This window comes from Papaver somniferum, chromosome 11 (assembly GCF_003573695.1).
Source record: "Papaver somniferum cultivar HN1 chromosome 11, ASM357369v1, whole genome shotgun sequence".
NCBI lineage: Eukaryota > Viridiplantae > Streptophyta > Magnoliopsida > Ranunculales > Papaveraceae > Papaver > Papaver somniferum.
Genome location: NC_039368.1, coordinates 121,261,613 through 121,333,701, shown reverse-complemented (window position 1 = coordinate 121,333,701; position 72,089 = coordinate 121,261,613). Strand labels below are relative to the sequence as shown.

Genomic DNA, 72,089 nt, shown 5'->3' with positions numbered 1-72,089 from the left:
GAATCAACTTTTGCGTATGCTTTGCAACCAAACACTCTTAAATGATCTATGTTTGGTTTTCTCTTTCGCAAACTTTCAGATGGAGTCATGTCTTTCAGAGCTTTGGTAGGTATCCTGTTTATTAGGTATGTGGAGTGTCTTATAGCTTCTCCCCATAGATAATTAGGTACCTGCATAGCCTTTAAGGAACTTCTTGTCATCTCCATTAGAGTCCTGTTTCTCCTCTCCACCACTCCGTTTTTTTGTGGTGTAATAGGACCACATAAATCATCATGAAGAAGCTCTAATGGCTTTGAGGCTCTGAATGTTGTTGCTTTTGGAAAACCTTGATGCGTTTGTTTCCCAACTAAACAGGATTCACATATCCTTGATTCATCGTTAATCTGTGGTAGCCCTCGAACCATCTTGTTCTGAGACATAGTTTTTAAGGTTCTGAAACTTATGTGTCCTAACCTTGCGTGCCACTTCCATGTCTGATCTTCCAGTCTCATATTCAGACATAATGGCCTTCCAATCATGAGACTTATCTTGTAGAGTCTATTATGTGAGCGTGAGACTCTAACTAAAAGTCTTCCACTTGGGTCATGAACTGTTAGATAATCTTGTCGCATTCTAACATCACATCCAACTTCTGTAGCTTTTCCTAAACTTAGAATGTTGCTTTGTAAGTTTGGGATGAAGTAGATGTTTGTGACAAGCTTCTGTTCTCCGGTCTTGCTCTGAAATAGAATTGATCCTTTCCCTTCAATTTCTACAGAAGATCCATCCCCAAACTTCACTTGTCCTTTGATTTTCTCATTGAGTTCAGAAAAGTAGTGTCTCTTACCAGTCATGTGATTGCTGGATCCATTATCTAAATACCAGATTCCTTCTTCTCCATCCTTTGATTCGTAGTTCTTTGGTATTAGTTTCCCTTCATTTAAGAATACAACTTCGTGCATGAAAAGAGCTGTATCTACTTCCCTTGTTTCATTCTGGTTTGTTTCTTCCATCTTTTGTATTCTTTCAGGGCATACAGAGGAGAAGTGTCCTGGTTTATCACATCTGTAACAAATAATGTTTGATCTATCCTTCTTTTCTTTCCCTTGGTTTTGATCATTCTGACTTGTTGTTCTATCTTGTGAGTTAAACCTTCCTCCCCTTCATCGGCCTTTGTTTACTCTACCACCTCTTCTAAAACCTCTTCCTCTCGTCGTAGAGTTTGTGTACAAGAGTTTTCCTTGAGTTTTTCCATTGTTTTCTTCATCAAATATTCTTTCTTCATATGCTTTCAATCTTCCAATTATATCTTCATAGCTAGTCTTCTTTAAATCTAAGACTTGTTCGAGAGAAGCTATGATATGAATACACTTGGATCTTGGTAAACTATTGAGAAACTTCTTTACCAGTTTATCTTCATTAATGATTGTCCAAGTGACGCAACTTTTGAGGCTATCTCTGATAGCTTTCCTGCAAAGCTATCAATAGTATCAGTGTCTTTCATCTTCACTCTTTCAAATTCAGACATTAAGGTTTGCAGACGGGCTTCTTTAACTCGATCAGCTCCGAGATTACGTGCCTTTATTGCATCCCAAATTTTCTTTGAAGTTTCATGTTCACCAACTTGTAAAACAAGACATTCTGGTATTGCTTGAAAGAGTAATCCAATGGCAACATTGTTTTTGTCTTGGTCCAATGTACCAGGATCAATTGTTTCCCAAACTTTGTAGATTTTCATCAGTACCTTCATTCTCATGGCCCATACTGTGTAGTTTGTGGCGTTGAGGATTGGAACTTGTATTGATGGTGGCGTGAACTGTTTTGCACCCACAATGGTGGTTTCGTTTTCCATGGCTCAGAAACAAGCTCTGATACCAATTAATGGCAACTGCAAGATGAAACTTAGCTTATATAAAGACAACTCTCTTTATTGATGTTTAGAAAATCTCTCAAAACTAAACACAAGCTCTAATCTTGCTCATATGATCAACCACAACTTTGGTGATCATATATATATAGAACTATAAATTCTTTTTCCTAGTCCTATTACCTTATTACATGTCTTTCCTTTTCTTAGAACTAGATGACTTCTAATTCCCTTAGGATTACATCAATTTCCTAATCTTGTCCTAACCAGCTTGTTAGTGACTTCTATGTTTGAAGTTTAACCAACATTCAATTAGTCCTTGCTCTAGTCTGTACCAGCATCATCGCAACGAAGGAGCTAAGAAGATAAGGTTTCGATCCAAAGTCTGATGCCAAAGGTGTAAAGTCAAATGAGGACACAAAGTCAGATGCGATGATATAAAGACAAACGATGGTTTCCATACAACGAAGGTGTAAAGTAGATGAGGACCTAAAGCTAGATGAGGATGGCAAGTCCGATGATGCAGTCCGACGATGCAGCTCCAATCTCCATTCCAATGATGCAAGGTTGATGTAGAGCCGGCTGATTAATAACTGCATGGTCTTCCTACAACGATCCAAAGTCCAAAGACGATGACACCAACCGAAGTGCAAACCCAATGATAGCTCAAGTCCTCATGCCAATGACGATCAAGTACAAAGTTCACCCAGAGGACGATCATGCACTATCCCCGGAAGGAGAAGGAAGGCACAGTAGATCAAGTACTATGCTTACAAAACACCAACAACTTCCAGAGAGAACAATTCAAATTCTGATGCCAACAATGCATAGACACGCAACGATGAGCCAAAGTGCCTATGAGCTAAAGTCCTTTGACGATCATGACAAATGCAATGACGACGTTGTATTTATGATCCCTATCAATGGTCAGCTTCAGTTCCATGTTCATATGATGCTCCATGCTGATGATCCAAGTTAACCCGACGTACAAAGTATCTCGTAGTTCAAAGCTCGAAGACGGCAAGCCAAAGTCTGAGACGACGAGCTAAAGTCCAGAGTTCACCCCGTTCAAACGAAGCAGTGTCCGCCTGGCGTAGCTCAAATCTAATGATAACGATGGTGGCTCAAATCCGATGGCTCCGATCCTCCACTGCGATGATGCAATGTTGCTGAATAAGGGCACAGTCTTCAGATGACGAGCCAAAGTCCGAAGACCAAAGTCCAAACTCTACGACCGAAGCCAAATTCTGGCGACAATGATGATCGTCCCCGACATACAAGCAGCTCAAGCTCAAAGCTCATCCGGAGGAGGGGAGAAGCAGCTCAAGCTGAAATCCCACTTGAAGTACAAAACCGACGATGATGCTTCTAAGATTGGACTCAACAGATAATCCCCATTGCACGCTGGTGTGGCCTTTGGACATTACACGGTTTTAGCTTTGATACTACTTCATTGTACATCAACTCCTTGGGGTGAGCTGTGTGGTACAGCGAGGTGGCAAGTTTTGGTGATTTGTGGATTTCTGTATATCACTTCAATACTCATCGAGTTTGGCACTTCAACGAGGAAATCCATTTCTTTGGTCCTTCAGAGCGCCAATCTTCGGTCCTGATGGCAGAAAGGGGAACGAAGAAGAGAAAAAAAGTGGGACAGTCCGAGAAACAACAATTATGAATGAACGTTCAGAAAATGCTCAAGTCCGTCTTTTCCCAGCATGATACAGGAGACATAGAGGCGTGCAACCGTGGACGCCGTGCCTAAGTTACAAACTGAGACGGGGCGAAGATGATTCATAAAGCCCGAAGACGATCAAAAGTGCAACGACGAAGTCTTGTTACAACGATGATCCCTGAAGACGATGATGTCTATGTTGGGTGCAATAATCAAAAATAAAGAAAAATCAAATAAGCAAAAGTTATTGATACTTAGCTCCTTTATAATGGAATTGATCGATTGACGAAACGAACGAGCTTCTCATATCTCTACAACAGCAACAAGGCAAAACTTTGGAAAAACAGAGTGAGTCACGTGTTCAACACGTTGCCCTTAAGACATTAGCGCCCGGCTACACTCAAGAGTGATGCTATAGCCCTCACAGGACGGATATCTCCAGGATAAAACACCCTACTACACCTACTACTAGCATATGTAGTAGATGCTCAACTTGAGCTTGACAACTCCGAAAAAAAAACCGTTAAGGAAAAATCGTGAACTCTTAAGAAACGCTATAAAATATTTTTCTTTAGGGGTCCCTCTAAAATATAGAGCAACCCCTTTTCCATAGATTTTACAAAAGTAGTGAATTTCTTTATATAATTGACAAATACAACTTAAGAAGAAAACTCCCTGATGTGGGACTAAAAGCTTTATATAGTTTCTTAAAACTACTAAAAGTTGGAAACTCCACGATGTGGGACTAAAAAGTTTCATTCACAAAATAAAACAATAAATTATAATTTTTTATTAAAACTTTAAAAAATTATTTTTTACTAATCGTTTTCCAACAGTCTAGTCATGTGACGATGATGCATCCCCGCTTCCGATGATACAGCTCTGGTACAAGCTAAGCAATGATTTCCCTTCCCAAGAAGACTTCCCGGCAAAGGGATTATTTGTTTCTTTTTATCGGGTCTATGACTTATTACTGGACAAATTTATCTTACTTAAGGCAATTGCGCAAACAAATTGACATATTACTGAAATGAATGGACATGTAAAGCCTGTTGCTGGAAAGACCCAAAGCATTTTTGTTGTATCCTATGATCTTTGCGTACATGCCGAAGACCTAAAGAAATCCATGTCCAACACGATGATAGCATCCATTCTCCTAACCGATGACATCTCCAATTCAGTCGAAGGTTGCTGCAAATCCGATGACGACAAAGGTGGATAAATCTCAATACAACCTGACGCATAACTCGATGATGGTGCTGCCGAACATAAATACGAAGACCGATACCGAAGCCGGTGAAGATCTCAACAATACTTGCATACATTTTTTTTGTTGATGCATATACGTACATACTGCGGAAGGCGTTTGCGCGCAATCTCTCCGGACTCTTCCGTAAGCGTCCATGAATGTAAGACCGGAAGAAGGCTTTCATAAAAAAGAGATACCCAACATGCCATGTTTTGGGCATCTCAGCGGAACGGGTATTTGCAAAACATTCAGTTTTACACCACGTCTCCAGGAGATTCTCTGACCCCACCGTTCGATAATTTCCTGGTCCGGAATTAACCAACGGGTGACAGGTTCAAACACTCATCTTAACTCTGGGGCAATGTAGATTTACAAATTCGCATAATGTAGGGGGAAGATCAACCATATACACAGTTAACGAATTTGTTACTACTCCTACATTTATCATTCATATCATGAATCCATCTTATTTCTTATTATATAGAAAACATTTAATTAAAATTCTCATACATGGATGATTCTATGCCAATTGAGACTACACAGGAATGTGATTAAGCAATCTGACGCTTACCCACCAAAGCAGCAAAGCTAAGGGTGCTGCTGATGACACCCACACTAATGCTTCCCGCCAGGTGCTTTGACGACAACACCACTGATGCCACTAGATGACGTGTACTTGCTACCGATGCTGCTCACTTGATGATACGACGTGAAGCTCAAATTCAACATGCAACCCACAAGGGGCATTTCAAACAACCAAACACAAGCAAACCAAAGAAGCCTGATACAACCAGGCGCCAGAAGACTTATCCTGACGAGTTAAAGTGATATACATTTTAATCTTTTTGACTTTGCTACTACGCTGCCGATGCTGCAACCAATCTTCTGTCATATACAAGATGATGCGACACCAAAAGGTTGTCGTGGTAACTACATCAAACACGTTGCTGCTGGATGTTACCGTTGTCGCTGCAAAGATGTTGCGGCACGAACCAAGCATCGCCATACTCTATACCCGCTGAAGTCCCTCCGCAGATGCAAGACTGGGGAAATTCCGTTGTAAATATTCTCGTGAAAGCATGACCGTGCAAGCTGCTGATGAAAACGAGGCGCTGCTGCTGACATATCTTTACTATGGGGTACATGCCGCTGACGCTGCTATATGGTAGAGATGATGTTGCTGTCCTAATATTGAAGTACACTCAACAACCACGACGAAGGCAGGTTACTAAAAGCTAGTGCAGACCGAAGGACCATGAAATGACCGATCAAGTTTCAAATGCCGGTGATACTGCTATTAAGTCCTAAGAAGACTCTTCCATCCATTTTTTATGCAGGTTTTATTTCACACACCCACTGGAAGTCTGACCCAAAGCAGACAACGCAAAGTTATTGCGCAAAAGCTGAGGCGGTGGTGAAAAGGATGCAGACGCCGTGGTGCAGACTGTAGATAGTCCCACTTTGGTGTACATTAAGCTACTACGAGAACGGGGCACCGATGCACACCGTCCAACCGATATGGCATCAAACAGCCAAGTGGAACAAACTATATGGAACATCTGCTTTGGGGAGTAACTACAACGGATATGCTGCTGCTATGTTCCTACACTGACATCGACAATCCACAAACGGGCTCTATGATCTCGTGCAACTTCTAGTACGCACACAAATCGAAGGCCGGAGCATATTGTTCTTACACGAAGTATACTCCGCCAACAATTTATACTTCTCATTTCCAGTACTTCATATACTTGTTATATGAAAAAGGCTTACTCAAGAATTAGAATTTCTTACTTCTTATACTTCACGCTTCTTGTCGAAGGGTACTTACTGCGGAGTCTTATTATTTCGAAAATTTATCCCGACGAAAAAAGGAATTTGGTCTTCACGCATCAAACTCATACTTTCGATAATTGGTCTTCTCATGTTATACTTCTCTATGGAATTATCATCAGAATAAAGGATCGGAGCAGTCTTCGGTTTACTTGTAATTTCATCGGATTTTACATCGTTGTCTGGCTTCGGATCATCCGGTTAATCGCAGCACACAACTGAACTTCAAGAATTCGCAGCATCGTCACAGGACTTCGATCCTTGTGATCAGATTTTACGCCATCGCCGTCATTAGACTTCGCACCTTGTGTTGGCTTTTCCAAATTGTGTAAGCCTTCAGACAGAGGTGGCTTGGGTCTTCGTAAAATTAGCGCCATGAACAAAGCCTTGATGAAGAAATGGTGGTGGAGGCTTGGCAAATAAAGAAATGCTCTTTGGGCCAAGATTATATTCGAGAAATATGGTTGTTCTGATTTGGGATGGAGAACCAATATTCCTACTGCCACTCATGGAGTCAGTTTGTGGAGAAATATTGCCAAGGTTGCTGATGATTTCTTTAAGTGCACTCAATTCAAAATTGGAAATGGTAAGAGAATCCGTCTTTGGGAGGACAAATGGTGTTCTCAAGGTCCTTTGTCCGTGGCTTTTCCAAGAATTTATGAAGTCTCTGGCAGTAAAAATTGTTCCCTTCACTCGTTATATGCTAGTGACATTTCCGGTTACCACTGGGATCTAAAAAACAAGAGAAGGAGGCTTTATGATGATGAAATCACTTTTGTTCTCCAATTGCTTGATGCCGTGGTGTTTCTTCCTGGTGTGGAGGATGATTTGGTTTGGATGGGAGACAAATCTGGGGTGTTTACTATATGAAGGATACCAATGACTCTTCTACCGTCTCTTTCCCTCATAAGAAAAATATGGTCAAATTATTGGCCTTACACGGTAGGATTTTTTCTATGGCAATTGGTTCAAGACAGGCTCCCAATCATCGATAATCTGTGACCAAGGAACTGTGCAATAGTTTCTTTCGCTGGCAACCCTTCGCCAACCTTGTGCTCTCTTTGTAACATGGTTCCGGAATCTAGTATTCATCTCTTTTGGGAGTGCCTATTTTCTAAACATATATGGGCTTATTTCTGTGCTCAGGCTAACACTCAAGTGCCCTCTTTCAATAGTTTATTTGAACTGTTTAAAAACTGGGCTGTCTACAAAGGTCCTGCCTTGTCTAAATCGGTGTGGAAATGCTTGCCTGCTAGCATCTGTTGGAGCATTTGGCTGGAAAGGAATTCGCCTTGTTTTAACGGGAAGAAGAGAGGGTTGGACGCCGTTATCACTAATGTTAAAGTGAGCGCTTTCCACTGGGCTACAGTCAAAGATAAAAACAACTAATCTCTGTCTTCAGGATGTTATCTCAAACTGGAAGACTCTCTTATTTGATCCTCCATAGTTCAATGGTCTGTTTTTGGTTGTAATTTTGGGTTTTTTCCTTTGTTGTTTTCCATTTCCCCCCTGTTTGGTGGCTAGCCTTTGTGTTGTTTTCTAATTATATTGGAAACTCGGCAGCACCGGCGGAGTACAGCAAAATATGACCAATTTATGAAGTTTTTCTTGCGAAAACGTTGATTGTTCGTGGTCTAAGAGACTCCCTTGACAATTGAGGATACAAATTTTACTCCCAGGCGAGCACCGAAGACAGATGAGCAAGTAAACTACTAGCATAAACGAGTGTCAGGCATCGAATTCCCTCGTATATGCTAGTGGGGGCGAATACACTACTACACCAATAACACGACGACAAGATTATATATTAGCTCTTTCCTAAGCTTAATGATCAGAATCCAACAGTATTAAGGGAGCATACGTTGAAGGAAACATCCTGAGGAAATGGGCATTTTGATCAAGCTTCTGATGGGATTATCGAGACGTGGAGATTATATTCACCACACCATCATACTAAAATGTCTCAAGTTCGAGAACTGATACCAACAAGAAGAATATCTCGAGAACACAGATACTAAAGTCGAGTTTTTGTGGGATAAGTAAATCAACCAGGTCGAGGCAGTTCCACTCACTGAGAACAAACAACTTTACAACTGAAATATTCCTTCAGGAGATGGGCAGCCGCTCAGTTTGAGGGATCACCCTTCGAATAAGCATTACAAGTTCTACTGTTGAGAAGTGCACTTCGTGAAACAACTTAGCTTTGGATGCAGACTCACCTTTGGCAGACTGTTGCTTTAAGTTCGAGAAAGATCATGAGGCACAGCAGATTCCTACCGGCAAAGGTGGCAGCAGACTCCACTATTGACGTATGACCCCGCTGTTGGTGCTGCACCAATGGTGGTGAGATGCCATAGGTTCCACCAATAGTTCATTCCAGTTTCTATCTCGGGTACAAGATCAGCATGCTCGGGAGATCCATGAACCTTCCTGTTGGAGATAAGCTGCACCTCGATCTCGCAGGGTAGTTACGAACAACAGCAGTTGAGTCAATTGGAAAAAAAAAAGGGTAACAGTTGATAATATACATTCTGTTCTCCCCGATTACAAATCATCAAAGTTTACAGCCTTGTGAATATCATTCACCTCGCGAAGATCGACTATCCGACAAATACAAGGTCCGCTGCTAAGCAATAACTACAAGATGCAAGCAAGTTATTAAGTTCGATTGCTAATATATACGGCTCTATGCCACTAATGTTAAGGAGACTTTTCGTTGCATGGATGGAGTATGGGAAGCCATCTAGGCCGCATGAAGATTTACTAGTTCGAGTTTATGAAGATTGGCATCATCTGGACAAGCCAAAGCTTCATGAAGAATATCACTACCGAAGAGTTCAAGATTACTAGTCTCTCACCTGGATTGATGGAGTAGTACAAAGTCCATCATAATGTTTGTTGACCGCAGCGAATCCAGAAGTAGGAATTACTGGTTAATCCTAAACTTGAGTATCCGTTTAATGACTAGTCCGCCCATAAAACTGATTTAACCGCTTGTCCAAATTCATGATTTTGGACTAAAAATATTAATCCCTGATCCATTACACGTGCGAATAATATAAACCGCATTTTATAAAAGGCAGAACTACCCCTCCTTGGGATAATAGCAGATCAGATTATGTTTATCGTCTCTCAATATTGAAGAGGGTCTCTGGGTATGAGATCAGAAGAAATTGCCTCAGGAGAAACATGGAAATCTCATCGGCATCACCATCATCATTGAAAAAGCTAATCCTTCCTCTTATCTCTCTAATATTGGTATGAAACATCTAGGTGTATCCTTGTTTCAATGAAAAACAGTTCTGGAAATTTCATTTTAGGGTTTATAATTTTCGACTCATTTATTTTATTCGAAATTAGAGTGGAGATTTGTGATCAGTTTAACTTTCTCATCGTTTTAATGTAAAATTTGATCAATATCTGGTGTTCGATTATATTTTATTTTCAGATTTGGGGATTTTTGGGAGGAGGAATTGAATGGGTTAGTGAAAAGACGGAAATCAAATGATTTTGTGTTTTAGCACCGTTTGAATTGGCCGCACGTATGGAGATTTTGGATTCAAGATGCTAAGAATATGATACTTTCTTTGCCCGTAAGTAGTTTGATTCCTAATATCTCATCAAACGATGGTTTATACTCAAATTTTGATTTTGCTTAGATGGTTTAATTTACACATCAAAGGTTCAAAATGTGAAAATGAAATTAGGCCTTTTTTTTACGTAGGTTTGATATGATGGTGTATATTATTCAACAGTATGATGTACTGAAATTAATATGTATGTTCTGCATCTGTAGTGGTTGCCACATATGTGTTTGTTTTTGTGATGAAAAGCAATTATAATTTGGTTCTTTTGTTGTTTTTGCAGGTTGTTCTTTTGTTGTTTTTGAAATATGGTTGTGTCGTTCGTCGGAGAGAAAGTTACATATACACACTCTAGAAAATTGAAAGTGGTTGTTTGTGTCGGTGAAACTATTCAACAACGAGAGGTGGGCATACTACCTGTGACTGTTGTGGCTGAGCAAAAAAAAATCCATTGCATGTAATTTCCTACCCCCTAATGCTAGCTACTACTTAAATTCCTGAAGTCCAACTCTAAAATGTCTTTGATTTATGGTGTACTTCAATTGTAAAATGTCTTTGATTTATGGTGTACTTCAACTGTATGTAGTTTTCAAATGTGATATCTACAAAGTTTTCGCGCGGTACATATCAATTATATATAATAGGCTTTCACCCAGTACATATCAGTATGTATTGTGTTTTGACTTTGTACATATCAGTATGTACTGGTTCTTTCTCTTTATATAACAATATGTATTGGGTTCTTACTTTCTACATAACAATATGTACTACTTCAAAGAAAACCCGAGGGCCAGCAAGAGGTACAACTTGGGGAAGTTGACATATGATAGGAAGAAGATCTATTTAGTGCCCTCAACTCAGCAGGAAACCAACTTTGGTATTTCGGGTAATCTTTCAGCAACATTAGTGTGCCCTCAACTTAGTTAATTTGTATGTCCCATAAATATGTACCGAGTAATATCAACTAGCTTTGCTCAGTACATATCAATATCTACCAGAAATAGTGTACTTACTTAATACTATAGCTGCTAATGTTTCATGTTTTTTTTTTATATTTTCAGAGATTGGATATGTTTCCGTGATTCTTACTGTAGAGCATTCCTCGCGAAGATTCCAGTTCTGTATGGTCTTACTTACTGTCATAGGTTCAATGCCATTGAGTACTTGGGTAACCAAAGAGTATTACAAGTTTGTCGCAAGGGTATTAAGTTACTTGGTCTGACCAGTATCCGGTAAGATAACACTTTAAATTTCCATCCCTCAAAGCTCGGAGGAATAGGGAATGATATTCTTATCATTCTTTGCAGAAACTGTGATTAATTCTACACATGACAATAAAAATATACTAGGTTTCATTGAGTACATATAGACATCTACTAGATTTTCATTCAGTACATATTGATATCTACTAGGTTTTCACTCAGTATATATAGGTATCGACTAGGTTTTCAGTCACTACATATTTATCTACTACTTCTCCCTCATTACATATTGATATCTACTAAGTTTTATTCAGTACATTACAGTATATTTAGCACATGTGTATACATATTGCGGTTTTCTGTTTTGATTTTAAATTTTTCTGGGGTTTAAATTGATTGCAGACACCATTAAATAATCACCCAATGGAAAGTAACAAATAAGCAGGCAGTATTCTTTAGGTTACCTGGTTAATTTAGTTAGATATTGTTTTGTCTCTGCATCTGAATGTTTGAATATATCAATTGGGGGTGGCAGGAATGGTGGTGTTTGTAAGAACAAAGAATTTCGCGACCTGTGGCCATAACATGTGAAATGGTTGTGGAAGCTGTTTCGTCGTCAGATGCCCGTGGAACTCCTGTTATGTTTCAGAGAAATACACGATCTATTTGTAACAGTGGAAGACTCACAGAGTCTGTGTCTATAAAGATCAACTACAAAAGTTGGAAAATTTGCAGGCATCAAGCCTGAAAGACGGGAGGATTATCTCATCACACATCAATTTGAAGCGTCTGATACCCAATACATATCGATATGTACTGGGTTATCACCGTCACATATCAATACGTACTAAAGACGGCTAAGTTATATTTTTGGCAGAATTTTCTTTTGCGTGCCAGTCTTTACACTACAAGAAGATATCTACTACCAGTAGATAAGGATTTATATTTTTTCATAGTATTTTTATATTAGGTTAATGCATATGATTAGTATGTAGCAGAATTATAAGTACCGGGGAAAATTGGTATTTTTTACATAACCTTTTGTAATAAAAAAGTTCTGAGTAAAAGTTGCTGTTTTTTCGGCATTTTGCGTTGAGAAGAATACGCAAAATAAACCTACAACAACATCCATGAACATCATGTATCCATAGTTTACCTACAACAACATCCACGAACATCATGGCTCCATCTTTGTGCATTAAGTACATGGGCATCTAAGTTAAGAGCCTGAACTTGCCTTTCCAGAAAACAGAGTGCCAAGGAAGTATTGCACCACATTTTGCTGCTAAACAAGGGATAAAGCTTTGTCTTACATCCTCGCATAAAGCAACTCATCCCCGTATAGATTAATCCTCCGATCTGCCCTCGAACTTCCTGAAATATCAAAGACAGAAAATGAGGAATACGGAGAAGAGAACCCATCTTGCTTTCAAAAGAACATAAAGGTATATCAAAAAAATAATGGTTTACTAGAAAATACTGGATCACCCGTGTCAAAAAGCTTATCATAGAAATGTCACAACATTGTACTTAAGAAAAAAGTTTGTAAATATTAGATTTAATGAATAAGGAGAATTGTTGTTTCCCAAACTTCAAAGCAAGTTACTGTTAGCAGGCTCCATCCCTTGTTTGACTTGGCTTTAAACTCAATTTGATTCGTATGGTAGGATCAATTTGTATACAATACATATTGACATTTACTTCATAACCAAATCACTTTTCCCCTAAACACATACAGAAATATACTGCAGGATCATACCCAAACATAAACTAGGGATTATTCATATGTACATATTCAAGCATAAACTAGGGGTTCATACAGTATATAATGATATGTACTGGATCAACGAATCACCTTTTACCTAAAACACAGCTATAGAATCACATTCAAGTACAAACCAGGGGTTTACATATTGACATGTAGTGCATAACAAACCACTTTTTCCCTACTTACATACGCATATGTACTGCAGGGTCATATTCAAACAAACTAGGGTTTTATATACAATATATATTGATTTGTATTGCGTTAGTGAATCACTTTTTTCTTATGTACATAGCGATAGGTATTGCAGGATCTATTCAAGCATAAAGTATGGGTTCGTACAACACGTAATGATATGTACATATGATCATATTCGAGCATAAATTAGCGGTTTGTATACAATAAATATTGACATGTACTGCTTAACAGATCACTTTTTCCCTACATATACATATAGATATGTATGGCAGAATCATAATCAAACATAAATTAGGGATTTGTATGCAGTACATATTGACATGTCCTCAGAACAGAAAAATAGAAATGTAAAATGAATGACTTAAAACTGAAGAATCAGAGAAGGATTTGTTTTGAACAATTTACTTGTAATTCTTCCGATAAGAAGCAACTCCCAGTTGAATCTGGTAGAGACTTCAACTGCATCATCAAATAATCTTCATTAACTACAACAAGTATTAAGCAGTTATGAGCCAAAACACAATAATCCAGTGGAAGTTTAACTAATTTGAAAAAATTAGTTAAACTGTTGTCGTAACACAATCATGCAGCAAGTATTCAAATTTTAACTAAGTTATCAAAAATCCCCAATATTGCATCACTGAAACCCTAGATTTGACAAAAGTTGAAACATAAAAACAGTGATATCGATCAATCACCTGGAAAACCCTTAAATATTATTGCGTACCTTAATCATATATGAATCGATAGGAAAAATATTAATGGCTAACGACCTAGATTTGAAAAACAATGAAATATAAAAGCATAAAAACGGTGAGATCGATCAATCACGTCGGAAACCCTAAAATCTTACTTTGTACCTTAATCAGATATGAATCGATAGGAAAAATATTAATAGCAGATGATGTTTTAGTTTAGAGAGAAAGAAAGTTAAGGGAGAAGAAAAACAATACAGGAGAACTCACAATACAGAGACGAAAAAGATATCGTATTTTTGGTTCACACGTTTTTGGATGATGGGTATGCTAGTCATTTCCATGTTTTTGGACCAAGGGTTAAAAATATTCTCCCACTGGACTACAGATTAACCCGGATCGGGTTTAGTGGACCAAACAATAAATCCCTCAATCCAGAAACACTGGAGAAAAGTCTGAAGATCGAGTAGGAAAAAGTTCGAGGATCAAGGTATAAATATGATAAGTTCGAAGGAGTTAATCCTTTAATAAGTTAACCAGAAATGATTTACTGCGAAGCTCGTTAAGACGGTTATGGAATAGTTCGAGAAAATGATTGTGTTGACGATATGCCCATATAGCATGGTCGAGTTAAAAGGTGTATTAAGCTTCAATAGCAAGGTTCGTGAAAAAATGTTGTGTTGACTTTCCAACATGATCAGGTTCGAAGTTCGATAAAGTTGCTGCGTAGATATTTTATCCGTGGCACGATCGTGTTCAAAGCATAATTAGCAATTCGGAGTACGGAAAATGTACGGAACGGCGTACGTATGTGTATTATTCATTTTCACGAAAATTAAATTCGGTCAACGGTTCGTGATACGGTTATAATTCGGGATGATATATGTACCTGTATAATTCGATTTATTAATATGAGTTCGGCACAGAAAATTCGTCTAATATTAAATCATAATTGGATAGATTTTAGGACAAAATTAGTGGGTTAACATATTATTATGCGTGTATATAAATGATATCTTCAAAATAAACAGCAAAGATCACTTGGACCAGTGGTTTGGTGTCTAATATTTTGATGTTAAGTGAGGAGTTCGAACCCCACATGGTGTAAAATTATTTTTGGGAGTTCTCTGTGGACATCTGGAAAATGGGATTGGAAGTTGGGTTACTAATGGGCCGACTATAGTCCCACGATTCTAGTTCGGAACGCAAAAGACGCGTATACACGGGCAACCTCATAAAATGCGGGTACCATGTTCGGAATTTGAGTTGGACGGCCGATTTGTTCGCCCCCGACTGGTTCGCGAAAATTCGTGAATCATTTGAAATGATTGCTAACTAGGGTTCAAAGTTCATTGGAACGATTGCGAGAGGTCCGTCCGCATTATGATTAAGTTCAAGTTTCTAGTCCGAAGTTCGAAAAACAAAATTTTGTACCGTGTATAAAATACACGGGAGGCCCGCAAATCAATACAAGTAGGCATGTAGGGTTGATTAACGTCAGTAGGAATGCATGGCAAGTCAGTAGGAATGCATGTCAGTTTCATGCAAATTTAATACCTGGAGGCATGCAAGGGAAGTAAATACCATTTATTTTTGGGAGTTCTCTGTGGACATCTGGAAAATGGGATTGGAAGTTGGGTTACTAATGGGCCGACTATAGTCCCACGACTCTAGTTCGGAACGCAAAAGACGCGTATAAACGGGCAACCTCATAAAATGCGCGTACCATGTTCGGAATCTGAGTTGGATGTCCGATTTGTTCGCCCTCCACTGGTTCGCAAAAATTCGTGAATCATTTGCGAATGGTTCGGCGAATTGCTAACTAAGGTTCAAAATTCATTGGAACGATTGCGAGAGGTCCGTCCGCATTATGATTAAGTTCAAGTTTCTAGTCCGAAGTTCGAAAAACAAAATTCTTAACCCCCAACAAGTTGGAGGTTAAGAGGGGGGCGATGTTTGTACCGTGTATAAAATACACGGGAGGCCCGCAAATCAATACAAGGAAGCATGCAGGGTTGATTAATTCCAGGAGGCATGCAGGGCAAGTCAGTAGGAATGCATGGCAGTTTCATGCAAGTTTAATACCCGGAGGCATGCAAGGGAAGTAAATACCATTTATGTTTACCTCATAATGAGGGTAAGACCCTAATTCGCAAAGGTATAAATAGAGGGAAATGTAATCCGAGGAGGGGTAAGCTAAATACAGAAAAAAAAGTCATTGTAAATCCATTGAAATTTTAAAGATCAATAAAACATCACTCCCAAAGGGGAATTCATCAGTGGAGGTAGGCAAACCATGCCGAACCACGTAAAACCTGTGTCTCTTTTATTTGTTCTTCAATTCGTCTCCTAGCCCTAAATACACACCAAATCATCGATTCAATCGTGTTTCGTGCCCAAAAGTAATTTTGGGTACAAACGATAGGATATGAGATGAAAAGTAGTCATCCGCAGGGTTCTCACTTATTTGCACGACTGATTCCACAATTCCCTCACTACATATGCATGCATATATATGGATTTGGTCATGGGTCAAGATACAACGACCAAATACTAACAACTACTAATAAATTAACAATTGTAAGGGGGAAGTCCAAGGATAAGTAGATTCCACTTTGGTTATGGAAAATATTCAGACATATCTGGGCGCGTTGAAGTCTGTCTCAATGAGGTAATCAAAAAACAGGAAATCTCACAGTACATCCAAAAAAATGACACTAAATCTACTAGCAGGATAGTCAGTCGAGTATATAAGAACTTAGATGATTAAACAAGCATTCAAGGTAAAAGAAGACGAGCGCTTTACGTGGTTCGGTGTTAAAACCTATATTAACGAAGGTGACTATGATTGACAATACAAGGTTATGAGCTTAGTACATCTGGGAGTTAGTAAAAACTCTCTCACAAAGTATGCTAAGAACCGTAAATATCTCAACACTCTCTTATTTGTTTTTGCTTCCTTTTATATACGAATTACAATTAGTAGTTTATAGCTCATCGCATTGGCTACTTCGCCGCGGACTGCACAATAACTTTCTTGCGTAAGGTTTATCTTCGTCGTCGTTCCCCTTTTCCTTGCTAACTTTAGCATTGAACTCGCCAAATTGTGTCTCGTCAATTGTCCTTTATGACCAGTCAGATTATGTTTCCTGCTCAACCACCACTTCAAATTTGATCGTCGATCTCTCCTAAATGCTTTACACGTGTCTTCATCTCGTTGGATGGGTAGTTATCTCCAAAGCAGGGAGAGTGCTTCACTAATATTTCGTTGATACTCTTCACAAATACTCCTCACAGGTGTTTGTGCTTTAAGATTCGTCAACATGGCGACGAGATTTCCTGCCCACACATTTACCTCTTCTCTTGTCATCCGAACGAGGGTAGGATGGGAAGAGAATTACATTACTTCGTAATTGTATCCATGTCTCCTAATTTCTCGCGTAGCAGTCTCCAAGTGAGATATCTATCATTTTGTAACCGACACGTCTTCACTAACTCATTTCTTTTGATCCTATACCTTTTCGACCGGTCCCTAGAGATATAAATACCATCTGAGAGAAATATTTTTTCATTAACTTTTTTATTCTGCGACTCCTCTTCTTATGCAAATTTTTCCTTCTTCCTTGTGTTCATGCTTAGCCTCCAAGGTTCTCTTCCAAATTTATTTCAACTTCAAGCTAGGGTATGATCTACTCCCCCATGTTTTTTTTCTTGAGTTTCTAATATTTTGCTACCTTCTTTTTTAGTTCCATGACGCCGAAAAATATCTACCCTTGCAAAAAAATCTCTTGCTTACCTCGTCAAAGATTTATCTTAAATAGGGTTTACATTCTCTATTCCTGAAAGTTCTTCAAAAGACGCTGAACTCGATTATAAATAGATTCACAAAGAAGCTTGGACCTCCAACATAGTTATCATTACCCTAGGGAAACCGAGGATGGACTTCCAATTCCTCCATACAATCCTGACAGTCACATCTTTTACGAAGTTTTGACTCGCATAGAACCGTAAGGAGGAGTATTTCAGCTGTCTGGGAATGTCATTCGCCTACTTAATGAGTTTGTGGATCACTCCTGAGGTCCTGGATCTTCTACCGTACCCAAGAAAGCGAACGCATATGATCCTTCGAAGTATTCTGTCGATTCCTTTTTGAAGAACTATTACTCGCGAATTCTAGAACGTGATGGTCAAGAGTGTGGTATTCGCTTCAATTGGAAAAATGTTCCTGACAAGGATAAGCTTCTATTTTCTAACCTTGGTCAAGAGTTGTAACGGTGTGACTGCATCATGCTCAGCGAACATACTTGCAAGGGAAAATGAACGTGCATTTTTCTAGTTTTAAGGCCCGGTAAGTAGCATCATCACGACGCATCGGGGAAGTTATGGCCTATGCGCCCTGGCGCGTCAGGCGTAATTTTCCGGCTCATCACAATAGATTATGTCGATGTCCTATTTACGAAGTTCAAAATATAAATGTTATACTTCATATTATAATTCCTTAATACTTTGATCATACTAATATGACCAAGTCTGGCACTAGATTTTCATATGTTTATATCATCGCATGTTATGTTTCCAATCTAAAACGACTTGAAATATACGTTAGGAATGGAAACAAGATCAAGTCAATATTACTAACCTCAAGAGAAAGGATAGTGTTGTCGTTGCAGTCGTTACTTCTTTATATTTTTCAGGTGTTCGGAGTAATACTTTTATGTCTTCAACATTCCTAGACTTTCTAGTCTAACCTAAACGAAGTTGACTCTAGTAACTAATTAAGCGACTCTAGATGAGTTTTGATACTAAAGTATGACAATCACACTTGACATACCAACGCTTGGTGAGTTCAACCGAGCTATGCTCTAACAGTAAGGTTTTCATGAAAGATCCATCGACCAAGGTCAGGTGTATAACAATTTTTATTTTCCAGAATCCTCCTCCTCTCTCTCTTCATCTTCCTCAACACTGGGTTTTGCATGATTGATAACGAGTTCAGTGGGATTGGATTTTTTGGTATTTCATCGGATTCAATGTCATCTTTCCTAGATCTTTCTTCATCAAAATCCTCTCCTCCTCTTTTTCTTTTTCTTCTTAAAGAAGCAGATTCAAGTTTTGAGACTGTCTTAAGCTTTTTTGGATATGCTTCTTAATTATCCGATTCTGACCCTCATTCCTCGCCCTTCTTCTACCTCTTTTATTTTTCAGCTCCATATTCATTTCAACTCACACTAGAATTTCTCAAACTCACACATCTTACATAATTTTCATAACTCTTATAATTTTTCAAAAAAAATTTCCAAATTTTCAAAATATGAATACGAATAAGTTCACAGAAAACGAATATGCTGCCGAAAATAAAAGATTGTTAACCGAGCCAATGTGCAAAATCAAAATCAAATTAGAAGACAAAGCCCAAAGTTTACTAGTGCGAAATATGAATGTACTTGTAGTAATTATGTTTTTTAACTCAAGGTCCTATCATTGGTGGTGCACTCCAAGTCAAGCCATTTTGGGAAAACATATGTATGAAATTTCAATAAGAAACAATGAACCTCTACAATCGCGACGCGACTACACTGAGTGGTCGCTTCTTTGTAACCAATAATGAAGTTAATTTGTATGTTGCTTTGGTAATGCAATCCGGTTGAAATAAGGAATGATGAAACCATGATGGACCTTGGACAAAGATGTCGGGCCGAGTGGCTCCACATTAATCGAAAAGAATTCCAATATGGAAGTTGTTCTGAGATCTTAAGCATGTTTCCTAAATATAATCTATTTTTTTATGTTTTAATTTATTAATTGTCAACTTATGCCTAAATGTAAGTATTGATGACTGTCCTAAGTGCAATCAAATTAAATCACTTATTTTCACCAAATTAACTGGTAATATAATGGAAGCAAGGATCATTCCCACGAAGAGCAGTGAGTTTTAGTTGTCAAATATGTCACAAAAATAGGGGTTTTGTTTTAGATTTTAAACAAAATAAAGAAATTCAAAAGATTAAGTTGTAAGCAATAAAAAGAGAGATGATCGAGGAATCCTTCTTGGTTAATAAATATTCATTGAAGTATTATATTCATTTATTAGTCATTAATCATAGATTATCATCAACCGTGGAATAACAGGGCATTGCGGGTGCTAACTTATGTGATGTTCTTTGATACCATGTGCCATCACTGAGTTGTTTATGTGATTTTATAGGTTATCACTGAGGTGATGCTGGAGTTTTTTGGATCAAGGCTTATTGAAAGGGTTTTTTTACTTCTCTTCTACCCATTTCAAGTGAGTCTCAGTGAACCCTGGATTATGTGGAGTCGTGGACAGATCTCTATTTAAGGTCAAGTTAAAAAGAATTCTGACTGGAGAAGATTGGGTGTAGAGAAGGTATTAAGAGATTAAAGCTCATACTTCCTTTAGTTGTGTTCTTAATTTGTTCATAACTTTATAACCGAAGTCATTTATAGGTTTATGACACTTCTTTGATGTTCATATGCAGGGGATGCAGAGAGCATCATATGATACGCATATGGGCGTTGTAAAATAAGAGTTGCAGATGGAGACGTGGAAGTAGAACTTCAGTTCAAAATTTGTTACTTAAACCTCTTTGATTTCTGTATATTGCAAAAAAATTAAATTTAGAAGAAGAATCCTTGCAGTATCGTATTATGTTGCTTAAAGTGAATTTTTTGTCCACGGTACTACTACAAATCGTTGTCATCATTATCTCCATGATCTTTTTCCATTCACAAGTATGTATTAAATCTCATACTAAGTTGTTCATTTTTTTTGGAACAGGAAAATTCAGTTCTTAGTTATGAAAACTATGTTGCCTGTGATTCGAAAAATATGTAATTGTCTGAACGTTTGCTTAGGATTGATGGCAGAACCAGTGTATTCAGTGGAAGGATCAAATAAGCAAGAAGGTTTTCTTGTTCTGACTTCTGAACTAGAAGTGATAATGGTGACTCTTCCGACTCTTTACTCTTCCCTTTGCTTCTCTCTGTATCTATCTTTGTCTTGTAATTCTGCTTTAGTTACTTACTAATTGGATTTTAATTTGGTTTTACATTATCCAGCCTTCCCATAAATCATGTATGATCAAGAATAAGCTCTTTAAAAAGACATGCCTGAAGAGAATATCCGAAGGGTGTTCAGCTTGCCACTAGGCATCTCTACATGACATCAAGGCAACAACGGTGAAGCGTGTCAGATATGATGATGGTACTCTCATCTTGAGATAATCTTGCACAAAAGGATTTTGGGTAACTTACTCTTTCTCTTAGTTCTTCAGATAATCTTGCACAAAAGAAAATAACTGCACTTGAATAAACTAAACTTCTTCTTGGTACGGTTGAACTTTTGTTTGACTTTGTTTTGATGTTGTATCAGTATAGTTCCATCACATGTTATGTAAGGAATTTAGATCTAGAAATTTTGAATGTTCTGTCATAAGTACGCATTATTGCTCACCTGGTCAATGAAACATAACCAGTGGTGCAATGTTGCGTGCGTATCTATTATAATGATACTTGGGCACAGATATCCATACATAGTGTGACTAGTCGCTTCTGTTAGTCAGGATATTATATGTTAGTTGGTGGTCCGATATGTATCATAACATTTTGTTTACATATTCTTAGTTGGAATGATTTCTTAGTGTTCAACAACACATACCATTGGGACTGGTCTCTCTAGAATCTGATTTAGGGTCTTACATAAATTGACGTCAGGCATATCTATAAGAAGTAAACAAATTGTTCATCTGTTGTAATAATACATCGCTCCTTTGGAGTACTGTATGGAGTACTTGGATGTTGAATGTCTAAAGAAGGTCAACAAGTACAATAAATTTCTTCGTCTGCAATGATTTTAGTAGTAATAGTGCTCAGTGGTTTGTTGTAACTATCAAATCAATCTTCCACTACTGAGCTTCAAAGTGTATCTTAGATAAAGGTACCAAATATTTGTATCAGGCTTTATTGTTATTTCTGTTTTAGTTTGGCTTTCCTTGGGTTCCATATTGTGGATAGTTCTGATCTTCTTGGTATGTTTTTGTTTGTTTATATACAAGACACAAAATATCATTTTTGGAGGGAGGAACCAGATCCGGTATCAGATGGTTCAATCTAGGGAACCTTAATCCCAGTAAATCTCTGTCAAATATTCACTAAATGTTACTACCATGTTTATTGATGAGCGGAACATAAAATATAGCAAGGTAGTTTACGGTTTACTCAAACTCAATAATTACTTTGAAGGTTAAAGCGATGTAAAGGCTTTTTTTTTAATAGATATTCGTAGTCATGTTTTTATGCATCGCTGGGAAAATATTCCAGTGAATCTGAATAAGTTAGGTTTTGACGATATTTCAGAACCTCAAACTTTCAATACATCGAACACCTATTGAAGTCTTTCAACTCTATAAAAAATCTCCTTCATATATATCTCACCTTACTTATTTTGATGATTTTGATTTGCAGACATGGGTATCAGAAATGATATTTCATTCAAGACGACTTACACTGCTGCAAGTTATAATAGCCCAGATCCTTGCTCTTAGTTGCTACCAATTCCTTAATGAAAGCCTAGGTCTAGCATCTCCTCGTAGTAATTTAGTCAGTTTTTCTTTTAATCTACCATTATTTTGGATACGAGCACACGTGTATGTTCTAATTGTAGTCATTGAAAACAATGAATAAAAGCAAATATCTAAATAAAAGAAATTCTGAAGTTGATTTGGGTTTAATTTTATTACCGAATAATCCTTTTATATATACTCTACCAACACCTTAAGCAGCTCAACTGGTAATGGTGAAACACTTGAGCAACTCAATATTTACTAGTTTAAGTTGTTGGTCAACGACGATTAAAGCACCTACCAACTAAACATTTGAAGGCAACAAATCTTGATCAGCGACACATCACGTAATCACAGAACTTCACCGACTGATTATTATGTAGCTGGAATCCTTGAGCAACTGGAATTTCAGCTCCCAGAGACCTCAACCAACTGCCAAGCAACAAAATATTTAGCAGGTAAACTCATTAACCAACGAAAATTAAGTTGATAGATCACTCAACCGTCCAAACATTTAGCGGGTAAAATCCTTTACCTACAACGCCAAACGCATAGAGAAACTAAAATTCAGTGGGTCAAATACTTCATCCGCTTCCAGCGTTTTAATATTTGCCACCTCCACCAACAATGTATAAGTCTTCAACAACATATATTTTTGTGGGTTATATATTTCACCAACGATAGATAGTGCTTACTGAAAAATTGTGCCAACCAGATTTTGAGTCGCTTCATTGATGTTGAAAGATATTTGTTCCAACGGAATCGTTGATATAGACCTTTAGAAAATAAGCCTTTAGCCTCTGAGCGTATCCATTGCCATGTCGGCTGTTATCGAGCTCCAGCCACCCAAAACGGCCATGTACCAACAAAATCCTGATAGTCGCTAAAGTCCAATTTTCTTGTAGTGTTGGTTTAGGCCAGGATTGTACAGATTGATCTCTTGAATCTAAAGTACTCCCGTGCAGTGCATTTGTTTAAGGTTTAGGCTCGTTTCTCATCCACACACCCAAATTTACCAAAACCGGAAGAAACAGTTTTCACCCACAAACCGTGATGAAGATTGTTTGGTGTTTATAGTTTGAGATGAGAGTTCAACTGAGACAAAGGAAGGAAGAATTCGACCTCAGTTGCCTGTGCCACACTGATTTAAGGTATCGCTCTTATTAGTAAAATCAGTATAATTCCAATACTAAGTTTATATGGTTGATAACTGAATTAAGGTCTGAGATAGGTGTTAAATGAAGTTTGGTTGTAGCTGAATTTTCTTGAGTTACAGATAATGGAGAAGATACAAGAATTAATTTTTATTTCAAGATGGGTATTTGGTATTGTTGTGATTACAATGAATGAAATGAGTTAGAATGGATTAGATTTCACTGAAGATATGGGTGTGCAGTGGAGTTTGTTTAACTGACAATGATGATTTTATTCATGGAAGTTTAAGTGTGCTAGAGAATGATTGGTGTTGTTTGTGTATATGAAGTTGTAGGTGTTATGGGATGGTCTGAATTAATGAGATTTTGCAGGAAATGTGGGTTTGGTGAGGTATGAGATTTTGATATGGTTATGGAACTGAGAATGATCCAAGATGTGCATTTAAAGTTGTAATGGTAGTGTGGTTGAAGCTACGGTGGACATGAGTGGTTAGTGGAGGTTTAAGAATTTTTTTGAGTGAACTAATGATTGATGTAGTGAAGAGTTGGAGATGGTGGATATGGAATTGAGTTACAGTTGCAACTTGTGAATTGGTAGAGACTCAATTTGAGTGTGCAAGATTATTTGAAGTGAAAGTGTTATATGAATTATTAAGGATTATAAGTAGTGGTTTGGAGTATTGCTGTGAAAGCTTGAAACTGCTATTGCAGGTAAGCTGAGGTTACGATAGTGATTAAATTATGAAGTTAGTGTTAATTGGTTGTATCTCTGTGATGACGAAAATTATAGATGTAAATTGGTAAAGTTGATGTGAATAATCATTGTAGAATTGTATGATAAATAAGAAAGTTATGTTGTATGAAATGAAGCTGAAATTGAACTTAGGCTTGTCAGTCATCCCAGTCAGTTGTCTGACTTATCTGATTCAATCGAGTCAGCTTAGTTGTGTGAGTTAACTCAGTAATTAGGATTTGATCCTATTTGACTCAGTGGACCAGTCTTGACTCAGTGGACCTTGACATGTTGATCACTGACTTAGACGTTGATTGTTAGTTGACCTGTGACCGTTAGTTGACTTAGAAGGACTGGACCTTAGTTTAACGGGCCGGTTTGTTGGGCTTGGACTTAGATCCAGATTTCCTATTGAACATGAATTAAACCTTTGTGGTCTGAATTAGTCTTTGGTTCCTTCTACAAAGTTGTAGACATTTATAAGACTTTGCTAATGGACTATGGAACCAACCTAATTGGATTAATAAATTCTTAGTTATTGTAAAGATAGATAATAAAAAGGTGTAGAACCATAAATGAGATTAGAACCATTAGTTTAATTTGTTTGATTATTGCGTGAGCTATTTTGACTAGATTCTTAGAGTTCTTGTATGATTAACAATTAGTCTTTATTAACAACGATCGATTCAAAGGATGAACCAGTGGATCGTGGATCTCGAGGTAGGAGTGGCTTGTCATCAAAAAATGTGGGAATTTACATTTAACTCTTTCGTGATTATTGTTGTTTTCTTTTACAAAAGTTTATGTTTAACAAATTCATGCATTGTCTGATTGTGTAATCCATGCATTGTTGTATTTTAATTCCGAAAGTATTGTTGATTCTTTTCAACTTTCCATGGTTCGGAAAGGAATTGTAATGCTTTGTTTGTCTTTATGAATATTTGGGAAATAAGAATTTCCATTTGAATGCTTGGGAAATAGGAATTCTCATCTGTGGTATATATGATACGCTCCTTCATTTATACCTACTTTCTTTCGAGCTTTTATGCTTATGAGGTGAATTTGGCACTCAATACCTATTAGGTGTGGAATTTGGCACTCAATATTATACATTGTTTGAAAGAAGAAGTTAGTTCCATATACATGATTGTTTATTTTTGTGAATTGGTTGTCTTTTAGTGTCTAGGAAAAACATGTGTTGTTTTTTTGATCATTCCAGTGATTACTTGAAAGTTAAATTTTATTTCTACTGGCACCCCTTTTAGGGATGATGTGCTCAACCATTCCCACTCTCAGTTTCAGAGACAGATCAGCGTTGCGCAGCGGAAGCTTTGAGGAGTTGAGTCCGTTAGTTGGTTAAATTCGGATATGTTTATTATGTTGTACATTCTATTTGTAAACCATATGACTATAGTATATGTATCATTTGAGAGGAGTTCTTGTATTATATATTTTATAGTGGGGCTAGTTTTGGGTTAAGCTTTGAAGCAGATTTCTTTACTGAATCTTTAATTAGTTGATTTAGATTCTTAGTGCCTCTTTATTTAGTTAATTTTTTGGATTAGTCAGCTGCTAGCTTTGGGGCGCTACAAGTTGAATATGCTTCCTCATTTTAGATGACACTAAATGACAACATTGATGGAGATTACCAGCTCGACAATGGGTATGGACTTCAAAGGCCAGTGAAGTTTTCAGTGTAATTCACTATAGTGATTGATATTAAACCCCAACATCTATAGTGATTGATATTAAAACAATATAACCGATTTTATTTTATTTTAAATAATGTCAGATCCTTAGGTGTGTAACGTGAAATTGGTAGAACATAAACAATTTTTTTATCCTTTCTACACAAGGGGACTTTCGGTTAACAAAATTTGTGTACACATAGTGAGGGTTCCTGTTGGGTGGTGGATTGCCCATGTATCCAATTCACCAGTTCCTTATATTGGGGAAGTTTGGAATATCTAGACAAAGCTTTCCTATGGGCAGTGTTAAATCCATCAAATCCACCAAGTTATACCAAGTGACATGTGAGCTAGGAGCAGGAAATGAGACAGCTACCAAATTTTCCATGAAAATGTCCATGATGACGTCCATAGCTGTGTCATTCTTCTGTTGCTTGATAGTTATGTTGTAAACAAATTAGCTACTCTACTGAATTTCACTGTTTTTCTAACATGCATTTACCCGGTTCTCTTTAGTAATACTAGAACTAAGACATTTGATTTTACATTTGATTTTGTTCTTTGATCCTAGCTACATTTGTTTTCACATTTGCATCTTGCTGATAGTAGATATATGTGTCTCCTAAAACTAGGATTAGTTGTTGGATCCCGACGGCAATCCATTGTAGCATACATCCACACGTAAACATATCTCCTCTAGGATTGTACATGGAACAGTTATTTCATCTTAGCATTAAGGTATATTTCCACATTTCCGCTGTTTAACTATGTATATTAAAGATTTCTCAGGTATAATTGTAACTGTCAAAAAAACGTTAATCCTTATAATTGGTGGAATTTTGTTTCTTTAAATAGAACCGTGAATGTCTTTGTTTGTTACCTGGATTGTCAAAAATTAGCACACAAGGGGGAGGCAGTAGTTTGTGATATGCAAACGGACAAATAATGGTTATTATGTTCTTCCCGGTATTTGGATCCAGTAGAGAGCATTGATCTGTTGGACTTGAAATTTGAACTAAACCAAGGAGCTTTAATTTAAATCCTAATGAGATGAACCAACTAAAAGGGAACGTTAGTCCAGGATGCTGTATAAATGATGGTGCTGGATTAAGTTAAAGACATGGCAATGGTGTTGCTTAACAAATTTGTCTGGAGTAAGTGGTTGCCTCCTAAAGCTTTCCTTATAGAAGGTTGATTTATCATAATTTTTTGCCTTCAAGAGTGGCACTTTGGTGTATATGGGAGTTTAGGTATCTGTCTAATCTACCACTGTTGTGTCCAACAGAAGTGGAAGATACAAGAATTACGATAAATTACACGAGCACCTAGCTTAAATTTATCATCTTCTTTGTAACTGCTTGCAGTTGCTTCATTGTCTTTGGTAATTAAGATGGGTGCTGCCAAGGGATGTTCAAACTCAGTATGAAAATGGTGCTACTTTAAGTTACAAGGAAGATGTGGAATTGTTGGTCCGAAGATTTTGTGTGCAGTAATTTTGGGATCTATGGGAGAACGCAATGAGGTGAAGCAAGAACAAGGGTGATCAAGTATGGTCACTGAAGCGGAAGCTGGCGATATAAAAACTTACAGGAAGAACACAAGGATTACGTGGTTCAGCATATAGCTTACATCCACGGCCACAGGAGAAGAGAACTCATTTCTGTATTGCAATTACAGTACATACAACAGAGACAATGACAGGACTTCTAGGAAATAGTTCTTGTCATATACTTTCTTCATTTCTAAAAAATAGGCAGGTTTCCTTTTTTGGATATGTCAAAAAATAGGCTTGTTTGAGGAAAGGTTATTTCCTACTACTGACACAGTTTCGCCTTTGGTATCTGAATCCGAAGAGCTGTCTAATAATGACATAGTTCCACCAGTGTTATCGGAATCTTTAGAGATGTCTACTTCACCTCATGTTTTACGACGCTCCAACAAAAATATTCACCCTCCTGAAAGGTTGAAAGATTTTGTAACTTATCATACAGTTTCTTATCCCGTAGAAGATTATACTCCCTCCGTTTCTAAAAAATAGACAGGTTTTCTTTTTTGGATATGTCAAAAAAATAGGCTTGTTTTTATATTTGGAAAGTCAAATGTTATGATTTTACTACTATACCCATAGAGGGACCACTCCTCTCTCTCCATTTTTTCTCGTAATATAAAAAGGGGGTCACTTCTCTCTCCTCTTTTTCTAATAAGAGATGAGCGAGGACCAAAGGATAAATTAGTAAAAAAGCATGGAAAAATGGCTCCAATGATTAGTTTTCTTAATTTTTGTAAAAACCAAACAAACCTATTTTTTAGAAACGGAGGGAGTATAAGAGTGTAAACAAGGCAAGAATAATCAACCAGAAGATATGGCAGTAAACACTCATATACGGGAAAGGGAAGAAGATAATCACAAATAATCTTCTCATATTCTCTTCTCCACCAGCAGTCGCTTAATATCTGGGCTCTAATGAAGACTTATTTAGGGAGTACTCCGTTCTGCAATAAAATTTAACTTGGGAGGAGACTGTAGTGATGTGATTGTTTCTTCATTTTTCTCGACTTGCATTATCGTCCATCCTTTATAAATGCTTTTGTTCCTTATGTAAATTTTTCAGAGGATTCCCAATGGCTCTGCTGATAGTAAATATGGTTTTTCATCCCAGTACTCTTAATCCAGGGAATCGTACCCAAACCATTGCAGAAGATGTTCTCTGATTTTCCGACCTAAAATTTGATATCCAGTTTCTAAATTTCAAAACTTGATCAAGTACTTCCCACTTTCCAGTTTTGATATAATTTTTATCCTCAACATTAGATAGCTTGATTGTAAAAAAACTGTTACCCAAAGGAATCAATTGATATTTATCGGTGAGCTTCCACTGTTGTTTTAAAATAGATGCATCTTCTGAGAACTTAATACAAGTCTACCAATTAAAGAGAAACGCCAAGCTTCATACCTATCGATATCTTGATCATCAATAAGATTCACTGAAGGATGAATTTCAGGATTTTTTGATAAGTCAACGATTTATGGAGCCATCTCAGAACCATCAATTGTTTCTTTAAAATCCATATTCGAAGAAAAAGAAGGCTAATGTCAATCATATGTATTAAATCTGTCTGAATAATACCTGAATTAATGAAGATTCACTAAAATCGAAGAAGGAAAACGAAGAAATAAAGACTGAGTTGTCACCGATTCGCAGACGTTCTCTTTCCTCAACTCAGTACCGGTTCACCTTCAACTCCTTTTACAGGAAATTAAGCAATCTAGAATATTGCTTTTTGAAAGTGGGTCAGATCTGATCACTTTGTAGGGAATGACACATATACTCAATTTCCATTCATTTCCTATTATATCTCCATTTTTTTCTCTTCAATTTTTTTTATCATATAAAATTTTGGGAAAAAAACTAACTGAACTTGCTAGTAGTATAGGAAAGGGTGAAAACACATCATAGTGAGGCTATTTTTTAACCCATAACACACATCTAAGTGCTTCTCCAATGATCATGTGGTCAGCTTCATATGTGGCATTGTGGGAAGACATCCTTTATCCTATATTTTAACAATTTTCCCTAAATATAAGGAATGGAAAAAATCTTTCTCCAACCCTATATTATTCTGAACCTTTCTTTGCCGAGCTGTAAATATTGATTTTTTTAATGAAAGAATTTTTTTGACTCCCTCCATTATTTTGGCGGCATCATAAATCTGGTAAACAGAATTCCCTCCAAAAACTAGGTCATGAGTTATCTTGATTTGCCTATAAATAAATAAGAATATGCAAACCCTGTTTCATCAGTTCTTTATTCAATCGCTTGATAGAAATTAAGATAAAGAGAAAATATTGGTGAGGTTCAATATTTTGTTTTCCTGCCGTTCTTTTTTTTTTCTTCAGATTCGGTAGATTTAATTATCATCCAGTTTTTCCCTTGGATGAGATGTAATCAACCTATATTGATTAAAGTTTTGTTACATATTCAAAGTAACAAAGCTGTACATCTGAATATATTTTTCATAATATTTTTAGTTTTTAGTTTGTTTTCCTGGTTGATTTCTAATATCAGGGCTTATATCATGATCTAGAGTAATCATATGGTTAACAAAAAATCATTATTTGATTGATATATTGGTTGTTTGTATGCTGGGGTTTGTCTGTACTATGCATGAATCTAATATTTCAATTTTTGGGAAGTTGTTGGTGAAGTATGTCAGACCCTATGTCGATCGAGTGTCAACAAGCAAACAAGGAAAATGAAAATATTCATGTTCCTGCAACTTCTCCCGATCCGACTACTGTGTTTGTAACCCCACAAACCCATTATCATCATTCCATTCAACAACCACAATTTCCTGTACAATACCCTCCTTTTGGTATGAATCAATTCAGTGGTCCGTTTTCATCGACTGTTGAACAACCATATGGGGTTGGGTATTCCTTCCAAAGTCATATGAATGCCCCATTTCCTCCTTTCGAAACTCAGTCGTTAAGAACTTCAGTAAAAAAAAGAAAGGAAAAGAAAAGAATCCTTCACCAATCCAATCTTCCAATCCTCCTCGTCGACTTTGGATGACAGCTGAAGACATCGCGCTGACAAAGGCATATCTCTACGTCTCTGTCGATTCGATTGTAGGGAAGGATCAGACAAGTGAAAGAATGTGGAGTCGTATTTTGGTTGCTTGGAGGGAGAACATGGGAACTTATGATGAGTTTCGAAAAGCCAATGGCTTATCATGCCGTTGGGGTCTGATCCAAGCTGATGTAACTAAGTTTCATGCTGCATATGAATCTATAGAGAGAGCTCCCAAAAGTGGAGTCTCGATTGAGAAAGTGGCAAGATATTCATTATTTTTCTTTTATAATTTGCAGTTTTAATATTATGCAAGAGGAAAGTATGTTATCAAGGTGTTTGCTAGGCATAACTCTTAAGTTTCTCCGTTTAAAATATGGCATGAAGATAATTTTCCATTTAATATAATGTACTGTAACTTACGTAGCAAAGCTTTGTGATATAAACATGTGGACTTCATGACAGTAGTTACCTATTACATAAAAAGTCTATGGATTCGATGATAAGATACTTTAATCGAGATAATTTATTGTTGTTGCTTCCACATCTGCAGAAACGAGATGCACTGAGAGTTTATAAGGAGACTGGGGATGGATCAGCATTCAAATTCGAACACTGTTGGGAAATTCTGAAAGAAAATCCTAAGTGGTGTTCACTTCAACTCACTAAGAATGGAACTTCAAAGAAAGAAAAGAAGACTAGTGAAGGTCTTGCTGATAGTTTAGCTCAGACATCACTTACTTCTTCACTACCTGATGGTGTCACAAATGTGGATACGGAGAACATTGATGTCGAACAAGGAGTTGCTCGACCACCGGGTAATAACACTAGCAAATCTAAACTCTAAAAAGCGCATGAACAGAAGAATATTGCAGGCATACTGAGTAGTTTCCAGTCTACAATTGAAAAGCAACACTTGTTTAATCAACAAGAACTGGAACTGAAGAAAGAAAAGGATAAAAAATACCATGAACTGATGGAGCTATTGGTGAAAAAGGAATTGGAACTGAAAGAAAAAGCTCAACAATTGAAGGAAGAAGCTCAAAAGGAGAAACAAAAATTAGAAAATAGAAAGGAATGTGAGCGCATTATGACAACTTATCTTACTCCTCTCCAACCCGCCATACGGAGGGTTTATGAACAAATGCAGGCGAAAATAATAAAGGAATGGGAAGAGGAAGGTCTTTTGGGGGATGACTGGTTGATGCTTTAAATTTCAGTATGCAGGTGCTAGTTTAGTTATTTGTTTCCTTAGATTGAGTTAGTCTTAGGTTAGTATTTATTTTAGTAAGTTGTTTTCTTGGATTGATTGAGTCTTAGCTTAGCATTCAATGATTTAGTACCTGCAGTAAGGTCACTATTGTGGAGATCCTTTACAGTCCATTTGGTGTCGAAACTTGATGTTTTCTATTAATCTTAAATAAAATTGAGTTTCATTAATCAATGCTTTCAATGTTATTTTTTATGTTGTTTTTGGTCTACAGTCAGCTGCAGATCCACAAGCGTAATCTAACGTATCTTGCTAAGCTGATTCATTCACATCAGTTCTGCATATACACTAAATTTCTCCGTCTGAGTGACCACCAATCATAAAAAACATAACAGTAGCCTTGTTTTTTAAGTCAAACACTGGAAATGGTTTGGGTAAGAAAAAAGTGTGGATGAAATTATTGGTGTTTTGTTTAGAGTTATACTGTGATGATAATAGGTTTTAGAGATAGTTTTCTCCTTTGTCATTTTGAAGCTTAAGAAGAACCCGTGTTAAAGAACTTGTTTTTTATTTTCATTAGTTGGCACTATATAGCACAAGATTTTGTACCTGCTATATTCAGTTTAGACCTTTACTATCACCTTATCCTAATTCTTGTTGCTTTTATAATTTTTCTCAATTCTAATTTATTATTCTCACGCATTGCAACAGTGAATTTATGAATTATTTGTATAGCTAAGCATTTTGTAAGACTTGTAAATCTTACTTTGGTGAATCCATTTCCATGTATACTGAAAACTAGCAGGACACAAGGATTTGTAAGGAACATGTACCCGTACCAAGGCAGAAGCAGATTTCATATCCTCCAACATATTTATATCAAGTGCCAGTGCAACTGTATCTTCTTTGCCTGCAAAAAATTCAGTCACTGGCAAACAAATAACGCGGTTACTTAGAATTTCAGTACTGCGAAGAAAATTTCAGTCCTGCAAATAGAGCTAGCAATTCTGCAGCAAATGCTGACAGTAAAAGAACTTGAATAGAAACCTTAATAATCACATGAATCATACAAATGTAACAGTATAAAATTTCAACACCCTGTATATGATAAGAAATCACCATTTCTGCATAAAATTGTAATAAAAAAATTGTACCCATTCAAAACAATACTGATCATCCATGAACAAAATAAAGGAAAAACCGCAATAGAAAATACTAATAAGGGTCTCCCAGTGATAACTCTAACCTGGGATGTAACCAACATCCTTATTCAAAACAATTAAAACACCATCAACTCCTACGCTGCAAATAAAGGAACCCTACAGTCTCTGAATCACCTAATTGATCCCATAAGTGGTTAATGATATCAATCTTAAGCTCGTTGTGCACTTCCTTGTCTCGAACCTGCCTTATTCGATTAATCATGTTATCGACTAAAAATGCGCAGTCATGCTGTGGAACAACAGGTTCAACATTTTCATCCGGAAGTGGCCTCCAACTTTCAGGGTCGACTCCTTGTTGACGCTCATGCGCAATGATCATATTATGCAAAATGATGCAAGTATCCCGAATCTTCCCAATATCTTTTACATTCCACATACGTGACGGCCTCTTAACAATATGCCACCTTGCTTGCAGTATCCCGAATGCCCGTTCCACATCTTTACGTACAACTTCTTGGCGTTTGGCAAAAAACTTCTCTTTGGTGGTATTAGGACTTGAGATAGTTTGGAGTAGAGTTGCATACTGAGGGTAAATTCCATCGGATAAATAATATCCCATATCATATTGATGGCCTTGAACAACAAAGTTACACGGTGGAGCAATACCATTAACTATGTCATCAAATAAAGGAGATCTGTCTAAAACAGAAACATCATTATTTGAACCAGCCATGCCAAAGAATGCATGCCATATCCACAGACTTTCGGATGGCACTGCCTCTAAAATTAGAGTGGGAACCTTCTTAAAACCATTTGTGTGTGTACCATGCCATGCCACATGGCAATTCCTCCAAGGCCAATGCATACAATCAAGGCTAACAAGCATTCCGGGAAAACCACGATCTTTTCCTTCTTTAAGCAACTTTTTGATGTCATCTTCGTTTGGTTTTCTCAAGTATTGCTCCTCGAAAACACCAATTATAGCATCACAAAAGAGTTTCAGGCATTCAACTACAGTACTTTCACCAATCTGAATGTACTCATCAACAGAATCAACTGGACAACCATATGCAAGCATTTTCAATAAGGCCATCATCTTTTGCAAAGGACTCAAATCATACTTCTTAGCAGCATCAACCCTTTGTGTAAAGTAGTCGTCATGGTTATGAATTCCACGTAGAATACGCTTGAATAGATCAATATCCATCCGATAGCGACGACAAAAATAACTTGGTGGATATTTCGACTCCCCGCCACTGAAATAATCTTTGATAATTAAATTATGACAAACCTTTCTATCGCGTTCGATGTATCTTCTACCCAAAACTGATCCACCATGAGGCCCCTTGACATTTATCATCGTAGTTGCAACCATGGATGGAACAATAGAGGTGATAATTCCAGTTGATTCCGTCTAAGTTGTCTCCAAACCGTTGTTTCTTTCTAAAGCTCTGGAAAACAGATAATGAATCATCCCCATCCAATTCACTACCATAATACGAACTATCATTGTCATATGGAAGTGTTGATGATGCCATCATGGATATTCAACCTAAAAAATGTTGTATATGCTCAAAGATCAATAAATATTACACAACCAGAAATCAAAAATTAACATATTACATATCAACGTTAAAGTATGTGACATCATGGACTTATTATTCTACTGTTAGAAAGAAACATCAAACATAGAAATCAAGTCGGCATAACTTTCTCTCTAAACTTTGAGACAAAGTCGGTAACAACGAAGATCGGTAGACAATTGAATGGTATTATACTATTACATTAACTCTAATTTTTTAAAGAAATAGAATACTGTAACAAACTATAATATTGATTTGGATATCGTCATGGAAATTCAATTAATCTATAAAAGAGGAGTTATTGATGAAAAGAAGAAAACATAGTTACCCGATTGATACACAGTACGTACGAGATGGTACGAGATCATTTTCTGGCTTTGGTTGAAAAAACAAGGGAGAAAGTAAGAAAAAGGGGAAGAAAAGCTTGGTGTTGGAAAGGAAGGAGAAAGGATATATAAATATCGTTAATCTATTTTATGATCAATAATTATTTTTAATAATAAAAATGTTGATTAGGATTGATACACATCCTCTTGGTGAACCTCTGAAACAAGAGGTCGAGCTAGAGGATGTCTATAGAAAAATATGCCATGTCATCTCCATGTTTGTTGAAGAGGTTAGGGTTGGAGAAAGATTTTAAGAAATATGGATTTGTATCCTACGTGGATGAAGACTTTTTTCCCCACACACATTCCATTGGAGAAGCTCTAAGAGAATCTCCAATACTAAGAATGAAAGTCATTCTATATGGAGGTCTTATTAATATTTTTCATTAGGGGTCATTCCTATGTGGCTAAAATAAATAAAAGTTGGACATTTTACCTTAAGTTTCATCTCCAATGCTAAAGTCTTCCTAAGGGGTCATTCCTATGAGGAAAAGATATCTTTGAAATTATCACCCAATAACAATACTTTTTAATTAAGAAAAATCAATTTTGGAATAAAAAATGATAATGTGTAAGTAGACCCAGGGTCATGGAGAAGGTGAAGATATGACTTTCTCCTTTACCCATTCTTATGAGATGGCATCCTTGTCATGATTTTTCATTAACCGTGACCCTAGCATTGAAGATTAATTTTTGGTTAAAAAAAGGTGTCATGTCTCTTTAAGACCTTCACCTCTAGCATTGGAGATGCTCTAAGGGATAGATAAGGAATAACCTCTACCATAGTGCATGGCCATAACACTTTTTCATGGTGGCGTGGCTGGTTTGTCATGCCGCGTGGTATGGCAATAGGAACAGGCTTCAGATCCGTGTATGATAACTAGAGCTTCACATGGGTCGGGCGGATCGGGTTTTAGCTAATACCAACTACCAACCCAACTATAACGGGCTTTTATTTTCATAACCAATCCCGAACCCACAAACATCGAGCGGGTTTTGACCCGCCCGCTACTGGTCGGTCGGGTTCGGGTTTAAACCTGCTTAAACCCGCTTCATATTATAGTTCAATAATTTCTGCAAGTTTTTCACCCGTAGTGTTTATATCTGTACCTGCTTTATATTCAATGATCATTCACACACATGTTTTAAAGTTTAAACATACTTCTTACTTAAGTTCTTAAAGCTTAAACATATTTGTACCTGCTTTTTTCGATTGTTGGTGAAGATTCGAAGTAGTTGTTGTTGTTGTCGTAGGTGAAGAAGAAGAACTGAGGAGGCCGAACAAAGAGGAAGTGATTAGAAAGTTGAGAGAAAGAGGGTTATCTTATCTACTAGTACCACTAGGGTTTCAATAACGGGCGGCTAGAATTAGTTTTATCAATGGTGTATATTTAACGGGTTTTTTCGGACGGGTTCGGGCAGGTTTTAGCTAATACCAACTATAACGGGTTTTTATTTTCATAACTAACTTCGCATCCACAACGGACGGGTTCAGATTAAAAATCCACGAATTTAACAGGTAGGTGCGGATTCGGGTAAGTTGGGTGGGTGTTGTGCAGCTCAGAATAATACTCTGTGCGAGTCCCTACGGATTCCTTTTCCCGAGCCCTTTTATCTACTTCTCTCTAGGGAACTTCGTGGTCCTCGGCGTTAAAACTCTTCCACACACAGATCGTAGGTCCCTCTTAGAACACCAGAGAGGCCTCTCTGCTCTGCATTATCTGCTGCTTCCCATGGCTTCTTCTTGCTGGCTTACAGACTCAACCTTTTCTTTCTCAGTTAAAACATATCAGGGACCTCTTCAAGGACAAACTCCTTGTAATGTAAAACTTGGTCCCAGAAATTCTCCGGGTATGTATTTCTTCTGTTCCTGATGGTTAATCTCACTGTTTTTACTAGGGTTGTTAACATTTATCAAGCTTATTCTCACTGTATTTTACTAGGGTTGCTAACATTTATTAAGCTTATTCTTTGGTTGATTCCATAGAGGTTTAAGGTCTATCTATATCCATTAAATGTTATGAGTGGCTAATAACGAATGAAACTAAAAGTTTGAAAATTTTCAATTTTATTCACACAATCAAATTCAGTTCACATTACAAGTACTACATTGTGTTTGTGTCAAGAAATTTGTGTAATTATTGACTAGGTTTGTTATCATACATCTGATAGATGTTGTTATTATGTTAAACAGGTACATCTTTTCTGAAATTAGGAAACCTTCTTCATGGAAGGGTTAGAGGTCATCCATCTCATAAGAAGAGAGCACAAAACATACAGGCTGTGTCAATTCCAGTTCCACCATCTACAATGAACAACGCCGAGTATAGGAGGAAGCTATCCGATAGCTATGGGTTTACCCAAATTGGGGAACCGCTTGCAGATGATATTACATTGAAGGATATTATTGAAACTCTTCCAAAAAAGGTATGCTCCTACCTGGTCTGCTAACTACAGCCTCCGCATTTTTTCTCACCTCAGGGCACCAGTTTTCTCTTCTCAGGGCAATAGTTAAAGTCGTTTCAATGCATTTCGTCTAATACAGGAAATCACACACTGTCACATGCTTGATATCATTTAGATATTAAGAAAGTGGTATTATGACTGGGAAGGATACCCCTTTTTTTTGGTAATGCTTATACAAATTTGGAAAAATAAGTTCCTGTAGTGGAATAGTTTGTTTCATGAAAATCACCCAATTGGGATTGCTCAGAATCTGGCATGCAAAGGGATATAGATCCCTTGATGGTTTTTGATCAAATACAGATCTGGAACATACTTAGCAGTTAGGTGCCGCACATATATTTGAAATGAAATACGACCAAGGATAGAGGTCCAAACCAATTAGATGGACTGATATCAGCGATTTTTTAATTTCAATGCATCAAGAGAATCCTGCTCACAAAAGTTTAGATATCATGGTCTGCAGTTAAGGTTTTGAGACCCTTGACGGATGCGATAGAAGCTATCTTCGTAGAGCTTAAGGATGTACCGAAAGTAGAAATGCAAGTCTCCAACCATGGTATGGGACATGCCCATGTTTCCGGTGCCCTAGGTCCACTAAAATAGTGGTCACCAGACTGCAGATTCTCAACAGGCAATGAAAGACACTTGTTGATGTTAAAAATACGTTCTACAGACATAAGATGGGCTCCCAAACAAGACTCAACTATGTTTAGCTGAGCATGCAATCAAGCAATGAGTGAAAACTTCATCCACCGTACTGTCACCATATTATTCATATCAAATTCATATCCTTGGATTGTGTTAGTTTTTAACCAAGTGCTGCAAAATAAATTGCCTTGCAGAGTAACTAGAGTTTTTTTTTCTGCTCTCAGAAGTCGGTCTCACTGTTATTGTCGAATTACTGCTACTCATTTATCGAAAGTTTTTGTTTTCCTATTTATTGTGTCCCCTAATGTCTGTTTCAAACTTGCTGTAAGGTATTTGAGATTGATGATGTAAAAGCTTGGAAAACGATTCTGGTATCCATCACTTCTTACACACTGGGGATTTTCATGATTGCAAAGTCTCCATGGTATTTACTTCCTCTGGCATGGGCATGGACAGGTACTGCAGTAACTGGGGTCAGTACGATGTTTTATTCTTTTCTTTAAAACTGCTTTCTTTTCTTCCCCTCGTGTAATTTGATTGACTATGTTTCTGAAATAGTTACTTCTTCTGTTTCCTCCTGAAGTTCTTTGTGATAGGTCATGATTGTGCTCACAAATCATTTTCAAGGAACAAACTGGTGGAAGACATCGTTGGGACACTCGCATTTTTGCCCCTCATATACCCATATGAACCTTGGCGCTTTAAGCACGATCGCCATCACGCGAAAACAAACATGTATGTTTTCTTATCCCTTCTTTTATTTATTTTTATTCAAGTAAATTATTGATGCACTCCTGCCAAATACTCAATATATATATTTTCTCTTCAAAACAATTATTTGAGTTATCAAATATGGAATTAATGATCAGAACAACTCACATTCAAGCGAAACAATAACTCTTGGTCCGAACACGTGGAAGTCTAACAGAAGAATGTAAAAAGAGTTACACTGATGATAATAAAGCTGATGAGTAATCAAGTGGCGCTCCTACATGATGAATGAGAAATCCATAGATCTTCCTGTTGAGTCCTTCAATCGTCTCCATAACCAATTCCTCACATTTTGCTCCAACACTATCTAACTAGTCCTTCACTCCCTTCAACGGTGATAGAACTGCAGCAATTGGACTACTGTTATCTTTAAGTGCTGCTATCCCTCCACCAATCATGTTTTTCTGAAATCCTGAAACCAGCATCCAGAGCCTTCTCAATGAACTTCAAAAACCACATCTGCATCTCCTTTATCAGACTCAGTACAAGTTTCCCCGTCTCTTCGACTCCACACCCTCTTGACCATGATAACGTGTTAAGTTGATCGGGTAATGCAACTCTTGAAGTCCTTTTAGGTAAACTCGTCCTTGGAGGTGATGGAAGAGGACCTGTATCCACTGAAGATAAGCATGGACCTTTTTGGTGGTGTCCCTCTTTGATTGCAAGTGTGACACTTCAAAATCAGTAGCTAAAGCAGCTTTGGTTCAAAGAGAAATGGGTTTAGCACGTTCTGTCAACACAATGTTGTCAGTTTTGTCAACAGCGGATGCATAAATTGATAGGAAACAATCATAGAAGCTTTAGTAGGATTCCTGGTGTTAGAGACGTCATTGATCCCAGCATATATTAATTCATTCTATCTTCCTTGTTCCCTTCACATGCATTTGTATTAGAGGAACAGGTCTAAATGCGGAAACTTCTAGTTTCCAAATAGTACTAAACCAGCATGTTCTAATTCTAACCCATTTCATTGTGATGTTGGGAATGGTTCGCTCTTCCATTCTAATTTCAGGCTGTCTGAAGATACAGCTTGGTGTCCTATTAGTAAAGAAAAGTTTGATTCAGCCCCAGCTTTCCGGAAGGCAATTGTATTCGGGTATGGTCCTTTCCGGACATGGATGTCGATAGCTCACTGGTATGATGCACCCTGAAGCCTACAATATTAATTTATTATGATTATGAAGTTGGCTTTTTTTTTTTTTTGATTACTGTCGATTTTTGTTTTAGTATTTCCTTTTAAAATCCGATAAAAATGGCTTATATTATCATTCATCTAGGTTACTGTGGCACTTCGATTTGAAGAAGTTCAGACCAAATGAAGTTAAAAGGGTGCAGATAAGCTTGACTTGTGTGTTTGCATTTGTTGCAATTGGGTGGCCATTAATTATCTGGAAAACAGGACTTGTTGGATGGATTAAGTTCTGGTTGATGCCATGGCTAGGTTACCATTTCTGGGTAAACACAATTTGAGTTTTAATTGTGGTTTCGTAGAATAAAACCTTGGGTTTCCTCTGACCGTTATTTTAACTGATCTTATGAATTGTAGATGAGTACTTTCACAATGGTGCATCACACAGCTCCTCACATACCATTTAAAGCTTCAGATAAGTGGGATGCCGCTCAGGCCCAATTAAATGGCACAGTTCATTGCAACTATCCTCGTTGGTAATGCTTATCCCCTGTTGACATTTTCTCCTTTTCTCTTCATACTATAGCATCTAATTATATTGTTTTAGCGGTGCAGTATTCTAGTAGTCATATACTTTATCATAAAAGCTTAACACTGTAAATGTGTTTGAACACGGAACAAGTTGTTTTACGTCTTTATTGTTATTTTTATGAGGACTTGAACATGTTTTTCATTGTTTTGAGCAGGATAGAGATTCTCTGTCATGATATCAATGTGCATATTCCTCACCATATATCTCCACGGATACCTAGCTACAACCTACGAGCAGCTCATAAATCTTTGCAAGAGAACTGGGGCAAGGTTATTAGATATATTACTATTCTCTTGTAATCTTTTCTTTACTTCCAAAACCTCCTGTTTACAATCCGGTTTGCTGTTTCTCATATCTGGCCTGTCTGCACAATAATGCAGTATCTGAACGAGGCAACATGGAATTGGCGTTTGATGAAGACTATAATGACAGTCTGCCATGTTTACAGTGAGGAGCAAAATTACGTTTCTTTTGATGAAATAGCTCCTGACGAATCTCAACCAATTACATTCCTTAAAAAAGTCATGCCAGATTTTGCTTGATTAGACCTTACTGGGATTCCTTTAATTCTTTCTTAAATTCGTATTAAAATTATCTATCACCAAAACACACTTTTGGATGCAGGCATCTAAGTTTTCGTCTTTCTCTAGTATTGAAACAAATATATCGAGAGAATGGAAGAATATAAGAAGCTCTTTGCATTCATTGATTGGCACCAGTAATAATTGTTATCTGCATTTCACATTTTTTACCTAATTATTCTGACTGCAATTTTGCAGTAACTACAAGTATGGGAAGAAGAAAAGTTGGTCCATTTTAGTTGGTCTGATGATATGGGTTTGGTTAAAAAAAAAGGGTCAAAGCAGATCTAGGACCACAATGAGAACCACTTAACTTGAGGTTCACACTGAAGGCTAGATAGAGTTGGATACAAAAAGTCTAACTTATCAAGAACTCATACTTTCTGATCCCCTATTGGCAGTTGCAACTGCTCACATGGAAAAATAAAAAGCACTTTTGATGGACAAATTCTTTCTGCAACCAAAGCAGTAAGGATAATGGCATCAAGTAGTTATCCAGATAAGTGAAAGAGAAAGGAGCAAAAAAAAAAAAGAAGAAAAAGGAAAACATCTGAAACATTCTTACCCTGGTCAATCCAAAAACCGAAAAATGATAGAAAACGCGCTATTTACTGGCTCATGGCAACGGAAGAAGAGATACTCTTTGACAAAAAAAAAAAAAAAAAGAACACCAAGTCCACTTCCATATATGAGCATAAATAATCAATTTTCTTTTTTCATTCATTTTATTGGGTATCAATATGAACAAACATCTCACAATCATACTATAAAAAAAAAAAATCCATCCTAAATCACTGTGTATAGGCACCTATGTCATTACACTTGTCTTGTTACTACTACAACTGCTACTACCAACTGTTTAATGTCAAATAATTGGGGGAGATGGAGTCTCCCACACGTCGAAAACATTCTCCTCGCTGTGAAGAGCGAAAAGACGGTCACCACCAATGGAGAAATCACAGATTGAACCACCATAACTTCTTCTCAAACTGGATGTCAACACCCAGTCAGGACCACTAAAAACAGATATACTATCATTCATTGAAGAAAAGAGTTGCCCTTGATGTAATGTTAACTTAGGATAACAAGGTTCATCATGCATTTTACCTTTCGTCAGACGACTTCTAGAACTCCATCTAATGCTACCAACACCACTTCTCAAATCCATAAACCCCAAATCTTCATACTCATTAACGACACATATCGAATTGCTCTCTTCCATTGCAATTGCATCGCGGACGCGTTTCTCGTCTACGGTTATAGGCGCTCCGATATCTGACCATGACCATACCATAGTTTTATCTCTGAAATCCAAAAGACTAATGTAACAGTTATCCTTCCTTGGGAACAAAGTGGCAACCAACAAACAATTACTCCCGTTCAACCATTGGATTTTATCAGCATCACCAAGTGACCAACCTAGTGATTCATAGAAGAAATCAATCTGTTTGCCGGTAACTTGATCCCAGACACCAATCCCATACTCATTACTTCTCCCTTTACAACTTGCAAATATCTTACTGTCGGAATTAAAACATAGAGCTCCAGCAGTAAAGCTTTTCACCTGATTTTCATGGTTCACCTGAAACTTATACCTTAGATCCCCTGAAGACGAACTAAAGAGACCCATACCACCATCTTCTCTGCCTAATCTTTCACAAGCACTAATCACAATACTCTCTGAATCAATCCATCCAACATCATTCACTCTTTGATAATCGAGATTTAGCGGCGGATGTTCTTCGAGCATCCAATCATAGACATGAACCATACTACCATGTGCAACAGCAACACCACCATCAGGACCAGCTCTAATTGCAGTACCATCACCAGGAGCACGACCTCTAACTGAACCTGTTAGCCTTAACCTGTTACCATCAAATTGTCCCCATTTTGCACTTCTGACATGATCAAGGACACCGTAAAATAGAGCTTCTCTGTAGAGTAATTTTTCAGGTATGTTAGGTGGGATATAAAGCTCACCTGTTCTTAAAACATCGAGCAGAACAGAGAAACAATCCGAGTTTCGATCTATGAAGTGTTCTTCGTTGATTTCTCTTGGTCTTAGGTTCCATTCATCGTCAAACATAGCTCCAAACATTGAATTCCTACCTGCGTTTGCAAGTGTTGTTGCTGTTGTTTCAAAGATTTTGCCTCCGACATTAAATCTCACCTTGTCACCTTGGAATCCCATATTGTGGAGGGGTTTTTCAAGGAAATTGGACCAAAGATTTTGATGATTGTTATATCAATCAATCAGAAATCAATTGGCACAGAAGAAAAGAGATTTACAAGAAGATAAAGAGATTAGAAATCAATCCAACGAACAAACTGATTGATTAATCTAAAACAGAATAAAAATAATGATAAGAACAGAGCAAGTTGGAAAGGAAATGAAAGAATCTGAATCTGATTGAAATGAAAGAATCAAAGATGAAGAGAGGGAAATTTGGGAGATGGGTTTTCATCGTTTGTTTTGGTTGGAGGATTTGGTTTTGTAGAATTGGAGAAGAAATTGGAGCCGAGTTGTATTCAAAATTGACTCTTTTTCTTTTCTCATTTTCGTTTTTATTTATTTTTAAAAGTTTTAATTTTTGGGAATTTATATTCCGAACCTTCAGTTTTTAGGGTCCAGCTTTGTCTTTTGGTCTTTGTCAAGAAGACTTCCCAACCTTCTTTCAAAGTCATTGTTGAGCACCAAATTTGTAGTTAGTTGTTGGTGTTTTTTTACATTTTGGATCAAATCCCAATTTGGGAAAAATTTGTAGTTAGTTGTTGGTGTTTGTTGAAAGGAATAAACTTTTAACACTAACAAATTAATTATATCAAGTGGCAAAATCAGAATTGAGGATATGTAAAATAAAAGACAGCTTCACTCAACATTTGTAATCACATAATCTCTTACTGACAATCCTATCATCCCTTATAATTCGAGCATATTCTTCCGGAATGTTATACCAAAAATCAAAAGAAGAATTGTTAGTTCTAGTTTTATTTGCTATCACATGAGCAACATTTATTAGCTGTTTTTTTTACATAATTCATACCTAAAGAAAAGTAGTTACTAGATGATTTATTTCTACCACTATCCCTTGGTTCATCCAGTGAACAAAATAATTGGCATTGTTAAGAGAGTTGACGACATTTTGGAAGCCTGCTTCAAAGATAATATTGTCAAGCTTCCTTTCCTTGGCCCACAAAAAGGCTTCTTTCATGGCCAAGCATTATGCTTATTCTGCGTCTAATCCTCCATGGAAGTATCTGCTTCTGATGCCCCATCATGTACCTGTGAAATCCCTGACAATCAGTACAATACCAATATTTCATGTACTGTGATCATAAGAAGCATCTATATTCATTTTGAATTGATTATTTATTTGGGGAGGCCAACATTCTATATGATTTGTAGAATTACCACCACCATGAGAATGCAAATTTGAAGAACATTGAGAAACCAGGATATGAATGCTATTAACAGTATGCCATTTATTTATGTTTATGTTTTGAAAAGCTTTCATGCATCTATTTTTCCAAATTTTCCGGACAGTGCACATAAGAGTTAGAATCCAAGTGGTTCTAGCTTCTGAGTCAGTATTCTGGGTTTGAGAAAACCAACTAATGATCCACTCAACAATATCCATGTTATATGTTTGAATGTTAGACACATTAGCTTTCAATGATAGCCAAACTGATCTAGCACGATCACAGTCAATTAGAAGATGTCGTAATGTTTCCTCTTGAGAATTGACAATATGGACAATTGATATCTATATTTCTTTTGTAGGAACTTAACTTTTTCCTGGTAGGGACTATCCCTTTTAAGCATTTCCGAATGAAGAGCTTCACTTTGTGAGCAGCTTTTGATCTCCATAGTTGTTTCCATATTTATTTTGGTATCTGTTGGGATTGTTGATTTCTTATATGATTACTACAGGTTAGAGCTTTGTAAATAGACTTAACTGAGAATTCTAATGCTCTAGTTGGTTCCCAGATCAGTTTATCCTCACTATTTTTCACTAGATACATCTTTAGGATCATGTCATCTATGTGATTGGGAAAAACATCTTGAATGAGCGGAACATTCCATCTTTTTGGGTTATGAATCATGAGATCAGATAAAAAAACAATTCTGACTGATTCTTTGAAAGTATCTTTTGGAGTTTGAGGAGTATCTAAACCTCTAAATCATTTATCATACCAAACCAGAGTTTTGGTGCCACATCTGACATCCCATCTATGAATGTTTTTAACATTTTCTAAACCTAGCTTTATTCCTTTCCAAATCCAAGAGGAATTTTGATGTCTTTTCTGCAGATGAATGAATTCGCAATAAGGAGAGTACTTAGCTTTCATACTCTTAAACCAAGGTTTATCTGATTCAGTACACACTCTCCAGTTAACTAGTTATTCATACACGACGAATATTTTCTTTTTCTAATTTAGCTTGTGTATCTCTATAGAAATAAACCAAGAAATAAATTCTGCTTTCTTTTCTGATCGGTAAAAAAGGAAATTTTATTGACCACCATCAAATATACAACAAAGGAAGAGCTAAATAAGTAGCAGAGTATTCTCTAGATTAAAGGAAATCAAAGTACATTTTAGGCTAAATATTTATGACATCACTGAAACTAGTAGCTTCAAAGTCCTTTATCTTTTGATGCGCCTTAATCTGAGTGTTGGTTTTGCTGTAAAAATCCATGACACTTCTTTCCGTCCAAATACTCCATAATATTGAAACAAGGATTATGTACCAAATCTGAAATTGTTGCTTAGAAGCATCTAGATATTCTAAGAAAACAGTAACTGAAAAGAGACAATTTTTTAAAACTTCTGCTGCAATTTTTCTCCAAAATAAGACCAAATTATGCCTGCAAAATCACAATGTAAAAATAGATGGTTGACAGATTCATTTTGAAAGCAAAAATGACATGTCATTAATACCCATTCTCCTAACATATCCCTTGTTGGCAAACTTTTATATGCCAAAGTCCATAGAAAAAAATAAAATTTTGGTAGTAATTTCAGCTTGAATATACTTGAAAACATGTCTCTGATTCTGGTCATTAGGTATGTCAGCAAGCACCTCATAATTTGATTTAACTGATAATTGACCTTTAGCACCAATAGGCCATTTGACTTCATCATATACATTTTTGTCAAGAGAAACCGAACTCAATTTGCTTTGCAGTTGAAATGGTTAAAGCCTTATTGCATCATTAAGTTTTCTAAATAAACCTAAATTCCAAACCGCATCCTCTTCCACAAAAATGTCAGCTACAAACTTGTCTTGCTTCTAAAGCATATAAATAGGTTTAGGTATTTTAAATGTAATGGTATTTTAGGAAACCATGCATTCATCCAAAAATTGGTACTATTACAACATTTTATTTTGAAATGAATATGATTTCTGAAAATAGATTCACATTTCATTAAACCCTTCCATACATAAGTGTGGCAAGAAGTTTTTGGAATTTTAAAGAACCGTTTATTTTGTTGAGCTTCATATTTATCAAGAATAATGTTTTTCCATAAACACCCCTTTCAGTTGAAATCTCACTGCCATTTAATTAAGAGAGCCTTATTCATTTTTTGCAAATTTTGGATACAAAGTACACCGAGTTTTCTTCTCTTACATAAATCATTCCATTTAAGAAGATGAAATTCTTATTTCCTTTATTGTCATTCCAAAAAAAATCCCTCGTAGACTTTCTAAGTTGTTTTGTATGATCAATTTTCTCCATGATTAATAAAATCCCGACTATTATTAATATAATAAAATTCTGACTGCATCAGAATAAAATTGAAAAGAACCCTATTATTGGGGCTTAAAAGGGTGGGTTTTTTGGGGGCTATTTAGGGTCATGAAATAGTGATAGTGAACACCCCCTATCACTATTTTTCATAATGACTAATATGACCCCATTTGATTTGAGATAATAATTTTGATTAACATTACTAATCATGATTAGAAAATCTATTAAGACTAATTCATCTATTTAAGTTAAGTAATGAAGATGAAAATCAAAACAAAACAAAAAATCAGAGGGAAGAGAAGAAGAAGAAGAAGAAGAAGAAGAAGAAGAAGAAGAAGAAGAAGAGGAGGAGGAGGAAAAAAAATTTGGGGATTTTTTTTTGGAAATGAGTGATTCAAGCAAGAGAAAATATTTTTGAACCTACCAAGGTGAAGGGCAAGGGTAGGCCTTCGAACAAAAAAAACAAAGAAAAAGGACAGGGTAGAAGCTAAGAGAAAGGTTCAAGAGGGTCCACAATTGACTCCTTCAATGCGAAGAGATCTTTCGGGTTTTGAAAAGTTGAACGAGTTGTACAACGAGTCGAAAGATACAACTACAAACAAACGTAAAAGAAATGAAATGGAAAAAGGCGGACCAAGCCGAGCTAGTGAAATGAAAGTAAAAGGCCCCGAGAAGAAGGTGGTGGTTGCATCCCAAGAAGGTTCAAAAAGAAAAGTTAATAGTGGAGTCAAAATTAAAGAACCGGTTGTTCCATCCGAACAATGTTCAACAACAAAATAAGGTAGTAGGGTCCAAAGGAAAGTTGGTAGTGTAGTTGGTATGAAGCAATTAGCGAGAAGCCTAGGTAATGATGTCAAATGAAAAGTATCGATAGTCGAACCATCGCAAATAACCCCACAAATAGTTGTTTGTGGAGAGAAAGAGGCGATTTGTATGGACGTAGGATCAGGTATATAACCCCTATAGATGAGGAAGGTAATTATATCCGACCTACATATACCATATACAAAAATTACATGCACTTTTTACCATATTTTATTCATGAGCACGTCAAGTCCACCGACGATGTTGCGGGCGACGGAAATTGTGGTTACCATGTGTTCGTAAATCAGCTTGGACCCTTTGAGGATGCAAAAGATTGGAATGTAGACAAAATTACTTATATAAGGGAAAAATGTTTGCTTGATTTACGTGGTTTCCCCGATTTTTACAGGCTAATGATGAGATTCGAAAAAGATGAAACGAAGGCGGTGCTAAATGAGAAGTTCCAAGCATTTGAACGGTGTTTAAGGGGAAACACTATATTGACAAGTGAATATTGGATGAGAATGCCAATATGTGGCTATCTGCTCGCCAACTCATTCCAATGCGTTATTCATTCCATCTCCTATGGAGATAGTGTTACATACGCACCAACAAGACGTATTTTTACCAAAGAATAATCAACAAAGATAGTCACCATAGGGTTTGTGAACATGAGCTATTTTATCGGCTTCCTATTGAAAGAATAATGCCCATTACCTCCATTAAGGAGGGGAGACGGTGGTGACAACGAAATATCATTGAGTTGGTGTACTAGGTTCGAAGAAAGATTTCAATTGTGGGAGGTATTGCAGTTGTCAAGGCATTTCCCTTGTATACTAATGACTTCAGATGAGGATGACTATGAGCAAATGTGGTGTGAAGGTTAACGATAATATGAAACAATGTTTTTTGAAGGATGGTGATTAAAATGATATGTATTTTGAACCTATGTATTTTGAATCACTCATTGTATGATTACAATGTTTTTTGAAGGGTGGATAAATGAACAATCTAGTTTACTCTTATTATACGTTTACAAAAAAAAAAGTTATTTAGTGATAGTTACGGCTAGGTTATATGCTGACACGACCAAGACGTAATGACCATAAATCAGTTTTTCCCAGAATTACGGCTGAAACACCTATCTGTAGTTCGTCTTACGTCTAGAAATCTTCCCCGTAAAAACAAGTAAAACAGCTTTTCCCAGAATTACGACTGACACATCTAGCCGTAACTTAATTTACGACTATTAAGCTACCCATAACCTTATTTACGGCTAGATTTGCTATCCGTATTTCTGGGTACTATCAGATTGACGGCTGGTAAACCTGGCCGTAAGTATTAGTTACGGCTGTTAATCCTGTCCGTAACTCTCCATGGTTTGTCATTATAAAATTTGACCTCGTTATATTTTAACAAGAATCTGATAAATTAAAACACTAGCATCTATTAGTTGAAGGTAAATTAATATCACATTACTTAAAACAAACGAAATCCACCCAAATTCATAACCTAGAACATACTAAAAGTAAATCTTGCATAATGAAAAGCTGAAATGACTTGAACAAGTACATAAACCACTCATCCACTACGACTAAAATTCTTGGGAATATCCTCAGAAGATGATGATGAAGAACTGGGAGGAGTTTGGGAACCACTCATTCAATGATCCTCGTCGTTAGTATATAGATCATCCTTCGTTGGATTATGTAACTCCTGAAGCTTGAGAAGCAGTGTTTTTTGTTGGTCGCAATCCAAATATAAAACCTCCTCAATGTTACGGGTCAGGCCCCTGACAATCCACTTAGCTCGCTTGACCTATTTTCACATCCTTCAATCAATAGTTGTACATAATTTGAGAAACGTATACAAAAAAAAAAAAGAACCATATACATAGCATACCTACCATCATCATAGCAATATCACACATTGATAGTCCCTGAGGTTCTTTCTCGTTTTTAGGGTTCCTAAAAATGTGAAAAACATATCAGCAAATAGGAACAATTCAATTAAATTGATACAATTACGGTTAGGAAACTACAAAAACCTATCTGTAACAACAGTCTCGGCTTGGAAACATGCGGACGACCAATCCGTTTGACAAAATATCGGCTGGGAATTGTGATCTATCTAACCATAAAAATAGTATCGGCTAGGAAACAAAAAAAAAGCGGTTAGGAAAACACGGTTACGGTCAGGAAAATCCCAGCCGAAACGCGTATCACCCAAAAAATTCGACAGACACGGGACAATTTACGGTTGGGAAAGTCCCATCCGTATAACATACCTCGCGGTTGGGATCTCGAATTTTCCCAACCGCTTGCAATATTAACGGCTGAGAGTTCTTGAAGTTCCAACCATTATTCATAAATTACGGCTATGACGATATGATATCCTAGCCATTTTCTTCTCAGAAACCCATTTCTAAAAACCCTAAAATCATTAATCGAACCTATTTTTCCAATCTAACGGTAAAATAACTGATGGGTTTTTCGACTCATACCTGGTAGGAGCCATTTGTGGAGGATTCGCAGGTGTTTGAACAGATTGGTTCACCACATCTCCATTAAAAGGAACATCAATAACTTTCCATGTTTCAGAATCAGGGTTCAATCGACCGGATCTTGTCACTCTTGCTCTTGTTGCCATCTTTAGAGTCGAATTGAAAATCGAATCACTTTCAGCTGCTTCAATAATCAATGGGGAAGAGAGGGAGATATTATTAGGTTTTTGAGAGTGTTTTTGAGAAGATGAAGAAGAAGACAAAAAAAGAATGGATTTTGATGTTTGGTTTTGATTTAAGATTAGGTTTTGATTTTAAAACTGATTTATTAATAAAGGGTGAATCTGACTTTTCAATCACTTAAACCTCCCCCTATCCATTATTTGGCGAGAAAATTTTTGATGGGGGCGTTTTCTTAAAGGGGCATGGGGGACAAATAGTATGTTGACACGTGCATCTAATATTAATGAATTTTGTTTTCAAAAATATAAAAGAAGTGTAATTTTGGAGAGAAAAATTGTTTTCTTAATTGGTGTTGGTATTTTTAGAAACAGAATTCATTAATATCATGTGCACGTGTCAACATACTATTTGTCCCCCATACCCCCTTCGAAAACGCTCCCATCAAATATTTTCTCATTATTTGGCAACCCAAAGCATTTTTTTTTTTTGATACTGAATACGAGGCTTTTATTAATAAATAGGATGAATTACAGGAGTTTTATCTTTCTCAATCGCAGCTGAGATAAAACTTGATCAATTGTGCATCCAGATTCTTGAAATTTTAAAAACCCTAACATGCCTAGCCATTATATCAGCTGGCTTATTACAACTAGCTACCCAAAGCACTTTAGGCCCCCAAAATACTATTTGGGTTAAGCCCCAATAATAGGCTTCATTGAAAATGCTATTCCTATTCGACGTGCAAGAATATTTGATGTGAAAGACTAATGTAGTAGCGGAAGTGCATATCAATATATCATGCTAGTTGATGCTTGGTGGGGGTGCCTGCCTTAGTTAGGCAACGTAATGGGGCTCACAAGCAAGCAACAGCTAAAGAAAGAGAAGAGAAGAGAAGAGAAGAGAAAGAGAAGAGACATGGTAGGTGATGAAAAGAATGTCCTTTTGGACTAAAATCATGACATGATTAATTATGATGATGATATACTTATTTATCCATCATCTATCTATGACAAATAGACCATTGAGTCATGCATCCTTGACAAGAAAGACAAAGGGTTGGTTGCCCCTAACCTTACTCCAAAACAAGGTGCGTGCCGTGTTTTGTGGGAGTGTGTTGTGTTCTTCCTTTATAGAAAAAATGGGTTTTTAATTAGGTAGTCGTTACGACCTAATTCTAATCAAATTTGTTTAATGCTGGTAATAAAAATAAGGATACAGAATTTCAAATATTTGTTAAATAAGGTAAGGTCCGTTATTTATGATTGATGATATCTATAGGTTCTCCATTGAATTTGTCAGTATATTACACCACCACCACGTCTGTATTACAAGTACAACAACGTATTGATTCAAGCATTTACTCTGATTTTTTTTTGTAAGTATAAAGAGTGGTTGGCGTACATTCGTCACGGCACGTAGGAGTGTCAACGGATCGCAAACTTGACAACATGTCGTAATATCTACTGCAATCAGCCGCAAAGCCAGAATTGAAAGCAGGAAAAAGTCACCTGGACTGGAGCATCTAGAAAGAAAGGAATGAAATGCTCAGCTATTAGTCAAGGTCTTCCTCTCTTTTTCCTTATTTCTTGTGATCGGTAAAGAGTTTGGGGGTGTGAGTTTAGAATTCAGGTAACTGGTATCATCATCCAAATGATCTTACTACCATACTTGAGTGACTTCGGCTAAGGTCATTTTGTTTGTTAGGATGTTCGTGAGGAGGCTTCTTTCTATTTTCTCTAGTTAGTTGTTCATGCTTGATTTCGCAACCAAGTATGATGACCAAATTTCCACCTCGCATGTTCGAGGCCCAGAGTGCTTAGAGTCTCCGAGGGTGAAAAGGCAACACTGAATTCCATATGAATGTGACATGCACAGTACTTGGTGAGCAGTTACGAAATAAAACAGCAAGGACGGACAGACAGAATAGATAGGAGAAAATGAAGCTTAAATTACACGCAATGATTTTTAGTATTAATTAAGATTAAGATGGTGGTGTGGTGTTATGTTAATGATTATCACATCTTAATTGAATTTCTAAGCAAAATCCACTTTCTCTTCTCTAATTTTCCCCTTTATGTCATCTATCAATCGGGCCCAAATGTCATAAGTAGGTTCTTGATTTTGAGTTTAAGGCTTTTCAAAGTCGTTTTTATGGTTGTACTCCAAAGAAAAACAGCCAACAAATGCATCTAGAAATTGCTGTTGCAGGGCCATAAAGTGCTAAGAGGAAGTGAGAGGACATTCAACATTAAAAAGGAAAGTAGACCATCGTTCAGGTATATATTTTGTACCCGGAAACTAGAAAGTAACAAATTTGCAGCTTCTAGTAATATCAGGGGTGAGCATAAAAACCGTAATCGCGGATTTGACCCGTATCCGTCCGTAAAATTGCGGATTTCACCCAGACCGCAAGATGTATGGGTCGGACACGGGTGGAATTCTCAAATCCGCACGCGTTGCGGTTGCGGTTGTCTTTTAAAAACCGCGGATTACCCGCACCGTTGGGTAGTAAAGTAAAACTAGTAAACCCATAACTCAAATTGAAAAATTTAAGATATATTTCTTGCTCTTGAAAACTTATGATTCATCATTAGTCGTAGTTGAAAAATCAACTTTTTAGATTTGTTATTTGGAAGGAACACCGAGTGAAGAAATTATAATTAGATTTCCGAGATAAACTGATTAGACAAAGTTTGCTGGAGCTGACCAAAACTTCAAACCTTGAATCAAGCAGAATATTAATTAGGAATATAACTAAAACGACTGACGAACACTTAATATAACATCATATATACAACTAACAAATGTATCCGAGTTAACTGAAACTAGACTCTCCACGTAAGCCTACATCTGTTTGATATTCTTAATGTATTCATACCCTTTCTTCTCTTCCAAGTGGATTTTCACAGCATCAATACTCCCATCTCTAAATAAACAACGGTCCTTGTTGTTGATCTCTGATAGGATTTTCAGATAATACAGCTTTCCTTATGAAAAAGATGGAATGCTCATCGCGACAGTCGGTTCTGAACACTTTAGACCAACTCTCTCTCACTCCATAATCTTTCATCTCCCATATCTCAAAACTAGCATTAGGAACACTACATGGCAAACAAAGGCAACCACTCAACACATCGACAAACTTACACTTGAAATTGTCCATATGTTGAGGTTGTGGTACTTCTTCGAATACCCCGTCTTCCGTATCCAAAGAAATTAAAACTCGTGGTGGTCGATATTCGTTCGTCGGAGCTACTAACCAATGGGCAGCACCATTTAGAAACACCCCATGCTCTTCTCCATAATCTTCATATTATAAGGAAAGTGCGAATTATATGTTTTCCTTGAATCTGAAACATCCTTATATGGGAACACGTCCATTGACACAAATTAAATTGGGTATCTGCACGGTTAGCTACAGCTCAAGCTCGTAATGTTTCGCCAGTGCCAGGTGGTCCATAGCAGAGAACACCCTTACGGGGATCAATTCCCAGCTTGACCAATTTCTCAGGATGAAGCATGGGCAGTTCAACAACCTGAAGAAAATTTTACAAACAGAATGAACACCTCATGATATACAAGCATAGATTTGTCTCCGAAATTCACAAGTACTAAAAGTCTGCTTCAACAGTACATTTGCTTTGCCCGGACCGAGACATCTCAAACACTTGAAAGTTGAAAAAGAAACACAGTAATAAATATACCTCTCGCATCTTCTCAATATGCTCTTTACATACACCAACATCAGCACAGGTTACAACCAAGCTTTTCTTCGACAGTCGTCATGGTAACACTTGGATCGATCACTGGGGGTAAGGGGTCTGAATCTGGTCTACGTATTGGCCAGTTGTGTTGGAGGTGTAGCCGGATATGATTAGGAATTAATGATATCATAACATTTCTTCATAAAACATTCTCCCCAAACAACAAATAGCATGGGAAAATAAACATATAATATGTTTCAGACGATCATATAAAATAGATTGGGTACTCTACAAAAAAAAAATTATTGGGTACCATACTAAGAAGGTACTATAAAATAAATTGGGTAAGATGTTTTATAGCCATATAAATTAAAATGGTTATTCTATCCAGATGGTCATACAAATTAAATTGGGTATCTGCACGGTTCTCCAATGATCTGCGTGCATAGATTCAAAAAGTATATTAGTGATGAGAGGAATTGAACATAACAAACTACACTGGCAGACTTAGAATCACCCAAATTTTGCAAATTTGATATGACGTTAAGATCCAAAAGTATTAAGTCTCTTCAAACATAATGCAGAAGAACAAACTAACCAAACATGTAACTTCATAGACCTTAGAAAAGAAAGTTCAAAAACTAAGAAAATCAAACTGGGAATTATAAGGAATTGCTCTCAATATAGTTCTTCCAACTACGGTAAAGTGTTTGCTGATATTAGACTCTACCACATCAAACAACCTAAGTAAGTACACCTGTCTTTCAAAAAGGAAAATAAGAACTTCAATGGTGATAACAACAATATGACAGTTTTGTTTAAAAGATTGTGGAGTATAATCTTGCAACCTGCAACTTATTTTCTAGAGATGATAGTCGCAGTAAAGATATCATGATTATTCAGCTTTACACTATCTCAGTAATTTTATATATACTTTACCGAAGATTCTTAACTTCGGAATACTAGGATGCATGCGGTGCAGTACTGAATTGTGGAAATTAAAAAAATGCATCCTTATATACCCAACCATGGGTGCACTAAGTCCAGCCAAAGTGTAACATATTCAGCAGTTTTAGAGAAGTATCACACTTCTGGAAGTCTATTCTACCTCTAACTATCCATCAAAATCAGTTCTAGACTACGTCGACCCGAGAACTTCCGTAAGTCGATTTATCAAGAATATTTTTCAACAGTTTACACCTTCTCTGTTCTTTTTTCATTCCGAACAGGATTTTAGGCACCATTTGACATGTTTTTACCTTGAACTCATGCAGTGTTTAAATAAAGACATATCTATAGGAAAGAAAACACAGGAACAGTGGTGCTAGTGTAAACTTACCTTTCTTTATTTTTTGTTGTTGTTTTCATTCCTTAAGAATTAGTTTCAGACCATTATATGGGTCTAGGCTTCTAGCGCATCCAAAGTGCACATTTTTCATCAAAACATACACTCGATGAGCTCACAATTCTTTTCATCAAAACATACACCTGATGATTTCACAATTTTTTGAAAATAACGTATATATATTCAAATGTGCAGAAAAATTATTCTCTCTTATGAAAACCCATTACTCTAAAACCTTAAATCCACAAAAGTCATCTGACAAAAACTCTTTAAAATCCCAAAACTGAACTCAAATACAATTACTTCCTTGAGACATTTTATCAAACAGTAAATGAGCAATAATGTTTTCTTTTCTTTTAACAGAAAAGTTCATAATTTTGATGAAGAGAAGAAGTCACAAAACAATCATAATTGATTAAGAGAAGAAGTCACAAAACGTGACAGAAGACATACAAATCCCAAAGAAAGAAAGAAAACAGAAAAGCAAGACAATTGGGGAGCTGAGAAGATTAATTATAGTTTTAGTCTTAAATTTTTCTAACCTAATCAAGTAAATTACGGAATTGGAAAAAAGTTAAGTGCTTTGAATTTTCTGTGTACATACGGAAATGAATTTGGCACGATGAAAGTGAGTAATGATAAGAATTGCGGAAGAATAATTGAGGAAGAAACCCAATACTGGCTTCAGATTTTCCTTTCGGTGGCATACGGGTTACGGACATAGAAGAAAAGGTTAGTCCTTCAATTTTTAAAGTGGTCAGGCAAGAGTATGAATATTTACGTTAGAATCCTATTAGTGGGGCTTAAAAAGGCTTGGCTTTTTGGGGTTATATAGGGTCATGAATAGTGAAAGTGAACACCTCGTATTCAAATATTTGAATAATGATTAATATGACCCTATATGATTTGAGATAATAAACGTGATTAGGGGTGCACATACCCTATCCATACCCGCCAATCCTATCCTACCCGCCAATTTTTTTAACCGTATCCTACCCTATCCACTATTTGGCGGGTAGGGTGACGGGTAAAGATTTTCTTAACCGCCAGTAAACGGGTAGGGTGGCGGGTATAGGTCATATCCTACCCACCCTACCTAGGAGTGCACATACCCTACTCCTACCCGCCAACCCTACCCTACCCGCCAGTTTTTTAACTGTATCCTACCCTATCCATTATTTGGCGGGTAGGGTGGCGGGTAAAGATTTTCTTAACCGTCAGTAAACGGGTAGGGTGGCGGATATAGACCATATCCTACCCACCCTACCCGCTGTGCAGCCCTAAACGTGATTAAAATGACTAATTATGATTAGCTAATTAATCAACACTAATTCATTTCTTTAAGTTAAGTGTTGATGATGAAAATCAAAACAAAAAAAATCAGAGGGAAGAGAAGAAGAAGAAGAACAGAGAAAAAAATGGGGAAAAAAAATGAAAATCAGTGATTGAAGCAAAAACTTTTGATGTAGGTGAACCTTCATCTTCGAAATATGATAACATATTAACACCCGTCAACAACGATCAGTTTGTTGCTGATTTTTCAGAAAATCATGAAATTTTTTCTCAAACTCAAAATAACCCTTATGAACCTTACTATGATTTCGAAGGACCAACCCAAGAAGAAGAAAAAAATCGAAGAATTGCTCAAGATTACCAGGTATATCTCTATTCTAACTCCTATTTCAGTTTTTAAGCTCAGAGTTCCAAGAAGCTTCGATTTTTTCCTTCCGAAAACCCTAGGGTCCCAGCCGTCAGGTCCAATCACGGTTGTGAACCCATGAACTCCTGACCGTTATCCTGTTTTACGGCTCACAATTAATGAACTCCCAGCCGTTATCAAAATGTTACGGATGGAGCGATGAATACTCCTTGCCCTAACTGTAAAATTACGGCCAGGTTTTTTCTACGTGCATGGGAAGCATTTAATACTGTCGGCGGCGGTTAGGTTTCCTTTACAAAAATATTAAATGCTATTTAATGTCGTCGGTGCCGGTTGGGTTACCCGGCCGTAACTCGTTTTACGGCTCGTTTTCTAGGCCGTAAGCTGACTCATCCAGTTACAGGACAACTTACGACCCAGAATTCTTGGACGTAAATAAGTTACGGCCCGGAATATCATTTTTCGACCTAGCCGTATACGATTTGACGACTGGAATATCCCTGGTAAACCCAGCCGTGTAGCTTATTACAACTGAATATTTACTTTTCGACCCAGCCGTTTCTGTGTGTTTTAAAAAATATTTTTGGACATATGTCATTCTATTATAGATTGTGCCGTACATTCCAGTGGAAGATCAAGAGGTGGTTATTGAAGAGCAATAGGAGGTTATGGAAGATCAACCCCAACCCGTGCAAGTTTTCGAGGACACAAGTGCTCACTATGCAAACAACTATGAGTGTAAAGATAAGGAAGATGCAAAGAAGTGGGCTCGATCACAAGGGTAGAAAAAGATGTGCATCATAGTCCAGAATAAACAAGTTACAGCTACCACCTTTCTAATGGTTTACGAGTGTAGTGGAAAGTATGAGAGTCATTGGAAAAATGGTAGTGAGTATAAACCAAAAACAATAAGGAAGAAGGGACGTTATAATACGAAGAAATGCGGATGCCCTTTTAAGCTTCAATTTAAATATGACGATGATAAGAAAGTGTGGTTTATGGTGAAAGTCGTCTCGGGTTATCATAATCATCCAATTACAGAGAGTTTGATCAACCATCCTTATGCGGAAAGGCTCAACCCCTTAGAAGGGAAGTTAGTACATGTGTTGAGTAAAAGAAGAACACGACCTATTGATATTCTTAGTAGTGTGAAGGTGTTAAACCCTCAAAACTCATCCTCATTGACAACTATCTATAACAAAAGAGAAAATTTAGAAAAAAGTCATGGGAAGAGAGAGTGCTTATGCGACAATTATTGTTTTTTTTTTGAGGAGGAAAAGTACTCTACCGCCTATGAAACGAATGAAGAAAAGGAAGTGGAATATCTTTTCATCGCCAATACGGAATGTGTACAATTGGCAAGATGCTTTCATCGAATTCTCTTTATGGATTGCACGTATAAAACTAACAAGTACAACATACCGATATTGAACTTTGTTGGACAAACATCTACCAAGTCGACATTTACCGCTGCGTTTTGTTTCTTGAAAGACAAGACGAAGGAAAGTTATATATGGGCATTTCAAAAGGTGAAGTTATTCTATCAAGAAAGTTATACTTCACAGGTGTTGATTATGGATAAGGAGCAAGCATTGATGTGGGCCATACCACGTGTTTTCCCATACGCGCGTCATCATCTTTGCACGTTTCATCAATGGAACAATGTGCAAACTAATTGCAAGAGGGTTATATGGCCAACAAAGAAGACCGAGATGGAGAGGATTAAAAATCTACCATTGGAGAAACAACAAGAAGAGAAATATAAGTTTGAGATCAATGACAAAATAACCGAGGTGCTTTGGGCGGATTTTCAAGTTGATTGGGAACAACTAATATGGTTGCTCACAGAACCATTATATTTCCTAAGAGAGCGTTTTGTAATGGAAAAATGGTCAACCTATCCGGATGTTATAACATATTTGATGAACGAGTTATTGAATCCCCACAAAGAAAAGTTTGTTAGTGCATGGGTAAACCGTTATAGACACTATGACAATCAAGCCACAAACACGGTGGAGTCGCTTCACTATCGGTTCAAAAGTAAGCTAAATGGTTGTTACGATGGATTAGTTGTTATTTTTGAAGCTATGGTCGAGTATTTCAAGCGTGATCTCGATAGAATTAAAGGGGATTTTGGAAAGAGCCGATCTAGAACGGTTGTCGACTACCGGGATATCCCTTGGCTCCGGGGAATAAGTTTATATGTTTCTCAATGGGAAATCCTAAAAATTACAACGGAAGTGGAGGATTGGGAGGAACACAATTTTCCACCGGGAATGAGATGTAATTGTCTCATTAAGTCGGCTTTGGGGCTCCCATGTAGGCTTGCGGTAGCAAATTATCCCACAAGGATGATTCCGATCGAAGATCTAGATCCATTTTGGAAACAACTAACATTTAAAGATCCATTACCAAATAAAGGTCTTGGGGACGTGTTTTGCGACACATAGGTACACAAGGAAATTTTTGAGAAGTATGTTTCTTAACTACCGGCGCAAAGACAACTTTAGTTGTATGAATTGCGGAAATTCAACCGTCCATTCACTGGAGAAGATATTTTAGAACCTAACAAGGGGCAGGGCAAGGGTAGGCCTTCGACCAAAATAATAAAAAAACAGGAAAGGGAAGAAGCTGAGAGAAAGGTTCAAGAGGGTCCACAATTGACTCCTTCAATGCGAAGACATCTTTCGGGTTTTGAGAAGTTGAACGACTTGTACAAACTTAAACGAAAGTAAATGGAAAAAGACGGACCAATCCGATCTAGTGAAATGAAGGTAAAAGTCCGCAAAAAGAATGTGGTTGTTGCATCCCAAGAAAGTTCAAAAAGAAAAGTTGATAGTAGAGTCAAAATTAAAGACCCGGTTGTTCCCAACAAGGTTTAACAACAAAAGAAGCTAGTAATGTCCAAAGAAAAGTTGGTGGTGCGGTTGGTATTAAGCAATTAGCGAGAAGTCGAGGTAATGATGTCAAAGAAAAAGCACTGATGGTCGAAGCATCGCAAATCACCCCACAAAGAGTTGTTAGTAACCTTGATGGTGAGAAAGAGATGGTTTTTTTGGATGTAGGTCCGATGAAATCACCCCGTATATATGAGGAAGGTAATTATATCCGACCTACTTACACGATATAAAAAAATTACATGCACTTTTTACCACATTTTATTCATGAGTACGTCAAGTCCACCGACGATGTTGAGGGCGACAGAAATTGTGGTTACCATGTGCTCGTAGATCAACTTGGACCTTTTGAGGAGGAAAAATAATGGGGTGACGACCAAGAATCAAAACACTAGTATCCATTCATTCAAGGTTAAGTCTTCATAATGAAAAGTAAGTCTGAAAAGTAAATCACCCAAATCCATAACCTAAAACATGTTAAAAGTAAGTCTGCATAATGAAAAGCTGTAATGACTTAAACAATACATAAAACAATCATCAACTACGACCAACAATCGAAGGAACGTCCTCAGAAGATGATGCAGAACTGTCGGGAGTTTGGGAATCACTCATCCAATCATCCTCATCGTTAGTATAGAGATCATCCATCGTTGGATTATGTAACTCCTGAAGCCTGAGAAGCAGTGTTCTTTGTTGGTCGCAATCCAAATATAAAACCTACTCAATGTTGCGGATCAGTCCCCTGGCAATCCACTTAGCTCTCTTGACCTATTTTCACATCATTCAATTAATAGTGGCACATAATTTGAGAAACGTATACAATGAAAAAGAATCATATACTTAACCTACGCACCATCATCGGAGCAATATCACACATTGGTAGTTCCTGGGGTTCTTTCTCCTTTTCAGGGTTCCTAAAAATGATGAAAAACATATCAGAAGATAGGACCAATTCACACGGAGTGATACAATTACGGTTAGGAAATAACAGACAACCCATCCGTTCTACAAATTATCGGTTGGGAAAAGTGAGACATCTTAACCGTAAACATAGTCTCGGCTAAGAAACATGCAGACGACCTAACCGTAAACATCATATCGGCTGGAAAATATAAATAACGGTTAGGAAAATTTAATTACGGTGAGGAAACACCCAGCCGAAACACCCATCACTCAATTTTACTCTGCAAACACAGGATGACTTACGGCTGGGAAAGTCCCATCCGAAAAGTTATTTCACGGTTGGGATCTCAAATTTTCTTAACCGCATGAGACATTAATGGATGGGAGTTCTTGATGTCCAAACCGTTAGGTATACATTACGGCCAGGTGATAGACGCATTTATGTGTCTATTTTGATCTTAATTATGTGTATAGTTAGTGCTCGCTTTTATACTTATTTGATTATTTTATGTTTTTGTAGGTGTTTTTGGAGAAATAAGCTTTTGCGCGAAAACTGGCTCAAAAAAGTGGTATTTGCGCTCGTGGGAGGAAATCACTAAAGACACCCTTTATTTGGATAAGGGGCACTCAATTACTAAGGGACACCTACTTGTTATTTACACCCAGTACACTCTAAGTGTTAAAAGCACCCAGCAGCAGGATAAGGGGCGTTATCTTCTACATTTGAATTTTTTCTTTTTGGCGGGAAACTCGTTGCAGCATCGTGTTGGAGCAAGACAGTGCGATAGATATTCACGGGAATTGATAAACTTGGATTGATAATGAGTATTGGCGACAAACCAGCGAAGGTAAGAGAGTTTGTATCAGCACAGAAGACGTGTGAGAAGATTAACATTCGCTCTCAAAGAAAACAAAGAAGGGATATATTCTCGGGTTTATTGGCTTTGCTTTTGGAATGTACGTGGAAACATTGTCGAGTATGTTGATGATTTGGGAAGATACGTGAATGATTGAGAGAGCATATGGACGCATAGGATCATATCCTATATTCACTAATGAGAGTTTTAATCAAAACAGGGAAGAAAAGTCGTGACCTTTTTGGAAAAGAAAACTAGAGATTTAATCGGTTTTTTTGGTTGCTGTGTATATAAATAGGATGCTGGGACCGAAACAGGAGGGGACGAAACCTTAGGAGAAGTTTAGAACACCACAGAGCTCCAGAGATCGAGTTGCAGGAAATCGTTTCTTCTGGTGCACAAGGAAGAACACGAAGAACAAAGGGCCATTGAAGACAGTCGTTTCTGGGGTCTTAAAATCAGCGACAAAGCAACAATATTTACAACAGTTTTCTGTAACAGTTCCATTGTAACAGCTGTTTTGTAACTCCGATACACTGTTGCAAATAGTCTGTGTTATTACTTTTCACTCTTTTAATCATCTTTTGAGCAACAAACACATATTTTGAGACCATGATTAATATGAGGAGCTAAACCCCATTGCTGAGGCGATAGAGGAAGCTATTTTTCCAACAAAAAGTGATATATTCTATTTTATCTTTCTATTTGTCATAATTATATGATTATTTGCCTTGAACTATTATTGAATATGTTTAGTTTTAAGACTTTTGATGCTTCATACTTGGTATTTACAATTACTACTTTTGAAAATCTACTTGTTGCAATATTTTAGAATCAAATTAAACGAGAAAATTGCATAAATATAAGTATTGGTTTAATCACTTTGAACTTGGAAAATAGTGGAATCTTAGCCTCGGTGTTTCTTTTAATATTGATATCATCTTTGTTTGAGTTTGCTATAATTTTTATTGTGTTTTCTATTTAAGTCTAAAAAAAAAATCCTTCACAAGTCTGAGAAACGACACTCTTTTTACCACTATCTACAAATCACATCACCAGGATGATATGATATCCCAGCTGTAAATGCTTCAGAAAACATTTTTTAAAACCCTAAAACCATCAATGAAACCTATTTTTTCAATCTAATGGTAAAATAACTGGTGGGTTTTTCGATTCTTACCTAGTAGGAATTATTTGTGGAAGATTCGCAGGTGTTTGAGAATATTGGTTTACCACATCTCCACTAAAAGGAACATCAATAACTTGCCCAGTTTCAGAATCAGGGTTCAATCGGCCGGATCTTGTCACTCTTAATCTTGCTGCCATCTTGAGAATCAACTTTAGAATCGATTCACGTTGAGATGCTTCAGAAATCAGTGGAGAAGAGGGAGAGATATTGTTAGGTTTTGGAGAGTGTTTTTGAGAAGAAGAGGAGAGAAAATGAAAATGAAAGGGTTTTGATTTTTGGGGCTTGAATTAGGGATAGGTTTTGATTATATAAGATTTGTTTTTAAAATTGATTTATTAGGGAAGGGTAAATCTGACTTTTCAATCACTTGAGATCTCCCCTGTCCATTTTTTGGCTACACATAGCATTTTAAGCCCCAGAAACTCACCCCCTACAGCCCCAATAATAGGATTCTTATATTAACTATTATTTTTAGTTAAGGAGGGCGGATCCAATTGTTTTCACATAATCTTACATTTTGGACGCCATTTTTTTAAATAAAACTCAAAAGGTGAAGGATTTGGATCTAATATTTTAAAGACATGTTCATTTTATAATACTTCAAATACCTGCAAAAAATGAGCACATTCCGAAACCTATGACTACACCATCTGTTACTTTGAAAATAAGCCATTAACTACCAATTTTCAACGTTGAAATTATGTTTAGTAGATGGTGTATTTAGGAATGCGCTCATTTTTCGTAGGTATATAGATCACAGTAAGAGGAATATATACCCAGAATATTTGCTTTATATCCGTTATCATTTAGGTTTTGTTAAAAAAAAATAACATCCAACATGTGAGATAATGTGAAAATAATAGTGTGAGTGGATCCTCCTCTTAGTCGACGTAGTCTAGAAATGATTGGGTTGACTAGAACCTGTGCTGCATAATAAAGGAAAACTCAAACATATGGATTTCTAAGAGGATCTCTTATTTATATCAGCATTCTACGAATAAAGAATCATTCTTCGACCAAAACCGTATAAACCTAAAATAGCACAAAAACAACTCACAACATAAAATTTATAAATCAAAAATCAAAAACGCTATATGATCAGCTGGATAATAACAAAAACTGACATGGAGGAGAGAAGCAATTTTTTTTGTCCAGCCACCGTTCAAAGAAAAACTGAGAACAAATTTTGTGAATAAGTAAATCAGTTCATGAATCTAATCAACAAACAAAACTTTCATAGACAGAGGAACAAATAAAGTAAAACATCTAAAATAATTGTCTTCGGACCACCCTAATATAATAATAATTTTTTTTAAAATTTTATTTTGAAGAATTGTGGTTTGATACAAAGTACCTATGATGCACAATCATGGACTAAAATGATAGAAGTTACTAGATGATGAACCATTGGAAATCTTACAGACATTAATACTGTATTAGACACAATGCATGACGTAAAAAGTAGGAAAAAACTCACCCTATCATGTCAAATTCCACATCATCTTTGTTGTTATTCAGCTGTTAAACAACTGTTCATGTAGCAAGGTTGCTTAAAATTGGATTTTCTTTTTGTTCTAATGTGATTTAAATCTTATAATGGTAAGTGCTATATCGTATTTCTAAAATGGGAAAGACATTTAATAATATGAACTTTCTGAAAACATGGGGGTACCAAAATACATCACCAACTTTTTTTTAGGCAACCTGTATGGACTAAACTCAAATACAATTATGAGAGTTCAACTTAATGAATCTCAATCAAGGAATAATATTCAAATTTTATGTTTCCTTCTCTCACAATCAGAATGTTATAGAGACAAGTTTGCAAACCTGATTATACGTGAGAATACTTGGACGATTCCAAAGATCGATATCCAAGAATTAATCAAGTTGTATCCAACAATTGCGAATGACTTATCTACTTGAATTTATTTCAACGTACAACCTGTGATATTTGGATTATAGAGATATAATGCGGAAAAGAAATAACACAAACACCGAAAATTTTGTTAATGAGTGTTGATGGTAGATTTTTAATGAAGGCTAAAATCATCAAATCATAACTTTTGCATATTTTTGACCAACTTCAGACACGTATGTGAAGTTTATATTTCAGAATTCAAGCATGAAAGCCCATGCCATGATAACCTCTGGCTGAGTGGAATGCCTCTCAGAGCATACATGAATGTGCGATTATTAAAGTCTCTCAGCTGAACTTTCGATATTTCGTATATTTCATCAATATTGAGCAATTTCAGTAACCACTTCTGTATAGAATCAAAATGATTGGACGGCTCCTAGATGTATTTACCATTAGTATAGAGCAATAACGTCTTCAGGATGTCGCAATGTTCCCTGACTTTACGGAATAAACATCCAGAACAAGTATGACGCTTCAACTAGCTCATACCTTGATTTTCGAATAATTACAATGCTCCTAGACAGATTTCCTGCTAGTATAGAGCCATCAATTAATTATTTCTAGTCGCAATATTCATCAATTTAATTCCTAGAAAATATTATGCGTTCATTATAATATTTTGTTACTTCAATTCACGGTTTTTCCCAGCAGTTTTCCATGGGTTAGTAATAAATATTCAACGCACGGGCATCTAGGCCACCACCGAGTAAGCCCCGAGAAAATGGTGCGAGTGTACTTAACAATAATGCACATACGAGCATTCAAATACATGGACGAATGAGGAAGCCTATGCAAAATAGGGAAGAAAAATAATAAAGAGGTGCCTAGGGGACCGTGCCCACCGTTGGGCCGGTCATGCCGCCGTGGCGGGTCCCACGCCTCTGCCTTTTATTTTATCTCATTTTGTTATTTTTCCTAATCTCATGAAAATTCCTTCATTCGAGCAAAACTCATAGTTTCTTCATATTTCCTCAAATGATGAAAAATCATTGTTGTAAAATAGGAAAGAGCACGGGACTGGGTATACTAGCCGGCCGACCATGCCTTAGCCGTGGACGGTCCCACACCTCTCAATTATTTATTTTATTATTTTTATTTCTTCCTTCACTCATGAAAATCCTTCGTATGAGCAAAAACCTTGGTTTTTCCATATTTTCTCAAATATTGCTCAAACTACCAAAAACTAAAAAGTCAAATGGTCACACGACTATCCGGAATTCTCATTGGAAAGTACTAAAATATCATTATTTTAATATTCTCAAAATATTGATCGCTCGAGAAAAGTACTACTTGCTCATTCAAGAAAATTGAGAGTTTCAGTCAAGATCAAACTCTTCTGAAAATCCAAAATATTGCTCGAACGCGCATCGGAAAATATCAAAACTCTCAGAATTGAGCCACCAGCAACATGGTAACACGGGCATGCTACCTTGACCGACCAAGAGGATCCAGTCCCACACATCTTCGTAAGTTAATCTTCTACAATTCATATTAGGTTCAAACTCTTTCCAAACAACTGGATCGAGCGACCATCAGTTGGTCCCACGACCACCAAGGTCCGGTCCCATACCCCATGGTCGATCCCTCATCTCTCCGCATAATTAGGTTTTTTTTATTTAATACTCATACGAGCACTATTCTAAAAAATGATTAAACCATCATTTAATCATCCTTTCACCAACTAGTCTGCAAAGGACTTTGGTTTTGCTCATTCGAGCATCTGGGATCTATATGATCATCCCATGTAGCTGGTCCCTCTCACTCATTGATTTATTTTCAGTAAATCGTCAATTGATCAGAAATTGATCAAAATTAGGGTGTCGGACCAAATGATCTGCAAAGCATAATTCTGAACAGTTTCAAACGCCAATATTTTATGTTGATCCCGCAATCAACATTATAATTAATTATATTCGGTCCAGATGCCAATATTTTAAATTAATATTTTTATTTGGTCATGTTACCAATGAACATCAAACGTGCAATATTTTCTCAAACTAAAAATATTGATTCAACTATCAATATTTAATAATTCCTTAAACGAGCAATACTTACTCGGGCTATCAATATTGACTCAATTATAGATATTCAATAATTCATCAGTCGAGCAATATTTTCCCAGACTATCAATATTCATCATGTTGATTCAACTATCAACATTCATTCGAGAACTATACATATGTCTCAATAGACATGCTCAATCCATGAATCATCTAGCATTCGTCAATCATTCTCGACTCAGCAATATTAAGACACGTAGTCTAATCAAGTCAATATCTGACTAATTAAATACACGTCTTCCTTGCAGACTCCACAATCATAAGACATCCATCATGTCACATGGGGATATATTTACTAGGGTTTTGGTCTGGCGGCCCACAGTTTATGTGTTCATCCACGATGAGAAATGTGAGTAAGTCGTGCAAGCGGTTGAGGAAGCTAGCGAAGTAGTTGGTGGATGATAAACCAAGTCTCCGCACGACATGGAACTGGTGGAACCAAGATTTTCACTTTCCCACTCTTTCACTCGAGCAACTGTCACACTTACTAGAAATCAATGTGTCTACATTCTGGCAATATAAATAAGTCTTTGAATTCATGACTGAAGGGACAATCTCAGATATACGGGAATTATCACAAGAATTCTCATCTGAACAATCAGTCTCAGTAGAGCAGAATTCAAACTTATTCGAACTCAACAGTTCATCAATTTTAATAAACCCACAAAAAATCTCACATATCACTTCTCAGCTTCCCTCCTATAGATCGACCACCATCCCTTCTTTGTGACCGAATTTACTCTGGTATGTCCATTCTCTTGTTTTAGGCCGGAGTCCTACAGATTGATCACTCGAACTCAAAGCACTCCCGTGCGGTGCATCTGTTTGCAAAAGGTTAAGGCAATTTTCTCGTTTGAGGAACCGACCCCCGTCTCACCACTTTTCCTCAAAAACCTGTAAATCTTTTTCTCCCATCAACAGATTGGCGACCACAATGGGAGATCAATCTCTCGGTTGCAAATCAAACCCCCACAAAGATGGTCGGTCGTAGGTCAGATTTAACTTTTAATCACAATCTTCCAAATAGTAATGTTCCGTCTTCCACTCTGTCTGATGGCACAGTCAATGGAGAAGTCCCAACCTTCATAGAGTTGGCACGGGCACAAGAAGTCCACATGAGGAACATGAACCTGATGAAAGAGACGATAAACAACATACATAATCCTTGTAAGGCTAACATCGGATTTAAGTGGTGCCTCTTCCCTAGAATATTCGACATTGAGACCGACTCCTCAACCGATGATATTCCTCATGTCGACAGTATCACTACTTATGAGAAACCGATGGATCCAGCAGCTGTGTGCCTCATCGAAAGTTTGTGCGAACTCCTTCATTTCTCCAGAAATCAACGTGCGGACACGTCTGTTGCACTCAATCAAATATCATCTAATGTGCAACTAACTTCTTTGTCTCAAGCGGTTGAGGAAGTATTTATGGTGTCTGATCTTTCTATCAACAACATCACTTTCACTGAAGAAGACCGAATGGCGGAGGAAGGACATAACCGAGCCCTGTTTGCAACTTCTTTTATCAAGTACTCTGAATTCAAAAGATCTCTTGTTGATACAGGGGCTTCAACCAATGTTATTTCCCTCAAAACTCTCAGAGCAGCCAAGGTCCCGCAAATCAAGATCGTTCACCATCCCATCTTGATGACAGGTTTCGAAGGAAGCCAAAGCTACACGTACGGCTACATATATGTAGATCTAAAAGTAGGGCCTATTCAGTTGATGGAGAAGTTTTATATGATCGAGAAAGAACCTGATTATCATATGATACTTGGACGACCATGGATTCATGATAACACAATTGTCCCTTCAACATATCACCAACGCATGAAAGCTATGCTCAACAACAAAATTGTTCGTATTGCAGCTTCATCATCTCCTTATGCTCCGATTTATGATGCTGAATTCCTCGAACCATGAGAAAGCATCCCTGAACCACCACGCATGATCTACAGTTTCCCACTCCTAACAAATCACCAGCCTTGACAAAGGATATCGGATCTTCCAGACTACATGATAATCCGCTCAAGCGTTATCAAGCCCAAGCATCGACTCATAGTCATGCCAAGAAGGTACCCAACTTTGTAACCAACTATGATGCGGAATGAAAGATTATCTATCTCCGACGCAAATATTAACAATTAACAGGGGAGATTGATGAAAAGTATCCCCTCCCTGAAGAGTCATGTCGCAATGGACAATCGTCTGAAGAAGAAATCCAGGATGCTACCCGACAACTACAAGATGGTACTGACTGCACCACTGATAATCTTGAGACAATCAACACCGGAACAGAGAAAGATCTAAGACCCATCTTAATCAGTTATGCACTGTCATCACAGGAATGAGCACGATTTATAATCATGTTAAAGGAGTATCAAGATATTTTTCTTAGATGTACAAGGAAATGCCCGGTCTAGATGATAAATTAGTCGCTCATCACCTCTACATAACTCCCGGCTCAAAACCTGTCAAGAAACTATCCAGGCAGTTCAGACATGATGTTGAGGAACAAATAAAGGTTGAAGTCCAGAAGCTACTGGTAGCAGGAATCATCAAACCCATTCAACATCCAACTGGGCTGGAAAACGTTGTCCCGGTCAAGAGAAAGAATGGTGAAATCCGATGTTGTATGGATTTCAGGAACCTGAAAATGTTTCCCGAAGGATGATTTTCCCTTAGCAAATATTTATATGCTTGTTTATGCAACTAGTGGTCACGGCATGTTCTCATTTATGGATGGTTACGGCGGATACAACCACATCAAGATGTACAAGCATGATTCTAACAAGACTGCATTCCAGACTCATATTGGGAACTTTCACTACACCGTGATGCCTTTTGGATTGAAGAATGCAGGTGCTAATTATCAACGAGCCATGACTGCGATATTCCATGATATGATGCATAAGTAAGTAGAGGGTTATGTCGATGGCGTAGTGGTGAAATAGAAGACTCGAACATCCCACCTAGACCTTCTTAGACAAGTTTTAGAAAGATGCAGGGAATACAAGTTAAAGATGAATCCTCTGAAGTGTGCTTTTGGTGTTTCCTCTATAAAATTCCTAGGATTCCAAGTCACTGCAGAAGGGATCAAATTGACCCAGACAAGACGAAGGATATTACCACCATGCTTCCTTCGCGCACTGTGAAAGAGCTTCAGATCTTTATGGGCAAGGTAAGTTAAATCCGACGTTTCATTCCTAGGTTAGCTCAACTCATTGCTTCGCTCACTCTTATGTTGAAAAAGGGAGCAAGTTTTACATGGACGACTATCCAACAAGAGGCATTCCAAAAAATAAAGAAGATACTATTATCACATGATGTTATGAAATCTCCAGTGCAAGGACGACCGTGAATACTCTACATGGCTCCAATGATGTTGTTGTCGGAGTCCTTCTCGCTCAAGAGGACGAAAAAATCATCGAAATTCCGATCTATTACTTCAGTAGTACAATGGAAGATGTTGAACTCTGATAACCAAAGGCTGAAAGAGCATGTTTAGCATTAGTTCATGCTATCCAGAAATTCAGGCATTATCTGTTGTTAAACAGAGTCGTGCTCGTTGCTAAAGCTAATCCTATAAAATTCTTACTATCAAAATCTGCTTTGATGGGGAGACCTACAAAGTGGATACTTCATATGTCATAGATTGACATAGCGTGTGTCCAATATAAAGCAATCAAAGGACAAGCAGTTGCAGACTTACTTGCTGCCTTTCCAGGGGAAGACATCACAATGCTGCATGAATATGTGCCCGGAGAGTTCCAAGAAATCTCGATCATTCAAGAAGTAATATGGCTACTGTACTTTGATGGATCCGCCACTCCTAGCAATGATACTGGTGGAGCGGGCATTGTATTAGTGTCTCTGTCCAGTGAAGTCGTCTCACATTCATTCAGGTTGGATTTCCACTACACCAACAATTCAGCAGAATATGAAGCCTTTTTGTTAGGATTATCTCTGGAAAAACAAGCAGGAGCAATGCTCCTGGAAATAAGAGGAGACTCAAATCTATTAGTCAATCAAATGAATGGAGTGTACTCTCTCAAATAAGTAACACTTGCTCAACAACTATTGACTCATTTTGTTGAGGCAACGATCGTCCATACTGGTCGAACCAACAACATGTATGCTGACTGTTTATCAACACTCACTTCTAAACTACAATTTGAAGGATCAGAGAAAACTATCACTGTGCAAAGACGTTCTCTGTCACCCAATTAGCTCACTCAAGTTGAAGATGCTCAAACGATCAACTGGCGCGCACCTATCGTCCATGAGTTGAGCAGTTCTCTTCCAGAAGGGAAAATCATCCTCAAAGAGTTAAAAAACTTTTTTCTGCTTCACGGAGCATTGTATTATCGGAACCCTGATGGATCTCTATAATGATGCTTTGGAGACGAAGAAGCGCGCGAGAAATTCGAACGCATACACGAGGAAATATGTGGAAAAACATTGGTGGTGACACTTTACAGAAGACTCTAAAGGCTTGGATACTACTGGCCTTCCCTGGAGACTCAGTCGAGGATGCTACAAAAATCTTACCCCAATTGTCAAAAGCCTCCTCATTTTTTAGAAGCTCTGATAATCCACCATACTGGAGACTGGAGAGAATTACATCAAATACCTTCGTGACAATGACCTGCCATCAGAAAAAAGAGAAGCAGTCAAACTTACTCAAAAAGCTAAGAGGTTCATCTTTCTTGATGAGATCTTATACCGTAAGAGCTTTGGAGGAAACCTTCTGAGATGCTTGGACGGGCAAGAAATTTCCACGATCCTGAAAAAAATGCACAAAGGAGAGCATCAAGGAAAGAAGAAACTATTTCTCCAGATTCATGAGAAATATTATTAGCCGACCATGGAAGACGATGCAGCTGCTTATGTTCAGAAATTTCACCAATGCCAATTCCATGGTAATCTCATTTCACATCGCTTGTATCCCTTACATTATGTGAGCAGTCCATGGCCCTTCTACAGCTGGGGAATGCACAT

The 72,089-nt window shown here is 37.1% G+C and overlaps 4 protein-coding genes and 1 long non-coding RNA gene across 6 annotated transcripts; 2 read left to right on the top strand and 3 right to left on the bottom strand.

Annotated features, from left to right (window-relative positions):
• Window positions 1-30,771: 30,771 nt before the first annotated feature.
• Window positions 30,772-31,985, top strand: LOC113325035 (glutathione S-transferase T3-like). Its single transcript, XM_026573276.1, has 3 exons — window positions 30,772-31,035; window positions 31,326-31,590; window positions 31,648-31,985. The coding sequence occupies exons 1-3, from the start codon at window positions 30,772-30,774 to the stop codon at window positions 31,983-31,985; spliced, it is 867 nt and encodes a 288-aa protein (XP_026429061.1).
• Window positions 31,986-33,272: 1,287 nt separating this feature from the next.
• LOC113325034 lies at window positions 33,273-34,505 on the bottom strand. Its single transcript, XM_026573275.1, has one exon. The coding sequence runs from the start codon at window positions 34,503-34,505 to the stop codon at window positions 33,273-33,275; it is 1,233 nt and encodes a 410-aa protein (XP_026429060.1).
• Window positions 34,506-36,734: 2,229 nt separating this feature from the next.
• LOC113325422 (omega-6 fatty acid desaturase, chloroplastic-like) lies at window positions 36,735-41,431 on the top strand. Its single transcript, XM_026573629.1, has 9 exons — window positions 36,735-36,965; window positions 37,309-37,541; window positions 38,558-38,701; window positions 38,812-38,963; window positions 40,012-40,134; window positions 40,277-40,454; window positions 40,546-40,664; window positions 40,875-40,989; window positions 41,101-41,431. Exons 1-9 carry the CDS (start codon window positions 36,848-36,850, stop codon window positions 41,260-41,262), a joined length of 1,344 nt encoding a protein of 447 aa, XP_026429414.1. The 5' UTR covers window positions 36,735-36,847; the 3' UTR covers window positions 41,263-41,431.
• Window positions 41,432-41,988: 557 nt separating this feature from the next.
• LOC113323575 (BTB/POZ domain-containing protein At2g24240-like) lies at window positions 41,989-43,888 on the bottom strand. Its single transcript, XM_026571896.1, has one exon. The coding sequence runs from the start codon at window positions 43,493-43,495 to the stop codon at window positions 42,167-42,169; it is 1,329 nt and encodes a 442-aa protein (XP_026427681.1). The 5' UTR covers window positions 43,496-43,888; the 3' UTR covers window positions 41,989-42,166.
• Window positions 43,889-53,362: 9,474 nt separating this feature from the next.
• On the bottom strand, window positions 53,363-56,348 carry LOC113320701. 2 transcript variants are annotated; one of them, XR_003346251.1, is made up of 3 exons: window positions 55,591-56,348; window positions 54,252-54,688; window positions 53,363-54,083 (listed from the first exon to the last, which is right to left on the bottom strand). It is a non-coding gene; the product is annotated as an uncharacterized LOC113320701 (long non-coding RNA). The 2 variants fall into 2 exon arrangements; XR_003346250.1 differs by having other exon boundaries at window positions 54,252-56,348.
• Between the last annotated feature and the right edge of the window lie 15,741 nt (window positions 56,349-72,089).

Bases quoted from the DNA above. Each gene is read 5' to 3' on its own strand.
- LOC113325422 (XM_026573629.1), top strand. From the start codon at position 36,848: ATGGCTTCTTCTTGCTGGCTTACAGACTCAACCTTTTCTTTCTCAGTT. The intron at 37,542-38,557 runs GTATGCTCCTAC...ACTTGCTGTAAG, and splicing joins TTGAAACTCTTCCAAAAAAG to GTATTTGAGATTGATGATGT. The intron at 40,665-40,874 runs GTAATGCTTATC...TGTTTTGAGCAG, and splicing joins CATTGCAACTATCCTCGTTG to GATAGAGATTCTCTGTCATG.
- LOC113325035 (XM_026573276.1), top strand. From the start codon at position 30,772: ATGACAGCTGAAGACATCGCGCTGACAAAGGCATATCTCTACGTCTCT. The intron at 31,036-31,325 runs GCAAGATATTCA...CCACATCTGCAG, and splicing joins GAGTCTCGATTGAGAAAGTG to AAACGAGATGCACTGAGAGT. The intron at 31,591-31,647 runs GTAATAACACTA...AGAATATTGCAG, and splicing joins AGGAGTTGCTCGACCACCGG to GCATACTGAGTAGTTTCCAG.
- LOC113325034 (XM_026573275.1), bottom strand. From the start codon at position 34,505: ATGATAAATGTCAAGGGGCCTCATGGTGGATCAGTTTTGGGTAGAAGA.
- LOC113323575 (XM_026571896.1), bottom strand. From the start codon at position 43,495: ATGGGATTCCAAGGTGACAAGGTGAGATTTAATGTCGGAGGCAAAATC.